Source organism: Protomyctophum bolini (genome assembly GCF_963924005.1).
Source record: "Protomyctophum bolini genome assembly, chromosome: 3".
In the NCBI taxonomy this organism is placed as follows: domain Eukaryota; kingdom Metazoa; phylum Chordata; class Actinopteri; order Myctophiformes; family Myctophidae; genus Protomyctophum; species Protomyctophum bolini.
In genome coordinates, this window is record NC_137864.1 from 23,128,124 (window position 1) to 23,197,901 (window position 69,778).

Genomic DNA, 69,778 nt, shown 5'->3' on the forward strand with positions numbered 1-69,778 from the left:
CCATTTGCCGTGGGGGCAAGCGTTTCCGGGGATATGGCCGACGGCATTCTGCCGCGTGGGTGGAGCTTAATTTCAATCCACCAGCTGTCTAAAAACCAGGAAGAGACGCCTGCCACAAAAGGCTTTTTGCCGTGACTTGACGCCCAAGTGTGCACATGCATAAAGTGAGTGGCAAATGGCAAAGTGAGTGGCAATGCGAGTATAACATTGTTTAATGCAATCAGGATTGTCAAGGCCAGAAAGTCATTTTTTTGCCACTCAGTAGGCATTCCCGCATAACTTCCGGGATATGATCATGCTGATGTCACGCGCATACGCTCTATTTGCTTGGAATCCACATTGAAGATGTCACTGGTATAGGCAGGTTTCTGAACTGTCTATAGCCAAATGAGACACAGTGTGATAGAAATTGTGCCGTCTTATAATGTGCATTAGTGAGGAGTCAGGACCAATTACCGGTATATGAAGATTAGGGCGAAAAAAGAGTGAGGTGCCATTGCCTTGTAAGGTGCTGGAGGGTTTTTGTACGTGCATGTATGGTAGCCTACTTTGTGTGTGTGTGTGTGTGTGTGTGTGTGTGTGTGTGTGTGTGTGTGTGTGTGTGTGTGTGTGTGTGTGTGTGTGTGTGTGTGTGTGTGTGTGTGTGTGCATACGTGCATGCGTGCGTGCGTCCGTGCTTGGATGCGAGCGACAACAGCAGTTAATATAGACAGACACTTCAGGGTGACACCTTCATGTGTCACATTGAAACAAGATGACACTTTTGGGTGTACTGTAATGTGTGTGTGTGTGTGTGTGTGTGTGTGTGTGTGTGTGTGTGTGTGTGTGTGGGGAGGGGGGGGGTGAATGTGATGTGTTATCTTATCAGACTGGTAGAAATAGTTCCTGTAGCGTGGAGGTGTGTGTGTTCCATCTGACAGCCTCCCCCCCCCCCTCCCCCCCCCCCCACACACACACACTCACTCATTCCCTCACTTACTCAGACACACACACACACACACACACACACACACACACACACACACACACACACACACACACACACACACATGCACGCACTTAGTTATGACATTGACAAAGAGCCAGCCACACATGCATGCACGCCGCACACTCATGCACACTTGCCACACACGTACGCACGCACGCACATACTCTCTCTCTCTCTCTCTGCCTCCCTGACATGTATTTTCTCCAACGTAAACAGCTGATCTAACTTTATGATTGGACCTTTAACAATCACTCACAGTACCCTTATCATCCCCTAGTGTTGTGAGTCCAGCACTTAAGTAAAATAAGTCATTGTGTTACTCCTCTGAATGACAGTACAATAGGTTGAACAAGGTTGAATATAATATTGTAATATGTAGCATTCAACGTAAAGGTTTGGTTTGAGGGCTTTGCTTCTTATTAATATTGATATATGCTACACCAGTGATTCTCAAATGTTTACATTTCAAGGAACCCTGGTTTAGTATGCATTAGGTATGCGTAATGCATTTAGGCAATGTGTATGAATTGAATGCATATAGGACTCGAATGGAAACAAGACTGCAAGGTCTTTTTGGTAGCCTGGGTTCCAGCCTGATTTGAAGTGACATTTCAGATCCGGGGAACGCAGCAAACCAGGCTGGAACCCAGGCTACTTTTTTGGTGCTATCCCTTTAGACCCTTTAGAAGTGTCTGACAGTACAGAGTACATCTGTACTGTTTACATTTCTGTCTAATAAAGTATTCAATCAATCAATCAATCGTTAGGCCACGTCAATCATTTAGCTGATCATTTAGCTGAAGTCCCAGGCCCACACATTGAGAACCACAGTATTACAAACATTAGGTCATCTTCCACTGGATAATAAACACGGTGCAACAAACCATGTACAACCCAGATTCGGCACAAACAAGGGACTAAATTATTTTCGCTCCTATGCCACCAAAATGTGGAACGCCCTACCAACAGTCATTAAGACATGTGAATCCCTTGACTCCTTCAAAACCGCTCTCAAAGGGCACCTACGGATGGCTGCAATTCGAAACTGGCCTCTGTAAAATCTGAATCCTCCCCCACCCCACCCCCCCCCCTTTTTCCCCTCACTGTATATGTATCTTTTCCCTTTTTGCTTATGATGAATTCCTGTTCTGTTCTTTAACTACATAGAAGTGTCTGTATGTCTCTAAATGTTTTGATGAATTGAACAATGTGGACCCTGTTGTAAACAAGTGTAATGCTTCATTGGGTCGTCCACTCACAGTTAACAGTCTCTGTATTGAGTTTGTGCTTGAAATGTATTGTAATTCTACAAACTGTTAATAAATATTTCAATCAATCAATCAATCCTGGACAGCACTCCCATTAATGATATGACTTAATATCTCATAAACGTAACGGGTCACTGGTTCTTCCATTGCACAGTGCAAAAAGCGTTCTGGAGAGTTTAAAGCATGATTAACAGTACCTTACAGTACACATACTTCCAAACTAAACTAAATTATATATAGTGTTAAATACATGGACCCTATTGTTAAAATGCTATTGTTCTATTTGAGTGGAACCGTATATTAAGTTTGTTTGTGTGTGTGTGTGTGTGTGTGTGTGTGTGTGTGTGTGTGTGTGTGTGTGTGTGTGTGTGTGTGTGTGTGTGTGTGTGTGTGTGTGTGTGTGTGTGACTGTGCGTGCGTGCGCGCGCGTGCGTGCGTGAGAGAGAGAGAGAGTAAAAAAAATGTGGTTGTATACAATATATGTGAGGGTTATTGTATTCTAACCTCCCACAGTCAGACTTTTTTCTTCTTCTCAAGAACAAAGTCCATATAGTTATAATAAGCAAGTATGTTCTGTGTGTATACTATGTGTCCTGCATATGTTTGTACTTGTGTATCAGAGAGAGAGAGAGAGAGAATGGAGAACACAACAGTGTGTCTGTCTGCCCTTGAGAGCTCAAATCAAATCAGGGATAAGTGATACCAGAGTGAGTGTGTTGCCACCGCCAATGTCACATTGGCATGAGAGGAGGACACACGCATGCATACACATATACGCACACATACGCACACGCACACACACACACACACACACACACACACACACACACACACACACACACACACACACAGGTGAGAAACCAGAGAAACCACTGAGAAACCTGAAGATTATGACGCCAGTACTGTGACGTCATTGCGACTGTAGTCAGTCCGTCAGTCACGCCTCGTGACACGCTCCATATATGGCCAATACAGAATTCATTTCATATGTTCATCAAACCCTGTACACTCAAGACACGCTCCATAATACTATACTGCCTTTACTGTATGGCCAGTACAGAATTAATTCAGCTCAAAGGGCACCTACAGACGGCTGCAATTCGAAACTGGCCCCCATAAAATCTGAATCCCCCCACCCCACCCCTAGCTTTTTCCCCTCACTGTATATGATTTTTTCCCCCCCTTTTTACCTCCTTCATGATTTCCTGTTTTTGGCTATATAGAAGTGTATATTTGTACGTCTTTAATTGTTATATGATGAATTGAAAATGGTGGACCCTATTGTAAACAAGTGTAATGCTTTATGGTGTCGTCCACAGTTAACCCTTTTTTGTATTGAGTTGTGCTTGAAATGTACTGTAATTCTGCAAACTGTTAATAAATACTTAAGCCCAAACCACACCAAAGGGTCAGGTCGGGACAAAACGGTTTTTAAGGCATCCGTCCTTGTCCACACTTATACTCTGGTGTTTTTGAGTCAATGTGGGTTGTTTGAGCCTTCTCTGTGTCTGTGTCACTGTCGTTGTTGTTGTTGCCGTTGAATCTGTTCACTTCCTCCCTCCCTCTCGGGAGACAGTGGGGACAGTGGGGGTAGGCCTATTGCTCATTTGTACGATCTGTAGCTTGTGTGGTGCCCTCCTGCGAGTGCTGCAACAGGGGTTGCAAACTTGCAGGCTCCAGGTACCCTGCCTGCCAGTCTTTCCTGGAGGTCAGCTGTCTCTCCAGCATCACCGACCTTCCTCGGTTGCCCTCCAGACTTTCCTGGAGGTCACTGGTTGCCCAGGGAGTTCAGTTTGTAAATACATCAAAGATGCGATTATAATCCATCCATAATGGATAAAGCCTTGGCCTGGAAGAGAGGTCATCAGGTGGTCCCCAACCTTCTTAGAGTGTTGAGTGTCGACCCTTAACCACAACACTCTCCAGTTGGTGGGTCAGCAGTGATTGGCCAAATCAATGCCCCTCTCATCTAAGCATCCAGCTTAGTCCCATCCAGCTTGTCCTAGAGCCAACAAGAGGCACCAGTTATAAAGCGAGTATTGCTGTTATAAAGCGAGTATTGCTGTCAACTAGTGGCAATACGGCAGACATGCATGTCAAGTTATACATCAGGCCAGTGATCTAGATGTGATTTTCTGGTCCCTTTGCCTACATTCTTTAATTATTTCATGAGAATGAAAAGGTTTATGAAAGCTGTCTCGTCTCAAAATATTGAACTTCTGATTTAATTTGGTAAAGTCTAAATGCAAGCAAAAATAAATTACACTGGTACAATTACTGACTCTTTTGAGGATGTTAAAGATGGACACATAGATGTCTGAAAATCCAAGTTCTATACACAGTTTATGTATGGGAGAGGGCATGAGTTTGCTTAAATACCCTCTGTTGTACTCCATTATTATAAAGCAGTGTTAATATAGAGAACTAAAACTGTAAAACGATAACTGTATTTACTGTATGAGCTTTTGATGTTATAGTTATGCTATTTTTGCTATTCTTCTGACAGTGTTGAATCTTGCCCCGACTACCCCATTACAATAAAAGCATTAAAACTGCAACTGATAAAAACTTCAATCTAAAAACAAAAAAATATTAAACAAATTGTCAAAACGAAATAAATGTAAAACTATAATGACCTAATTACTTTATCCAGTGATATCTATAAGTGATATCTGGATGAAGAAACATCCAGCTATACATTGAGCTATGTTACATTGAGCTCTGAGTAAGTATTACCCACATCAACTGATCAAAATACATCTAGCGCAACATTTTGCTGCTAGTGTAGGCTCTACACGAGAACCGATTATATTAAATAATCTTGGAGAATATATTTGTTGTAGTAAAGGTTTCAGCACTCTTATTTTGTCCCATTCTGTTAAATCTCTTATTTTGTTCTTTTGTCATTTAGGGGCTGAACTTTGACATGAATCGTCTGAGAAGCGACTTGAGTTTCTGTGAACCAGGTCATCCCACCGTCTCCCCATCTGATGAGTTTGACAGTCTCGAAGACGCTCAGGAGCTGGTTGAGGCGTACTGGCCATATTACCCCATACCGTTGTAGTGACCCCATACTTAAAAGATCACCATTTTCAATCTTATCTTTGTATAATTGGTCCTCACTAATGCTCATAAAATGGCACAATTTCCTTCTACTTGCTCTATACGTGTCTATGTCTATACGTGTTGGGCTGTGGAAACTTCAGAAATCTGCCCAATACCATACCAGTGACATTGATTCCAAGCTAATGGAAACTACAGTCTTTTACTGGAATGATGGAAGCCTGTAATGGAATACAATTGTTCTTGCGTTTGAACTTTGAAAGTATGTTTTAAAAAAATGGCCAACCCTACAGTACCTACTGATAGGCACCCACTACCCACTGGTAGGCATGGTTTCTGAACTGCCCACAGCGCACTACTGGGACACAGAGCAAGTAGACTGAATTGTTGGCATGTTATGTTATAATGATAATTAGAGGACCAATTGTACGAAGATGGGTTGAAAATAAGTGAAGTGGTCCATCACACATTTGGAATAACTCAGTATTTTCAGATTCTGATAATACTCTAATGTATTGACTTGTCACTCAAAATGACTCCAGTACAGTTGTCCATAATATTTCTCCTGTAGCCTATATATATATATATATATAGCCCACTGTTGTTAAAAAATTGCTACTGTGTGAGATTCATCAGTAAAGTATTGAATACACAACTCCTTAAGTCAGTTTTTCATATTTTGTTTGCAAGCTTTCGAAACAAACTTAAGCGGGTTTTGTTACGGTCACCACTGGCTACAGTAATATGACCACCCCTGTATACTGTTATCTAAACTGACTATTTTTTGTGAGTATCCACACTCTGAACAGAAGTGTGATAATGTCTATCATAACAATCTGCATCATTATTTATTTTTATTGTACAATGGAGGCTTTCAAGATGGTTTTACTATAGTTGCTATACCAACTTATGCTTTGAACATCAAGCCTATAGTAGTGTTCCATCTCCACTCTTACATTGTATTAATGTGAAAGCTGAAGGAGGTGGGACCTGCAGGAATCAATTTTAAAAGATAACAAGTGCAGCAGAGGAAAAGGCAGTGTTTAGAATTATAAAAGAAGTCTGGTTATATAAACTGAATAGGCTGCAAGTGTAAGTAATGATACTGAGATTAACAGAAGGGGGCGGTAATGCAACAATTTGGATGCCAACCGCCATAAAACCCCACGAAGAAGGTACCGTTTTACTGTTATGTTTCCATTAATTTACTTCACTTGGCAGTGGCACTGGCACTGCTGCTGCAGCAGCCAAAGCAACCCAGCAAAAATAAGCTCTTTACATTTACATTTGTTGACTTAAAGTCACTATAAAACAAGGGAACCACTAAATATTATTCTGCCGGGGGTCTCCTTTCTAGACTGACTAATCGCACCGTGACCGTCCGTCGTTGTTTAGCGCCTACTAGCCATGATTCATGACTGGGCTAAGTATACCTACTATCTGATTAGTTTAGTATTTAGTGGCAGGCTGCGTGTCGAGCTCGATCCATCCATACCAAAAGCTTTATGTAGGGTTCCGAGAGGGGCTACCAAACTCCGTGCAGACTTGGGAAGACAACCGCTACTACAGACAAGGTGGAGAATGCATGACAACAAAGCACTGTACTCTTGCTGGGTCTGCTTCTTGCCAATGCCATGCATTTTTAAATCAAAGTCATTTTATAACGTTGTACCGTTGAGTCGTCCCATTCTGTCTTTTTTTAAATGACGTTTTTATTGAAACACACGTATTTAATTCAAGTTCAAAACGTCAATCAATTATGTGTTGTACATATCTGTAAATGGATAAAACAAAAGTCAGGAAGCTTATTTGTCGTCATTTGAGTGCAAATGTCTCTGTCCAAAACTAGCACTGTCCAATCTAAACGGTTTACAACAACAAAAATAAGCACAGAGGTAGTTTCATACAAAAGGATGATCTGACTCCACTTAGATCTCCATATATGGAGCTGACCTGTACTGACATTCCTTATGTTGATCTGACCTCACCAAACCCGCTCCATATATGGCCACTACAGAATTCATTCCATATGTTGATCTGACCCCCCATGCCAAAGTACAAATAGTGCTTGCCCAGCAGTCTCGCATTTGCCGTCACCCAGGCAGTTGCGTGCACATGACCTCGCCTGCTTCTCGCCACCAGTGTGTCTTAATGGTAATGTGATTGCATCCCTGCTATGCTGTCACACTGTCATGATACTCTCTCCATGATTATTATGTAAAACATGCAAACATTTATTTATTCCTTCCCCGGGCCTCTGGTTTATAGGCTGGTGCAGCAAAAGAGACATGGATAAAATAGTATTCATGGAGAAGACTCATCCCAACAAGGTCTTAGAGGGCCTACACAGGCTACGGCTCAACAATTCTTTCTGTGATGTCATTATCTGCTGTGGAGGAAAGGACTTCCCCTGCCATCGGAATGTACTAGCCTCATTTAGTCCTTATTTTGAGGTAAATGCAGACCCTCAACTTTCCATGTGAACATTTATTGACCTGGCGTTGAACTTGAAAACCACTGAAGGCCTATTTCTTAGGGAGAAAATAAAAAGAAGAAATAGCTGATCCACAAGCTCAGAATGTGTTGTGACTGAGCTTGTAGATCTGCTACTTTTATGCAATTCGGCTGTGACTTTCATGAGAACTGAATATGATGTTAAATCCAGTCAATTCATTGTTGCCACTGTGTAAATAAGAAAGGCCTAAACAATGAACACTTTCAACCTTCACAGGCCATGTTTACAACTGGAATGGTGGAGTCCAGAGAGCACAAGGTTAACATCAATGAAGTGGAGTCTGAAGAGTTCGGTTTGCTGGTGAACTTTGCCTACACTTCAACGGTGGACATCTCCACAGCAAATGTGCAGGTATTTATTATCATACATTTTATAAACCTTATTCATGGTCTCCATGGTTTTGACCTGCCTCTGTGCTTAAAAGAACACATTATTTGGTCTAGGCCCTGCTAGCAGCAGCAAACCTGTTTAATGTTACTGCTGTAAAAGAGGCCTGCAGTCGTTTCCTGGAGCATCACATTATGGATGAACAGAACTGTGTAGGCATTCACCTCTTTGCTGAGACCCACTCCTGCAAGACACTGGAGCAACACAGCATGGATTACATCCTTGATCACTTCAGTGATGTCTATCAGCAGGTCAGTGATTGAGGGATCCTTATATTTAACAATTGTTTGTCTTTTGTAGGAGTGTAATAGTTAATTGAGCTAATTCATTTAATCAATTATAAAACTGAATCAATTTGAATGAAATGGTCAATTTGCTAAAATAGCAGGCTTGCCATTAGTAAAATTCCAAAAAAGCAAAGCTCACGACGCAACCAATGTGAGCTTGGGTGTCCTTTGGGGCGTGATGTTTTGGAACCCCAGCCCAGGGCTAATCTTCGGTATTTATTCTGCCCCTAGGAAGAGTACCTGTCTGTCTCTGTGGATAAACTGATGGAAATTCTTGCCAGTGACGATCTCAATGCACCAAAGGAGGAGATCGTGTTTGAGGCTGCCATGTTGTGGTTAAACAAGTGTCCTACCCGCAGGCAGAGCTTGGAAAAGGTCAGTCTCTTCTCTGTGTTTCACCTGAAGTAAAATAAGTCAAAGTAATGTGACTGTTTAAGACAAGTTTGAAGGTATGCTATCATGATTTCCGTTAGCTGTTGCTGGTTAATCATACACTATAAATTAATTAGTGTTTAGTGTATAAATGGAACCAAATGATGATGGTTCTACTTATATACACTCATGATGTATTTCTCGGGCATCAGCTTGTGATGGGCAAATTAAGCTTTTATGAAGCACTCAACCACTTGAACCAAATGGTTAAAGCTTCAAAGCTTCAGTGATAGTGACATCTGCTGGCAAAATGCTAGACTGCATTTAAAGGAGCATTCAGTGATTTGGGTGATTTGGAAAAACCACCCAGTCCGCCCCGGTAACAAAATGTGCACATGCACGCACTACAGTGGGGAGAAGTGCAACAGGCCAACAGCATGTGCACCAAGGCCCGCCCCCACTCGATCATGATAGGAGAAAGGCCCCTCTGATCCTGATTGGATGAAGGCTTTGCCACCCGTCACCAAAACTGAAACTAGGGTCTTTTTTTACCCCAGGGGCTCACTGGGGACAGGGAGGGACTTCTTATATGGTCAGCACACTCTATAGTAGGGAGGATTATCCAAAAATAAATAAAAGAGACAGCGAGTGTGTATGGAGCAGTGTGAGATTATGTTTAGGATGGGGAACACTCAAATATTTGACACATCTAATGTATTGCTTATGGCCATTTAATACATTTAATTTAATGAAGTATGCAGGCAGGTCTACAAATCATCAATCATACAGTCATGTCATATAAAACCCTCCGTTTACCAGTCCAGCACGCAACGGAGAAGCCACGGAAGTAATTTACCGACAGGGTTTCTCTGTAGATTTTATCATCGTGGCGACAGCCAATCCGTGGAAACTCAAAGTATCAAACCAGTTAGAGGAAATTAACCAGTTACTGCTTCGGACGTCATTTTGACAGCTACTGAGGGTAGCTGTCAAAAAAGGACAATTTGACAGCTACTGGTGGCAGCAAAAGAACAGCCCATGTCTATAATGCATTATAAACATACTTATAATGCATTATAATCTGCTTGTAACAGTGTATTATAGATATAAAGACTCATATACACATGATGCTTTATAACGTGCACCTGCAAAGGGTTCAGTCCTAGATTTGATATTAATATGGTCATACATAATGAGTGTTCTATGTGTTTTTTAAGGTTTTCGAGTTTATCCGTCTGCCTCTCATCAGTCCCTCCGACCTCCATGATGTAATTGAGTCTGTGGATGTGGTGCAGGAATCCCAGGGATGTCAGAGGCTCATCTCTGAGGCCAAGAACCAGAATCTACTGCCATCCTGCCACACAGCTCAGCCACGTTCATCCACTGGTACCCTGCCTGCCTCACACATGCATGCTGCAACTAAGTGATGGAAACAAAACGGATCACTGTTTTTGTAGTTGGGCGTGCAGAGAGAGAAGTTTTTCAAATGTGCAAATATACCTGGCAATAACAACTCAGATTTCCATCTTGCTTCTGTGTGGCATTTTGTTTTTATTTATTTATTTTTAATAAATGTAGTTTGCTATTATCCTGCATAAACAGGAGTACATATAATTATTGCATCATTATGTCAGTTGATTTTACAATTCACGCTTTGATTTAGATTTTTTGTTGTAGATAAGTAGTAATCCTTGATTCATTCATTGACTGCTAATTCTTGCTATCATAACATTTCACATGCTCACTCACATTACACTGCTGTGACTACCTGTCCTCATGCTAACTGGTTATCTGTTTATGTCCCATCTCTCTGCATGTCAAAGTGATACTGGTGGTGGGTGGACAGCTCAGTACAGTACAGCAGTACAGTACAGCACAGGACAGGACAGCACAGTATTGCACAGAGGCGATTGACATCGTCGAAAGCTATGATCCCCTGACCAATCAAAGGAAGATCCTGGCACCTCTGCCAAAACCTCTATCCTCTCATGGTCTGGTTGTGTTAGGTATGGAATAATCTTGTGTAGCCACAAGTCAAGTGATCTCCACCTGGAAATCTGGTGACATCTAAATTCAATGTGGGGGCTAGAACTGAGTGGAAACGGTTGAAATCAAACTGAATTCCGAAGTGGTCTGTCATATTGGGAAGGTGCAGCTTACAGTGCAGCTTACAGTATGTCATGTGAATTTCTGTTGACTTTGTTTTGGCTTGATAAGTACACCATCACAACATGTACGGGCAAAAATGTATGTTTTATTCATGGTAAATACTAAATCTTCATTTCTTTAACTGTCTCTTCTCCCACCACAGGTACTAAGGTGTATTTAGCAGGGGGAAAGTTTCATGATGGTTCAGACAGTAGGGAGATGTGGCGTTATGACACTTCCCATGACTCATGGTTGCAGATGGCTTCCATGAATGAGGCACGCAGTGGCTTGGGTAATATTGTCATATTACATTTTGTTTTGAAGTAAGTGCTATGGGTTGTTGCCTTAATTGGTTACCCAAGGAGAGGTCACGGTCATCGGGTCTGATCAAGTTTGTTTTGTTTCTTTTCTCTCTTTCAACATGGTCACATGGTCCTTAGGCTTGGTGACGGTGGGTGGATATGTGTTTGCAATAAGTGGCTTTCAGGACGACGTGAATGTGGAATCAGTGGAGAGATACAACCCCACTAACAACACCTGGCAGCTTGTGGAGTCTGTCGGCATTCCAGAATATCACATCTGTTCTGTTGTCGCACTTGATGGACTGATTTACATTATTGGTGTGGAAGCGTTGGAAGAGAGAAACTGCACCAAATGGGGAAAGGTGCACATGAAGTACAACCCTGAAACATCTGTATGGAAAGAGGTTGCTCCTTTGCAGGGTCCTTGTTATAATTCAACTGCCTGTACACTCAAAGGAAAGATCTACATTATAGGTAACTCTTTGTTTAGACTAGTCATTGGTTAGACCAGTCATTAGTCCTACAACTACAACATATCTCAAACCCTCACCCTAAATCTAACCTCCCACGGGGCAGCACACCTAAACCTAACCTTATTATTGCTTTTGACAAAATTAGGTACAAACAGGTACAGTATAATCCAATTCATTATTTTATTTTTTCCCTTTGTGCTCTTACATTCCTGGTGTTCCCCTCAAGTTAAATTTAATTTTCCCCAGGTTTAGATAAATCATGAGGTCTTTAAGCCATATGCTTTAGGTGCCAGTGCTGATTTCAACTCCAATATAATCCTCCTTCTTGCTAATAAAGTGACAAAAGCCAAAAAATATTTGTTTTATACCCCTACCAATAGGATGGTGACTTGGTATAACCCCAAACAACGCCATCGCTGCACATGGTGACAACTCTATGTTCCAGGCTTCGGCAAGACGTTTAAAGATAGCCGTCCAGTAACCTTGTAAGCGAGGACATGACCAGAACATCTGTGTCATATTCGCTGGGGACATATGACATCGGTTACAGGAATCTGTGATGTTGGGGTATATTTTAGAAAGTTTGAAATTAGTGAAATAAATACGGTGGACAACTTTAAATTGTATTAAGTTCAGCCTAGCGCATGATGTGCTATCATACAGGGATTGCTATATGTTTAGAAATTAGGGTGTAAAGCTTTGAAATTAAGCCTCATTTGGGAAGGATGTATTATTATTTTTAACAAAAATTTGAACCTGGAAGTATCAGTAAAGATGACAGTTTGGGAGGTTAAACCTTACACACAGTTCACTGAAACTACAACATATGTTGTCTGTATAAAGGTCCCTTAACTTAACAAGGCCTGGTCTTTGCCACAGAGAAAAGGCTGCATCAAGTCTGGGTGGAGGGAAAAGATGGTTGTTATGAATAGGACTATGGTTAGACATTCCTCTGAGTCCAAGGGCAACTCTGAATTGAGACCAAATTCTTAGAGTGGAGACAACAATTGGATTCAATATAACTTGAAGACAGACCATCAAAATCCCAATAAAAGTGAGCCACTATCCCTTTGATTCCTGTTCATTCTATAGGTGGTGACTCTGAGACTACGTTTTTCCTGGACAAAGTGCATTGTTACAACCCCAAGACAAACCAGTGGACAATGTGTGCCCCTATGAAGAAGCGACGCTGCAGGCCTGGTGTGGCTGTCGTTGGCGGAATGATCTACATAATAGGAGGGCAGAAAGATAGGTAAGAGCCAAGAGGCTGTTGCTACATGAAAGCCTGGAAAAAGGTGGCTGCATTTCACACCAGACATTTCTCTCATGGCTGTTGGTCTGTCTTCAAATAGGTTTCAATGTACCATCGAGCGCTATTGTGAGCAGATGGACTCGTGGGAAATTGTGGAGCATATGGGCACTGGTCGCAGCGAGTTAAGCTGTGTGGCTCTTAGGGTGCGGAAGGATTTACATGAACAGGTAGTTGACGTTGTTACACAGTAAAACATGAAGGTTACTTTAGTAACCATGGTTCTTTAAGTAAGTGAGCGAAATACTTCGCTTATGGGAGGTTTCGATCTGAGAAAGCGAGGTGCAGATATTCATTTATGAACTCACACAGGCATTTTATATGCACTGTGGGTTTAAGGCTCGTGACGCAGGCACCCAGCGCCTTAGGCGTATATAAGGCCTAGCTGCTGCGTCACAGGCCACTCGAACAATTTCCTTCTGCCACAGAGCATGACAGAAGGGTGTTCAGCGAAGTATTTCGCTCACTTACTTAAAGAACCATGGTTACTAAAGTAACCTTCATGTTCTTTTAAGTTGTGTTCGCGAAATACTTCGCTTATGGGACCTTATGAACTCCCGTATCCAGAACTAGCCAGTGAGTCCTAGGACTTTGGGATAATTTAAGGGCTGGGGACAAACCTCAGGTTTGTGGCCCGGTCCCACTTAGTGGCTAATTGGGGTAGGGCGGAGACTACCCCAGGTAGCCTGGGTTTATAGAGGGAGGAGGGGACTTTGTCCCCTTCCCTTCGGGGCTCTGTAAGGTGGACTTTATTATAGTCCACCTATGGTGCGGCTGCTCCCAAGACCGCGTGCGCTATAGAAGGCACCGCCACATCTAGGTTATAGTATGTGGCGAAGGTCGAGGAGGAGGACCAGCTCGCTGCTGTGCAGACGTCCTGGATCGAGATGCCCCTGTGGAGCGCCCAGGATGCTGCCATGCCTCTCGTGGAATGAGCCCTTAGCGTAAGCGGAGGCTCTATTCCTTGAGTGGTATAGGCCAGATGAATGGCCTGCACTATCCAGTTGGAGATAGTGACCTTGGTGACAGGTTTTCCCCTGGTTCTTTCACCCCAGGATACGAACAATTGATGGCCTATCCTGTAGGGGCCTGTCCTGTCCATGTAGGCGCGGAGCGCTCTTACTGGACAAAGGCGGTTCAGCCTCCTGTCCTCTTCCGTGGCGAAGGGGGGGGAGGGTGGAAAGCCTGTAGGTCCACCGGTACGCAGACCGAGAAAGCATTCTTTGGTAAGAAGGCTGGGTTTGCTTTGATGGTGACCTTGGTTGACCTGTCGTCAAATCTCATGCACTCTGGAGTGGTCGAAAGTGCATGTAGATCGCTGACCCTCTTAGCGGTCGTCAGAGCGACTAGGAGGGCTGTCTTAAGAGTAAGAAACTTTAAGTCAGCCGTCTGCAGTGGCTCGAAGGGCTCATTGGTTAGAGCCCTGAGTACTAGTGACAGATCCCAGGAGGGGGCCAGGGGCCTGTTGACCTTACAGTCCCTGCGTACGCCCTTCACAAACTGTTTTACCAGCAGATGTTTCCATACCGTCTGGTTGTCAATGCCCACGTGGCAAGCCGAGATGGCTGCCAGGTGGGTTTTCACTGAAGAGAGGCCTAGACCTCTATCCAGGAACTCCTGCAAGAATGTCAGGATGTCGACTATTGAAGCTTGGAAGGGGATAACCTGGTTAGGTCGTTCGAAGCACCACCGCCCGAACACGCTCCAGGCTGTTTCGCAGCGTATTGCTGTTGACTGGGCTCTGGCTCTCTGAATTGTTGCAATAACATTCGGAGGGAGGCCGGTTTCTGTCAGCATCACCCTCTCACGGGCCAGACCCATAGGTCTAGGTCCCTGGGGCAAGGGTGGAAGATCTCTCCTTTCGCCTGCGTGAGGAGATCCGCTCGTAGAGGGAGCTTCCATGGTCGGCTGTAGAGGAGGGGAGCTATCTCCGTCCTCCACACGCCCCAGGCTGGTGCTACTAGAAGTAGCGTCAGACCCTGAGTCCTCACTCTGTTCAGAGTATGGAGAATGAGACTCAGTGAAGGGAAGGCGTAGAGAAGGGACCTGGGCCATTGGTGAGCTAGAGCGTCTAGTCCCAATGTCGATGGTCCTCTTATGGCGAAGAAGAGAGGACATTCCGTGTCCTGCTCTGAGGCGAACAAGTCTACCTCGGGCGCTCCGAACCTGCCCCAGATCTGGTTTGCTACCTCGGGGTGTAGTGACCAGTCTGCGTATCGGAGGTCTCCCCTGGACAGCAGGTCCGCTCCTGTGTTTAGAACACCCGGGACGTGGCACGCTGTAATGGACAAGAGACGAGCGTTGCACCGCAACGTGAGTTTCTGAGCCAGTTGGTGCAAGCGGGGGGACCTGAGTCCCCCTTGCTTGTTGATGTAGCACATCGTTGTCGTGTTGTCTGTCCTGACCAGGACGTGGCAACCTTGGATGCGCGGTTCGAAGCACCTCAGTGCGAGGAACACCGCCATCAACTCCAGATAATTGATGTGGCAGGACTCAACTCAACTTTATTTATAAAGCACAGTAGTTGTCCTGTCCACAGTCCTCTGGCTGTAGTGCCCTCCAATGTGGCTCCCCAGCCAGACATGCTGGCGTCTGTGGTGACGACTTTCCTGGTCAGAGGTCTGCCCATAGGGACGCCTTCTGAGAGGGCTCGTCTGTCCGCCCACCATTTCAGTGCTAGCACGCATTGTGACGTCACTGTTACCCTCTGGCGGCGACGGTGCATGGGTATGCGTAACGCATTCATCCACTGTTGAAAAGGTCTCATATTTTAGCCTGGCTAGGCGTATTATGTAAACCACCGAGGCCATAAGCCCCGCCATCCGCAGGCATGCATGCAAAGGAATCGAGCGATCCCTTTTGAATGATGCCGTGGACTGTATTATCGCCTCTATTCTTTCTTGGCTCGGACGAGCCGTGAAAGAAATCGAGTCCAGCGTTATACCGATGAAGTCTATAGACTGTGTCGGCGTTAACACGCTCTTCTCCTGGTTCACTCGGAACCCTAGAGAGTGGAGGTGGTTGAGCACTCGTTGAGTGTGCAACAGCGCCTCCTGTGGCGAGTCTGTTGACAGGAGCCAGTCGTCTATGCACGCTGCTAGACGAATGTCCTGTTGTCATAGTGGAGCTTATAGCCGTGGCTGTAACCTTCATAGAGACTCTCGGACTCAGGGACAGTCCGAACGGGAGGACGTTGTATTCGTACTCTCCCTTTGAACCCGAAGCGCAGAATTTTTTCCTGTGCGGGGGGGTAGTTTGGACCTTGAAAGTATGTGTTCTGTAGGTCCATTTAACGTGCGCCAGTCCCCTTCGCGGAGTAAGCTTAGTAGGACTGGCGGTGTCAGCATTTTGAAGCCAAAGTCATCAAAATCGAGTCGGGGCTCTGAGGTTTGAATGGGCGAAGCCCGCCCCCTGTCTTTTCACCAGAAAATAGCGGGGAACCCGTTAAGAGACTGGTTGACAGGGACCTCTGAGATGGCGTCTTTCTGCAGGACGGAATCGATTTCCTCCTTTAGAATGTGCCCCTATCCTCTCCGTCTGCTCTCGAGAAGATGATTCCTTCGAGAGTGTGCGGTTTTATTTAACCTTTAGCCCTCTGCTATAGTGCGCATGATCATGGGGAGTTCCCAGTATCCAGCACTGAGCTTGATGACCTAACAGGGAGCCCCTTCTGTTTCCGGGGATTCTGTCCGTGAGGCTTTGGTGCCCTCTAGCGATTTGAGCGCATGGGGACAAATGTTTCTCTTCTTTTAGATGAGAGAATGAGAGCTGCTTTAAACAGTACTGTCTGTGGCGATTATCTCATTAACACATGCTGAATGTGAAGCACATGATCGTGCTCTTTTGAGGGGCCTGTGCTGAGGCATTTCTGCGTGCACGTCCCCTCTTTATTGTCCCGCACCCGCGGTGTGTGTGGCAAATGGGGTCTTGCACACCTGTTTTAACGGGTGATAGGGAGCCTTCCGTCCTCCTGGGAAGGTTCTGTCTGTGAGGTTCTGGTGCACTCTAGTGGCCTAGGCGCGTAGAGGCATTACCATTAAACGCCGTTATTCTTTCATTGAGGTGAGAAAATAATTGGGCGTAGTTTACCCGGCCTGTGACAGTATAATACTGTCACAGAGCGTGGTTATTCCCCACGTATGGGCCTATGGCCTACAGGTCGTATTCGTGTTTTTGTTTCATGTATATTTTTATTTTATAAAAAAAATACAGAGAATACACATTAACAACAAATGCAGAAAATGGTACAGAGGCTAGTAGCATGCACAATTTTCGGCTTTGAAATGTCTTTAGAGTCTGCGGTTTTGAGGGTGAGGTCCGTGACCACTACCCTCTAACTCGGACCCCTGAAGGGAGGAGAGATTCAGGGGTACGTCCTGACCCCTGCTCTCGTATATTTCCCACGTATGGGCCTGTGCCCGTGAGAGGAGAAGCCCCCGTTCTAGGGGAAGGTTCTGTCTGTGAGGCTCTGGTGCACTCTAGTGGCCTAGGCGTGTAGAGGCATGGCATCAGTAGACAGGCCGTTAATTTCTCAATTAATTGAAAAAATAATTGGGCGTGACCTCCCGGGCCTGGGACAGTTTTAAAACTGTCCCAGAGGCGGGTTATAATCCCCACGTATGGGCTTATGCCCTTGTGTCAGGTTTCAAGTTGTTCTTGTGTTTTTCGTTTTTGTGTTACTCTTTGAAGTAAAAAACATACACATTGTGACATAATTATGCACATTCTAACAACATTTGAGGGGTTCTGTACAGTGGCAGCAGCTGCATGTACATTCCCTCTGAAACGTTTGTAGGGCGGAGGAGAGCAGCGGCCAGCGGTCCCGGGGCGTCCTCTGTGTCCGTCGTCCACCCTGAAAGCAGCCTGACTAGTAATGCTAAGCATGCTAGGATGGCAGCGACCATCCAACGAGGTTGTTAAACCCGACCTCTTTTAAATGTTAGCTAAACAGCTAAACAAACCTAGCTTCACAATGTACATACCTTGTAATGTTGAGGGAAGCAGTGGGTCTGGGGAACGGCGTTGAGTGAGATGTTTGTGTTACTTTTTTATTGAATTAAAAAACATACACATTTGTGACATAATCATGCACATTCACCATGTTTGAGGGGTTTGCACAGGGGCAGAACTGCGTGTACATTCCCACTGAAACGTTTGGTTTGTGGTTCGAGACCACTATACTCTCTGCTGGATGTAGTAGTGGGAAGAGGGAAGGCCGCAAAGCCTGGGGCTCGCGTAGCGCGGCCGTCGGGCTGGTGCTGTGATGACACAGTGATGCGGGGCACGGTCTCCATGTTGTCGCACGGGATATAGCAGGGCTTCCCTGGTCGAACAATGCGAGCATGCGCGAGCCCGGGACAATAGAAAAATATTTTCTGCGGTCAGCCATCCTCCTAGGCACGACAGTGTGTGCTGCGCGCTTCGGGGGAGGCTCCACGGCAGCCTTGACTAGCAGCTGGCGCGGTCTAGTCAATGGAGCGGGGGGAAACTCTTCTACGGTAATATGCCGTATAGCGTGTAACTTCCCCCGCTCAGTTGGCTGCTTTGGCTGGGTCGTCATTTTCTGCTTCGCTCCCCAGGCCCCGTAGTCATGGGTTTCGGCCCTGGCTATCGGGACCCGGGAGGATGCAGTGTTGTCTTTGTTAGCCGCGCTAGCACGCGGCACTGGTGTGCTACGTGCTAACGGTGGCCAGTCGACCCGCTGTCTAGGCATGGAGCGCGGAGGCCCTTCGCAGATCTGCTTCTCCCTTTGAGGAGGCAGGTCTGGGTCGGGTCTGTCGCCCTCGAACTTCTCGTAGAAGCAAACTTAGACATTTGTTTTCTTTTTCGCTATCGTCACAGTTTAGTGAACGGCTAGCTTAAAGAGCGGGTTCCTCTGTTCGCTATCGTCACAGTTAGTGAACGGCTATCTTAAAAAGAGCGGGTTCACCCGTTCCTTTGTTCTCAAGTTAGCTATAAGCTAGCGGAGCCGCGGGTAATAGGCCCGTGATTCCGCGCAGCTAAGGCTAACTAGCTTCCCAACGGGAAGATAGCTTGTTGGAATTAGCTAGTTTTCCTGAATAAAAAACCAGTTTAACGTCGAGAAAAAAGCTGTGTGTTTAAGCTAGCTGGGACGGGTGTTAGGCCCGTGAGAGTAGCTATGCTAGGTAGCTTCGCTCGCGCGAATTAGCTTGTAGTAAAATTAGCAGTTTCCTGAGTTTTAAACTAATTTAAACGTCGAGGAAAAGCTTTAGAGTTCTCTCTGCTTTTAAAAAATAGATATGAATCTAACCAGTACACTACTAGGGAACCTCACGGAGCTTGAGTCCTGTCTCTCGCCCGGTTTATGAAGTGTTGAATCGCCCAAAGTATAACTGGCTAGCGTTATCATGCAACCTCTGTGGCAGAAGGAAAACGAGTGGCCTGTGACGCAGCAGCTAGGCCTTATATACGCCTAAGGCGCTGGGTGCCTGCGTCACGAGCCTTAAACCCACAGTGCATATAAAATGCCTGTGTGAGTTCATAAATGAATATCTGCACCTCGCTTTCTCAGATCGAAACCTCCCATAAGCGAAGTATTTCGCGAACACAACTTAAAAGAACCCTCTGTTAATTCACCTTTGAGAGTGTACAAATATACTACTGTATCATGTGACCACGTACATATGTGACACAAGGAATGGTGGACTTTAGTTAATGTAGTTTAATGTATTTGTGCTTGTCCCCCGAAAGGCTGCAGATGACCGATGAACACGCTAGCAGACAGACAGGCTCACAACTAAGCCCTCCTACCTCAGTGATGGCCTTCCTTAGACCACGCCCCTACTAGCACAGTCTTGTTTTGTTTTATGTTTTTTTACATAGTCCTGTATGTCTGATGATGGACCATCCATAATAAATACCGGCTTGTATTTATTATTTGTTAAATACATTATTATATTAAGGGTATTGTCGTGGAAAATGTTATAGTCTATGTATGATATTTTGTGCTTTGCTATGAAGCCCAGGCCTTTTGCTTTACACATGTCTGGCAGTTATCTAAAGTTGTTACATGAATTATACAATAAAAGAAACCCTGATAAAAGTTGTCTGCAGGGTTTTGTTTTATTAACTTATATGTACTGTAAGTATCATAATATTCTGTATGCATATCTCTAAAGTTTCATCCAGCTCAATAAGATCTAGCCCCCAAACCCCTTTCACCCATTAAAACCAGGACAACATCTGTGCCATTTTAGATTTGAACCGCTTTAAACTTTAATCTGACTTCAAAAATCACACCTGTGTGAACTGAGCGGTGCAACTATACATTTATTGTTAGTTACTGTACTTTACTGTATTGTAGTGTACTGTGCGGGCAGCGGGGGTCCCCGGAACATCCAGACCACCAGGAACGCGCCCAGGGTGCCGGTTCCGGCGAGCCACCCCATGTCCGAAACGGTCGAGAAATAACAGTTGCCATGTCGGGTTCCCCAGAACGGCCCAGGGCTTTTCTGGGTCTTCTGCTTGCCATGTGAATACAAAATAAATGTATTTGTCTGGTAGACGCCTGATGACATGCTGGGTCCAATAGGATCAAGTTTTTATGTTTTTCGCCCCCTTATTTCACGAGAGTGCTACATAAAGTGAGAAATGCATGAGTATTTTATTCCCTGGTTCGTTCCTGGTTGTCAAAATTATTAAATTGCTGTTTCACAGTGGACAGTAGCCGACAGGCCAGCAGATGGCGGTAAAGGTCAAGCTACAGTTTCACACAACCTAGGAACAAATGACACAACCAAGCATAACCTAACCCAGAGGACACTGAAGAAAGAGAGTCGATGTATGCAAGTGACCACACTTTGATTGATTGATTGAAATATTAACAGTTTGCAGAATTACAGTACATTCCAAGCACAAACTCAATACAAAGACTTAACTGTGAGTGGACGACCCAATTAAGCATTACACTTGTTTACAAGAGGGTCCACCTCAAAACATAGTGACGTACAAATAGACATATAGTCAAAGAACAGAACAGGAATTCATCATAAAGGAGGTAAAAAGGGAAAAGAAGCATACAGAGAGGGGAAAAGGGGTGGGCAGTGGGGGGATTCAGATTTTACAGGGGCCAGTTTCGAATTGCAGCCGTCCGTAGGTGCCCTTTGAGAGCGGTTTTGAAAGAGTCAAGGGATTCGCATGTCTTAATGACTGTTGGTAGGGCGTTCCACATTTTGGTGGCATAGGAGCGAAAATAATTTAGTCCCTTTTATTGTGCCGAATCTGGGTTGTACATGGTTCGTTGCACTCTCTCTGGTGTTAGGGTGCATGTGGAGTCATGGACTTTGTTAACATTAAGGAAGTATCTAGACAGGTACATGGGTAACTATCTTGGTAGTGTATCGAATCTTGTGGACCAGAGTCACCAGACCCATTGCAAGATGCTTTACTCTGTCGTCGACCCCAGGCCATTGCAGCCTATATAAAAGTGGGCAGGGGTGAGGTGTGTTCGGGGGGTGAGGCCAAGTAGGAGCCTGACCAGTTTGTTTTGGGAAGTCTGGAGCCTAGTTTTAAGCGCCTTTGAGGTGCTGTGGTACCAGGGGTGCATGCATAGTCAAAGAAATGAATTCCTTGTAGCCTACGAGGGCTCCTGTTAAGGTCTTCAAGGTGTTTTTGTTGACCAGTGAGGAGATCCTGTAATGGAATCTTGTTCTTTGGTTGACTTTTTTGATCACGTTCGTGGCCATTTTATCACCGGAAAGATTAGCCTCCAGGATGGAAGTGGAACCTAGGTAGGTAATTTCATCTTTACGTGTTATAACATTGTCACCCATGCACTCTAACCAAGAAGCCATTTGCCTATTAGATCCAAAGAGAATGGATTCAGTTTTCCTCATGTGTAAAGATAGTTTGTTATCAGCGAGCCAGGTGCAGATTCTACCGAGTTCAGAGCTGAGGGCAGTTGCAGTTTGTTCCTGAGACTAGCAGTGCCGAGTCATCTGCAAACAGGAACAAGTTGCAGTCACAAGCTGATGTCATGTCGTTTACATAATTTAGGAACAGTAAAGCCCCTAGTAGGCTATGCTTCCTTGTGGAACACCACAGCTCACTGTTGTCTCCCGTAGGATTGCATCCAGCTCACTGATGTGCTATCGAAACCAATTGCTTTTAGCTTGTTAACCAGTATGGAGTGGTTCACGGTGTCAAAAGCCTTTTGGAGGTCCAGCATGACCATGCCACAGTATTTGCCAGCATCCACCTCATGTTTGATGTGGTCGCTCAAATAGAGAAGGCATGTGGCAGTGGAATGAGATGTTCTGAAGCCAGATTTATTTGTGGCAAGATACTTTTCAACCTGTTCATAGACTCTTTTTTCGAGATGGAGCTTAGAATAGAAATAGGGCGGTAGTTGCCGGGGTCTAATTTGCTCCCTTTCTTGTGCAAGGGGGTTACTTTGGCCAGTTTGAATGTGTGTACTGTTTGTGTCCGTTTCAGTACGGATTGGGGTTGATTGTAGCCTGGATCCAGCCCAAAGACCCCGCCCACTCTCTGAGTGGACTGCATCTCTTCAAGAAAGCTACAGCTACGGTCTGATAATCAGGCTAGGTTGATTGGGCAATTTGGGCTGATTCAGGACACACACACACGCACACACGCGTCGTGCGTGGTTGTCAGTTTGACATCTTGGTGGACCGTGGTGGACCTGTTCCTGTTTGATGGAGAGGTTTACTATGTGGGTGACACACAAGCAATGTGACGCTCAAGAATCTTCTTCACCCAACAGAAAACCAGGCAAAGACTGTAAAAGCGATGCTTAATTTCATGGCAGTTATAATGGACAGAAAGGACTAAGGAGTATACTCCCTGTTATAATATGAGGTTTTGTGTTAACCGAGGCAGCGCCGCCTATTGTATTATATACTGTGAAACAGCACTATGTTACGGCAGTTCAATAAATGCCAGCATTAGACCAGCACGTCGTTGTCTTGAGTCGATCAGTATACTTCTGTTTTACAGTCTATGGTTATAAGGGGAACAGAGCAACATAACACTCCCGACCAGTGGGAGGCAGCAATGTGCCGGAAGGCATCTATAGTCTGCCGGAAATCACAAGAAGAAGAAGAAGCAGGAACGTTTCTCCGTTTTTCACCAAAGTATTCAACACGGATTCAACAGTTTCAGCGTGCTATCTTCTGTTTCTTTTTTTTGTCATTTCTAGCGATTTGATTTGAGAGTGTTCGTTGGGTTCAAAATGTCAGGCAGACAACATATTAGATTGTTTATCGAGGAACGACTGACAGCTGCTGCTGAGGAGATCTTTGGTGTTCTTGAGAAAACCATCAGTGAATATGAAGAGCAAGTTGTTCAGTCCAAGAGGGAGGTGGACCAGCTGAAACAAGACATACGACACCACCTGAACACAGTAAGACCTCACATACAGCAGTGCACTACAGGTACGATAATGATTAGTTATCCTTTTAGTTAAAGCGGGCGTGTAAAGTGATTTTTATTTAGTTTAAAGTTCTGAGAGCAATCTCTGCTAAGACACTAGACTACAATTTATTTTACAAACACACACTCTAGACTCTAGAGTGTGTGTTTGTAAAATAAATTGTCAGGTCAGGAACTCGGGATATCAATTTTATCCACACATTTTAATATCGATCTCTCTCTCTCTCTCTCTCTCTCTCTCTCTCTCTCTCTGTCAGATTCCCAGCCAGTCTCTGAGGAGCTGCTTCCTTTCCAACAGCTGAACCCTAGACAGGAGTTGAAGGCCAGTCAGGAGGATGAGGCCGTTCAACATCAGTCTCCACAAGTTAAAGATGAACAGGTGGACCTCCGCAACATTCCAGACTGTGAGACCAGTATTTACAACTGTGGGATAACTGGATTTGTCACATCAGAGAGCACCAATGACAGTCATCTGATCCCTCCTTATACCATGGTAACTGTTCAACATTCCACACAAGTAAAAGAGGAACATGTGGACTGTGGCATCATTCCAGACTCTGAGACCAGTATTTCCAACACTGTGACAAATGGATTTGTTACATCAGAAAGCGCCGGTGACAGTCAGCTGATCCGGACTTATTGTGACGATATCTTCTGTATAGAGCAAAAGATTTGCCGTTTTTGCAGACGGCAGTTCCACTCATATGCAGAACTGATGAAGCATGTGGAGGAGAGTCACGTAGGACATAAAGCCTTCAAATGCCCTGAATGTGACAGGGAGTTTGCTCGTAAAAACCTCTGGGCTGATCACTATAGAATTCACACCGGTGTAAAACCACATTCGTGTCCTGTCTGCGGGAAATCGTTTACTCAGGTCGCTAACCTTAAAGCTCACGTGAAAATTCACACCGGCATCAAAAATCACTCATGTCCTGTCTGCGGGAGATTGTTTTCTCGGAGCACAACCCTTAAAGATCACATGAGGGTTCACACTGGCATCAAACCTCACTCTTGCTCTGACTGCGGGAGATTGTTTGCTGATCGCTCAAACCTAAATGTCCACATGAAAATTCACACCGGCGACAAACCTCACTCTTGTACTGTCTGCGGGAAATCGTTTATTCAACGCTCATGCCTTAAAACTCACATGAAAGTGCACACGGGCAAGAAACCTTACTTGTGCAACAAATGTGGCGAAACAGTTCACAACAACGATCATCACAAGGGGTGTCAGATGTAGGGCTGGGCGATATGGACAAAATCAATATATTCTTTCCAATATTGATACAGCTAGAATCACTTTGCTGTAATGCAACAACCTTTAAAACCTGGAATACAACACTTGTACAATATATGTATGCCATGCCATATATTGGAAATCCCAGAGTGTACAGTATGTGATCTCATAACACAGTAATAATAAAGCCCTAATAGAATAGCTGTGCCCTTAAGGGGAAAGTCCTTTTTCATAATGTCTGGAAAACACATTCACACTCGTACAAACTTGAAGGTTCACACGAGACTAGTCCATGAAGCATGGAGACTGTTTGCGTCTTCTACTCGTTATGCACATAGTTTGTTATACAAGCTGAAGCTGTCCTTGAAAACAAATGGTTGATGTTAAACAAGATTGCAGTCTGTAGTTAGTAATTACCTTTATCCAAATGTGTCAGGCAAAAGAGTATTTCTCTTCAGTTAATGAGAGCTACATAATTTGAGAAATATGAGTGCATTTTTTAATCTGGTTGTCAGAGTTATGGTGTGATGAAGCATGGATGGGTAGAGTCACAAAGCACACAGTGGACAGTAGCTGACAGTGAGTGCAGCAAAATAAATCCTGCTCTTTCTTCACTAATCTGATATATGATATCGGACTATGTGAGATCAAACTAACAAATAAAGAAGTATAATGTGCCATTATATGGTGTGCAGGTTCCATCCATCTTAACTGAAGTCTTTAGCCCAGCACCCACCTGTCAATGTGTGTATTCTACATCCTCTCATGATATATGATATGAGTATGGTACATTTTAAGGTTTATACTTCTGCATTTTTTTCATTAGTCAGTCTAGCAGGTCTACAAGCTCACAATGTGTCACATTGTAACATGTGAGCTTGTAGATCTGTTATTTTTGAAGATCATTCACAATAGTCAAATTTTACAAATCGCTACCGTCTGGGTGGGCAAATTCTGATTGCGAATGATTATTATTATTTATATTATTTCCTATACATCCTTGGATTATGTTTGTGTTAGACCTTGCTGACTGGTTGCTTACCGGTATTAGTGTTTTCTTCACCTCTTAAAGTAATGGTCTGCTGTCATTCAAAAATGGGAAAGCGCCTTCATGGAAATCATATTTATTTTATTATATCGTCTAATTCCTCTCCCTGGGGTATGTCTGGGGTGTGGCAGCCATGTGATAAGCTACTATGTCATCTTTGAAATTATTTGTCAACTCAATACCCAGTGGTATTTGAGTTTCCATCAGAGGGCTGGATGGCAACTGCAAGGTTCCCAGTTTGATCCCGGGCTCCCCCAGAGTTAGTGTCGAAGTGTCCTTGAGCAAGACTCTGAACCCATAATTGCTCCCAATGTGCAGGTTGGTGCCTTGCATGGTTTAACACCATCGGTGTGTGAATGAGTGAATGTAATGCACAATCAATGTAAAGCGCTTTGGATAAAAGCGCTCTCACCTGTTTAAACTTAGTACAATTGACATCAAGGTCTGCGATTTCAGAACACCACTTAAAATAAAAATAAATATAGTGTTCATTTTGATTGTTGCAGTTATGTTTTCCTCCACAATAGACTTGAACTGTGTGTGTGTGTGTGTGTGTGTGTGTGTGTGCACAACCAGAACAGTGGTGAATAAACCACTCAAATTTCAATAGTGGGGAAGAAATCACAAGGTCATGACTTGAGGCAATCACATTTAGCTGTAAACTTGACGTACCCTAATTAAGTCCCTAACCTTAACCCTCTTGGTTGCCACCCCAATCCTCCAGATCCAGAAAGCTGAACAGGTAGACTTGGAACTGCACTATTATAGGGCTGAATGAAGGCAAAACCATTCAGGCCAGCAGATGGCAATAGCGGTAAAGTCAGGTTGAGTACTGTGTGCGTTTCACATTACCCGGAAGCAGATGCAACATTTACCAAAACATTGAACAACATTAAACAACAATATCGTCATACGCTCTACTCTAGTCTACATTTCTTCAGTCTTTGTACGTTTTTGCACAACAGTGATTTCTTTGATTTGAGAGTGGTCAATGGTCCAAAATGTCAGGAACACAACATATTAGATTGTTTATCGAGGAACGACTGACAGCTGCTGCTGAGGAGATCTTTGGTGTTCTTGAGAAAACCATCAGTGAATATGAAGAGCAAGTTGTTCAGTCCAAGAGGGAGGTGGACCAGCTGAAACAAAACATGATACGACACCTGAACACAGTAAAACCTCACATACAGCTGTGCAAAATAGGTATGATTAGTCGAGAAAGTGGCAATTGAAACTGGAACACTAAAATTGAAGCTGATTATCTTTTGGGGGTCTCTCTTCTGATTGGATGATGAGGATGTAACTTAAGAGTTTGGATAACATGTTTACTTTATGTTTTAAAGGATCCTCATTAGAGACATGAAAGAGCCTCTAGTCTTCCTGGGATCCTAAAAATACAAATTATACTAGTAAAGAAAATCATAACATTAAATCAAAAATAAAAATGAATACAAAAAACATGAATGCAATGGATTTAATCGACTTAGGTATAATGCGTATGTTAAAGGGGCATTTGTCCATTAAACAAATTCATTTTTGTGATCATAGATTTGAATACATTATTGCGTCGAGCAATAATGTTTTGCCTATTAATGTCAATAGAACTGTCAATCCAAAATACACTTCAATGAATGCTTTGTAATTGTACACTTTGCACCCTTGTTTGTTTGCTTAAAACAAGCTTTACAAAACACATTTCAATTTGAACCAGATCACTGTAATGAGATGAGTTGAGACAATCTTTTTGGGTAGATTCTTACATTATAATCTTACGTTTCAGATTCAACTTTATTGTCACTTAACTTTCTACTAAGGAAAACTCGTATAACAGGTCTGATGATAAATGTCAAACATCAATAGACTTCGTAGTCAGTAATTGTTTGCTCTCTCTCTCGCTGTCAGATTCCCAGCCAGTGTCTGAGGAGCTGCTTCCTTTACAACATATGAACCCTAGACAGGAGCTGATGTCCAGCCAGGAGAATGAGGCCGTTCAACATCAGTCTCCACAAGTTAAAGAGGAACGGGTAACAGGTAAAACAAGCTTTACATTTAAAGCAGGCTACAGTACTCACTAAACTTTGTTGTCCAGACTACTACAGACTCCTAAGTCGAATGAAGTGAAGTCAGGAGTTCAGGCAGTTGAAAGTTGTAGAAAAGGTTGCTGAATACAACTCTCCAGTCTCCACACCGACAGTTGACTGCTAGTTTGATCCTAAGAATATGACTTGCTGTTCAACAACAAAAACTCATAAACATGCCTGCCACGCAATGCAAGCATTCTTAAATCATTTGAGAAATGATAGCAATATATATGACCACGACTGCACAGCTTACCTAGGATATAGGCACAAGGTTAAAAGCTCAACTAAACTTTTTCTTTTTGGTCTTTGTTGAAATCTTTGCTCATTTATTTTTCTTTTCAGGCCTATGACAGGGTGGGTTGGGAGGGATTATTTTTTATTTACAATTTGTTGTTCATTTAAAAAAGTTTTATGTTGTATTTAATTGTTTTTTTTTGTCAACAGGGGTTTGTGGGTAGGATTTCTTTTTAAATGAGGCAAGGGGCAAGCCACTGATTGTAGTTGGCAAATAATTTGAATTATGTTTTATGTGCATTTCTTTTGTATGCCTGTACCTGTGCCTTTCATCTAAAAATGTATTAAAAAAGGTCAACTAAACTCTGTTTGGTTTATCATATCAGTCTTATTTCATGTCATCTTAAAACGATAAACAGTGTGTGCCTGCAGTGCAGTGCGCACACAGCCAGCATGTTTTTTTGCTTCAACTAATGAGCAATATATTATCAATAGCTACTCAACACATGGGGCACGAGCTTTGCCCTCTAAAGTAATCCACCTTTATAATACTTTTCAAGTTACTTCAAGTAAAATAACCAACTGTAGGTTGTCCCATGATTTAGTTCCAATTTGCCTTAGACAAAAGCAGGACAAAGCGCTTATGATATTGGTAAGTAAGTAAAATAACTCTTAATTTATATTGTATATACATTTATCTCAAATCTGACAGCTGGCACATTACGCTTGCACCATAGTTCTTTAAATCTTTTGGTGTAGTCTAACATAGTCACATTTTACTGCGTCTGATATTTTACAAGCATGCAGCGCCACTGTAGCGATATAACATATGCGCTGTATTCTGACAAAAAGTATACAGCGAGCAGAGCACTACCTCCATTGCACTTGCGAAAAGGCCCCTGCTTCCCCTCCTAGGCAGCAACACTAAACCAACCACCAGAGAGCTCTACAAATGAGAGCTCTAACCCCCGCTGACCCCTATCCGTCACCCCACTGCTAATGGCGGTTTGAGAACAGGCTCGTGACACATCACCACCACTACTACGAGCAACCCGTTACGACCATGTACACATCGCACGCACTACAACAGATATTGGACCACATACGCTTTCCAACACTTATCGATGGATATGTCGGTTTGGTGTATTGGGTTGATGTTTACAAATTAAAATGTTCATAATATGACTGTAATGACTTGCTTTGGACTAATATGTTGACATTTCTATTTATTTATTTGTTTGTTTTAATAGTTTCATTTCAGACAGTACATGTTCATAGTAATTTAATTGTTTGCAATCTCTCTGTCAGATTCCCAGCCGGTCTCTGAGGAGCTGCTTCCTTTACAACAGCTGAACCCTATGTCCATTCAGGAGGATGAAGCCGTTCAACATCAGTCTCCACAAGTTAAAGAGGAACAGGTGGACCTCAGCATCATTCCACACTCTGAGGCCAGTATTTATAGTTGCACAAATCGATTTCTTACATCCGAAATCCCCAGTGACAGTCAGCTGATCCCTCCTTATACCATGGTAACCGTGGTCGCAAGCCATGATGTCGCTGACAAATGTGACGAGAGTGAAGGATTGGGTTTGACGTTCAGCCAGAGTGATGACGATATTTTCTCCATGGAGCAAAAGATTTGCCGTTTTTGCAGAAAGCAGTGCCGCTCATACTCAGACCTGGTAAAGCATGTGGAGGACACTCACATAGGACAGAAAGCCTTCAAATGTCCCGAATGTGACAAGGAGTTTGCTCGTAGAGACAAGTTGTCTATTCACTATAGAATTCACACTGGTGTAAAACCTCATTCTTGTCCTGTCTGCGGGAAATTGTTTAATCAACGCTCAAACTTTACCGTTCACATGAGAATTCACACCGGCGTCAAACCTCACTCTTGTCCTGTCTGCAAGAAATCGTTTTCTCGAAGCACAACCCTTAAAGATCACATGAGAGTTCACACTGGCGAGAAGCCTTATTCTGGCAAAATAGTTGCCCACAGAAATCGTGAAATGGACGATATGGACAAAATCAAATATGATATCTTTGACCAAACACCTCAAAATTGATATATAAGCTATATAAGTTCATACAATTACATCACTGTACTGTATACCTTAAAAACATGGAAAAGACAACATTTAGACAACTTTGAGGAAAGTCTATTTGCTGTATAACTGGTGGCAATCACACTGGTACAAACTTGATGGTGCAGGTGAAACTGTTGCTACTACTAATACTGCTACTACTGTGTAGTTTGCTGTCCATGTTTTATACAAGTTGTCCTGGGATGTCAGCAACAATGTGAGTTCATGATGTATAATAATTCAAGCATTTTTATTCTGTTTAATGAGAGGGCTACATAAATTGAGACATTTGTATTTACTGGTACATGGTTACATGTTACCATGTGAGGACCTCAGACAGCCATTGGCACTTATAATATTTACAACAGGGGTCTTCAATGTTTTTCAGGCAAAGTAGGACCCCTTAGGTCAATGATACATAGATGTATCACAGAATATTGTGTCAAATGGTTTTGCATATTGAACTAGGCCTCGGTTGAGCCAACTTCTGATGCTTTTTATTTTGTAATAAAGTCTATTCTGTCATACAGCTGGATGATTGCAGTGCTCCTATGCCATAGCATACAGGATTTGATAGAATGTTTGAGGAACCCCTAGGGGTTGCGGACTCCCTGATTTAGATTAGAACTGGCTGCCAAGTCAATCTGAGTAGACTACTGAGTAGGGATGTGAACAATTAATCGAAAATTGATGTAACGTTACATTAATTTATGTAATTAATGTAACGCTGTATTGCCGAGGAACGCACTTTATTCCTCATAAAATATGCCATTGCCTGGCCCTGTATCTCAAATGGTCAAATTAACTAATAAATAATAATAAATTGTATTAATTCTGTATATCAGCACAATTTAGTAGTTTTTATGTTAGACCTGATTGAGGGAAATTCTCAGATAAAAAAAGAAAACGCTGCTTATCAACTAACCGGTTAATCGATCAATGTTATCAATTATCAAATTAAGCAATAATTTGCATCCCTACTACTACGCAAAATGTATGCAAGAGTTAATGAAATTGTCATTGTTTAAAAGGTAACAAGACAACTCACCCTTTTTACTCTTTTTGGTGAGTTGTCTTCACTTTCGGCCACTTTCGGGGTGAGTTGTCTTCACATTCGGGGTGAGTTGTCTGACTGAATATGTACCCTTTGAGCTCTTTTATATACTTTACTGAATATTTCACCAGAATACTTTACTGAATATTTCACAATAATATAACACAAGAGATGTATTTTATCACTTATAATTTCTCACATGCTAGACAACTCACCCCGGAAAGTTCAGACAACTCACCCCGCCGTCTCAGAAAGTGCATGAATACAAATCACCGGGGTGAGTTGTCCAGTATTCGTTTAAAAGATCTGCGATAAGTTTTTGACTTTCCTGGCATTTTGTGTTTCCTCCTTCATATATAGCAGCTACTGCTGTATAGCTGCATTGCCAGCCCAGTATATGAAAAGGTTTCTGTAACAGCAGTGTAGGTTTTATTCACAGAGCAATCTGCATGCCAGCAGATGGCGGTAGCGTCACATTACAATGTTTGACATAACCCGGAAGCAGGGATCGAGTTCTACTGTTCTAGGAACAATAACATCTTCAGACCAGTCCATGCTATCGTCAGCGTTACTTTTTTGGCATTTGTGTACAACGGCGATTTGACTTGAGAGTGGTATTTGGTCCAACATGTTAGGAAGACAACAGGTCATTAGATTGTTTATCCAGGAACGACTGACAGCAGCTGCTGTGGAGATCTTTGGTGTTCTTGAGAAAACCATCAGTGAATATGAAGAGCAAGTTGTCCAGTCCAAGAGGGAGGTGGACCAGCTGAAACAAGACATACGACACCTGAACATAGTAAAGACTCACATCCTTCCACCAGTTAAAAGTGTGTGTAAGTGATTGTTTGTTCCCATAAGCGAATCATTGAAAACGAATTTTATTTTTATTTTGCTATTGGTAAAAGTAAACTATTCTGATGATTAGATAGTTTGTTCAGAATCAGTAAGGTCTCTCCACCTCTTTTTCAGGGCGAGATAACGATTTTATCCAATCAGGACGGATAACTCAGCCACAAGATAAAGTGAAACTGAAGTGATGAAACAAACATAAAATCTGATTTTAAAATGCCCTACATATTTTGAAAGTGCACATATGCATGTCACAGTTTTACATTGAAATACATTGATTCACTTAGAAACTTCATTTACTTTTGCGCCTTGTTTGTTTGCTTAAAACAAACTTTAAAAACATATTTATGAGTTGTTATGAACTATATGATGATATTTCTCAGTTTCTTCATCGTTTACATTATAGCACATCTTCAGTTCACATTCAGATTAAAATGAGAATGAAAATACAGAAGAAAACAGGTCACTTGTATGTGTAATTTCACATAGTCTTCATAGTCATTAATTGTTTGCTCTCTGTCAGATTCCCAGACAGTCTCTGAGGAGCTGCTTCCTTTACAACATCTGAACCCTAGACAGAAGGATGAGGCCGCTCAACATCAGTCTTCACAAGTTAAAGAGGAACAGGTGGACCTCAGCAACATTCCAGACTCTGACACGTCCAACAGTGGGACAAAAGGATTTGTAGAATCACAAACTACAAGTGACAGTCAGCTGATCCCGACTTATACCTATGAAACGGTTCAACAGTGTCCACAAGTAAAAGAGGAACAGGTGGACCTGAGCATCATTCCAGACTGTGAGACCAGTCTTTACAACATTGTGACAAAAGGATTTGTTACATCAGAAAGCACCAGTGACAGTCAGCTGATTCCTTGTCATACCACAGAAACTGTGATCGCAAACCATGATGTCGCAAACAATGAGAGTGAAGGATCAGGCTTGACGTTCAGCCAGAGTGACTATGATACTTTCTCTATGGAGCAAAAGATTTGCCATTATTGCAGAAAGCAGTTTCCCTCATTCTCAGACCTGATAAAGCACGTGGAGGAGAGTCACAAAGGACACAAAGCTTTCAAATGTTCTAAATGTGACAGGGAGTTTGCTCGTAGAGACCAGTGGACTGTGCACAACAGAATTCACACTGGTGTGAAACCTCACTCTTGTCCCGTCTGCGGGAAATTGTTTACTCAACGCTCAAACTTTAATGTTCACATGAGAACTCACACCGGTGTCAAACCTCATTCTTGTCCTGTCTGCGGAAAATTGTTTACTCATAGCTCAACCGTCAAAGTTCACATGGCAGTTCACACCGGTGTCAGACCTCACTCTTGCCCTGTCTGTGAGAAGTCGTTTACTCGGCGATCATACCTTAACACTCATATGAGATTGCACACAGATGAGGATCCTTATTTTTAGCAACAAATGTGGCAAAATGGATGCCCACAGATATAATCTCATAATGTCTGAAATGTAATGTTCAATATAATTTAATAATATTTTTGACCAAATAACTCAATATCAAGTTCAGAAAAGTTCATCACTTTGTGATGCAAGTATGCAACCTTTAAAACCTGGAAAAGACAACATTTATGCCATATCTTATGATGATATGGAACATTCCAGAGTATATATAGTCTCGCATCACAGTATCAATGTGTCAAAGTATTTTCTGCATAACAATTCACACTGGGACAAACTTGAGGGAAACACAGAAAGTCTAATAATCAGAATTCAACAACTTTATTGTCACATCACAGGTTTAGAGGTGAAATTTGTCCTTTCAAGTATTTCTCTTCAGTTAATGAGGCTACATGAAGTGAGAGTGTATTAGTGGGATGAAGCATAAATATGGCTAAAGTCACAGCACACATTGGTTGGATTGATTGTTTGTAATTGTAAATGTTTAGATGAATTTACTACGGAGGCTAAGGAGCCCAATGGAAACAAGCCATACCTCGTATTGAACTACTTTCCTGTGCTTCTTATTGCAAATAAAGTATACAATCAATCAGTAGCTAACAGACAGGGCATAATGATACATGCCCTTGCATTAGATTGTGTGTGTATTGTAATACACTGATACACTAATACACTTTTTGCATTTCCCTTTTGTTTCCCTTTTTGTGATCACCAATAGGATCATTTTGTGTTTTCAACTTGTTATACAATATGAAATAAAGGTTTATGTAACTGAAATTTTATTTCTCCAATCTGCATATGGTGGAAACTTAAGCACTTTTGTGCAAAACGAATCACCCAGGCCAGCAAATGTAGCAGATATGCTGGTATCCAGTGTCCACTCCACACACACCTCAGCCAGGCCAGTATGATGGGGTAAAAAATATCACAATCATCCTGGCCAGCAGATGGCAATAGAGGTATGGTTTCACCATTGGGGTTTCACAATATAACCCCCGGATGCACATGTAAGCTCCCCGCTTCATTCACAAATCGTCACAAAAGAAAACAAACACTTTTTTAAAGGAAGCTTTAGTCAGTATACATAGACATACAATACAAAACAAGATAAGACAAACAAGTTATTAATAGCCTACAACAATACAACGATCAGAGCCAGGGGGGATTACTAACAAACATTAAAGAGTGAACACAAAGCAAGAAAACAGTAAAACACTACTAAACGCTGGTTGGAGTTGGAGACAATGGAGACAGTACCGTAATCCGAGTTAATCATCCTTGCTTTGCAACTATCCCTCTATCTTAATTATTTGTACTTTTTTGACAACTGCGATTTGATTTGAAAGCGGTCGGTCCAAAATGTCGGGAACACAACATCTTAGATTGTTTATAGAGGAACGACTCACAGCTGCTGCTTTGGAGATCTTTGGTGTTCTTGAGAAAACCATCAGTGAATATGAAGAGCAAGTTGTTCAGTCCAAGAGGGAGGTGGACCAGCTGAAACAAGACATACGACACCTGAACACAGTAAAACCTCACATGCAGCTGTGCACTACAGGTACGATTTAGCCCAAATTTTTCGATTCTCGTAGAGGTTTTTTTTCCGATTCTGACGAATCTCTCTACGAGAGAGATTCCCCAGAATCGAAAAAAACCTCTACGAGAATCGAAAAATTCGGTACGATTATTGTCTCCACCGTAGAGAGTACTTATGTTTTGCACTCCGTGTGTGAGTCCGTCCGTCTGTTACCAGTTAACCAGGTCGATGCAAGATTTTGCACACACTGGATGCCAACGATGATGAACCTCTGCCCCAAAAATTCCAGAACGGCCTGTTATAGCGCCACCAGGAGGCCGAGTTTTGAAAAACAATTTGTTTTATATAGGCCTATTACTCCTCCAGATTCTATCCAAAAATCCCACAAATGGTTACACACTATCTATACTAGTCATGTGTTCGAGTAGCCCTGGTCCAATGCTAAAGCATTGCTTAAGCATTGGACCAGGCCGGGCTAGTGTTCGAGACGGATCTGTCCAGTATTTCATATTCCATCCGAATTGGCTAACATTGGCTTTCAAATTTTGCAGGATTGGCCCGTTTTGGGGAGATATATATGGGGCATGGGGGCCCGTTTTCTGGGGATATACAAGTTGTAACACTGTGCGTCATAGAGCTATTAGATCCTAGTGTTGGGTATATGGGATGGGAACCTCCAGGCATCAGACACAAATGTCAAATGGTCCGGATATGGGATAGGCTTGTGAAGATGTCTGACCAGAGACTCACACAAAACATATTTTTAAATGGGATTTTAGAGATTTGTTTCCTTGAATTTGCTCTTCCGGTAGGGTGCTTAACTGCTTATTGCACTAACACACATTCTGAATGCCCCTGCCGACCTTAGAGTATACTCTACTGCCGACAGATTCAGTAGCGCAGCTCGGAATCTTTTCTTGAGAGATTAGGTCAATCCTTCTGGAAACTTCTTCAGTACTGTATATATATTTATTGATTTGACCATACAATGAATTGGATGTTGTTCCATAGTTTCAAGTAATTGTTTGCTCTCTCTGTCAGATTCCCAGCCAGTCTCTGAGGAGCTGCTTCCTTTACAACACCTGAACCCTAGCCAGGAGCTGATGTCCAGTCAGGAGGATAAGGCTGTTCAACATCAGTCTCCACAAGTTAAAGAGGAACAGGTGGACCTCAGCAACATTCCAGACTGTGAGGCCAGTATTTACAACAGTGGGACAAATGGATTTGTCACATCAGAAAACACAAGTGACAGTCAACTGGTCCCTCCTTATACCAATAATACTGTTCAACAGTGTCCTCAAGTAAAAGAGGAACAGGTGGATCTCAGCATCATTCCAGACTCTGAGACCAGTATTTCTAACATTGTGACAAATGGATTTGTTACGTCAGAAAGCACCAGTGACAGTCCGCTGATCCCTTGTTCTACCACAGAAACTGCAACCACAAGCCACAATGTCGCAATCAGATGTAACGAGAGTGACGGATCGGACTTGACATTCGGCCAGAGAAACGTTGATATGTACTGTATGGAGCAAAAGATTTGCCGTTTTTGCAGAAAGCAGTTCCGTTCAGACTCACACCTGGTAAAGCACGTGACGGAGAGTCATATAGGACAGAGAGCCTTCAAATGTCCCGAATGTCACAAGCAGTTCGCTCGTAAAGACAAGTTTTCTATTCATTACAGAATTCACACTGGCGAAAAACGTTACTCGTGCCCTGTCTGTGGGAGATCGTTTACTCATGGCTCAGCCGTCAAAGTTCACATGGCAATTCACACCGGTGTCAGACCTCACTCTTGCCCTGTCTGTGAGAAGTCGTTTACTCGGCGATCATACCTTAACACTCATATGAGAATTGCACACAGGTGAGGAACCTTATTTTTCGGAAACAAATGTGGTAAAATGGTTGCCCACAGATATCATCTCTATAATGTCTGAAATGTATCTGCAGTATTGTTCAATATGGACAAAATCTAATTTAATTATATTTTTTACCAATTAACTCAATATCAAGTTCAGAAATCACTTTACTGTGATGCAACCTTTAAAACCTGGAAAAGACAACATTTATGTAAGTAATTAAGTAAATAGAAATACATTGTATAGCACAGAGAGATCTCACAAAGTGCTTTAAATACAGTGAAAAAGCAAAATGGGATAAAAACGGAAATAATACTGTACAATTCGACCCAACAAAACAATAATACATCTAAAAATAAATAAAAATTAAGATAAGATATGCCATATCTTATTATGATACTGAACACCCCAGAGTATATAGTCTCGCATCACAGTAAAAGTCTCTTTGCTGCATAACTGGTCAGTGGCAAAAGTAATTCACACTGGGACAAACTTGAGGGTAACTAGTATGCTAGTAGGCCTACGAGTACTTACTACAGTGCAATTTGTCTTTTGTTGAACATGTTTTGTTCAAGCTGTCCTTGAGAACACATGAATCAGAATTCAACAATTTTATTGTCACATCACAGGTGAAATTTGTCTTTGTGCAAGCTCTATCTTTTTTATTTCCTTAAAAAAGAAAGGGAAGAAGAAGGGGGTCCAGGGAAAGAGAGCGAGACACTGCCAGAGCCAACAGTGTAGAAAAGAGGCTAAAAATAACATGACGACGTTCTGGAGCCTTTTGTTTTTCAGTAGTAAAATGTGTGATCCTTTCAAGTATTTCTCTTCAGTTAATGAGCGCTACATGAAGTGAGAAATAAATATGAGTGTATTAGTAGTATATAATTGGGTTGTCAGAGTTGTGGTGGGATGAAGCATGATTGGCTAAAGTCACACAGCACGCATTGATTGTCTGTAAATGTTTCGATGAATTTACTACAAATTGAACTGTACTTTCCTGTGCTTCTTATTGCAAATAAAGTATTCAATCAATCAAGCAATCAATCAGTAGCTAACAGACAGGGCAGAATGATACATGACCTTAAATTAGATTGTGTGTGTAATACACTGACAGAGTCCACTATAAACTTACACTGTTTGCATTTCCCTTTTGTGATCACCAAAAGGATCATTTTGTGTTTTCAACTTGTTATACAATATGAAATAAAGGTTTCTGTAATTGCACATTTATTTCTCCAATCTGGTGGAAACTTGCACTTTTGTGCAAAACGAATCACCCAGGCCAGCAAATGTAGCAGATAGATGTGATGGAGTCCACACACACCTCCTGTAACTGTTACTAGCCAGGCCAGTATGATGGGGTAATGTAAAAAAATATCACAATCATCCTGGCCAGCAGATGGCAATAGAGGTATGGTTTCACCATCTGGGGTTCACATAACCCCCGGATGCACATGTACGTTTCCGCTTCATTCACCCAATCGTCAAAAGAAAACAAAACGCTACTAAATAAACGCCGGTTGGAGTTGGAAACAGTACCGTAATCCGAGGTAATCATCCTTGCGTTGCGTGTTTTGTAAATATCCCTCTATCTTCATTTGTACTTTTTTTGACCTGTCACTTGTGTACAACTGCGATTTTATTTGAAAGCGGTCGGTCCAAAATGTCAGGAACACAACATCTTAGATTGTTTATCGAGGAACGACTCACAGCTGCTGCTTTGGAGATCTTTGGTGTTCTTGAGAAAACCATCAGTGAATATGAAGAGCAAGTTGTTCAGTCCAAGAGGGAGGTGGACCAGCTGAAACAAGACATACGACACCTGAACACAGTAAAACCTCACATACAGCTGTGCACTACAGGTACGATTATTCATCCTGTTGAGGTCAATGAATAACTAGCCCCACAAGCAGAACCCAAATGGTACTGAAGTTTCTGACATTTTGTAGACTCGGTAGCAAGTTAAAATCCAAATTTCATAAAAGCTTTACGGAGGGTTCCGAGAGGGGCTAATGAATAACAAGAGTTGGTAGTGAACTCTGGAAGTGTGATTATAGGCTAGGCCTCTCTGTTTAGGTCTTTTAGTTAAAAAAAATCACCACACTTGTGTGAACTGAGTGGTGCAACTCCCTGCCTCTCTCTCTCTCTCTCTGTAATTAGCACTAGCAACAGTGGAACACTATCTCTCTCTGTTTCTGGCACAACAGCACCACTTTTGCCCCTACTGGTACTCATAGTCACACACATAGTCATATAGGTTAACACGGACATTGCTGTCCCTTGGAGTGGTTGCACCACTAAAAAAAACATAGTCATAAAGCAACCATCTTTGGTGTGATCATATATATTTTTAGTATGTTATTGCGACGCCCTTGACATGTAGACATAAAGTAGTCTAAAGACAACTTGCACACTTACAAAATAATTAAAAAAAACCCCACTTGATTTGCTAGTTGAAAAAAAGGCTGTGAAAATAAATCTTATTTTTTCTAATAATATACACACTTTAGGCATTTTGCAATCCAGAGAGATTTACAGTAAGCAAGAATATAAAATAAATGCATTTTATTTTAGTAGTCTGCATCTTCACACAGAATCACAACTGTAACTGAATCAGGCCTATGTCCGGTGTCTGACTATGCTTCTGGTGTTTGGTGGTTCTGGGAGTATACAAGTTGTAACACTGCGTCATAGAGCTATTAGTCCACAAATTGACAATTGGATATTGGCCATAGTTTCAAGTAATTGTTTGCTCTCTCTGTCAGATTCCCAGCCAGTCTCTGAGGAGCTACTTCCTTTACAACACCTGCACCCTAGCCAGGAGATGATGTCCAGTCAGGAGGATAAGGCCGCTCAACATCAGTCTCCACAAGTTAAAGAGGAACTGGTGGACCTCAGCAACATTCCAGACTGTGAGGCCAGTATTTACAACAATGGGACAAATGGATTTGTCACATCAGAAAACACAAGTGACAGTCAACTGGTCCCTCCTTATACCAATAATACTGTTCAACAGTGTCCTCAAGTAAAAGAGGAACAGGTGGACCTCGGCATCATTCCAGACTCTGAGACCAGTATTTACAACATTGTGACAAGTGGATTTGTTACGTCAGAAAGCACCAGTGACAGTCAGCTGATCTCTTGTTATACCACAGAAACTGCAACCACAAGCCACAATGTCACAAACAGATGTAACGAGAGTGACGGATCAGACTTGACATTCGGCCAGAGAAACGTTGATATGTACTCTATGGAGCAAAAGATTTGCCGTTTTTGCAGAAAGCAGTTCCGGTCATACTCACACCTGGTAAAGCACATGGAGGAGAGTCATAAAGGACAGAGAGCCTTCAAATGTCCCGAATGTCACAAGGAGTTCGCTCGTAGAGACAAGTTTTCTATTCATTACAGAATTCACACTGGTGAAAAACGTTACTCGTGCCCTGTCTGCGGGAGATCATTTACTCAACGTTCAAACTGTATCATTCACATGAGAACTCACACCGGTGTCAAACCTCACTCTTGTCCCGTCTGCAGGAAATTGTTTTCTCAGAGCTCAAGCCTCAACCTTCACATGAAAGTTCACACCGGCGTAAAACCACACTCTTGTCCGGTCTGTGGTAAAACGTTTACTTCAAGCTCAGCCCTTAAAGTTCACGTGAGAATTCACACCGATGTCAGACCATACTCTTGCTACGTCTGCGGGAAAGTATTTAATCAGAATGCAAACCTTAAGGTTCACATGAGAACACATACAGGCAGAGGACCTGGCAAGGGGGAAGAAGTGGGGGAACAAGATTAGTGGTGGGCGTTGCTAGGTGAGAAACCTTAATTTTGCAACAAATGTGGCTAAATGTGGTTACCCACAATCCTCTCAAAACTGGTGTAAATAATTACATTGGTACAAAGATGAGGATACACAGTGTATGCCTGTCACGCAGTTAATTCAAGAACTCATCAGAATTGTTTCTTTCAAGCACATCCTGGTTGCGGGACTAATGTAATTTTTTTAACTAGAAAAGTTCTGTTGAAAACGTAAACGCTGGCAGGCTCTCATCTCTCACTTTGAATCACTGCTAACCATCTCACTGGATTAGATAAGTGTATAATTCACCCTACATTTGACGGTGCAGATTTTGATCTACTATTGTCACAAGACTCACAACTCATGAGGTGCATGCGCCATCCGAGGCTGAGTCAACATGCTGTTTTGACTCTTTCTCTTGTCGTTCTCACTTTCCCTTTGGGACTGGAGGGGAGGCTTTAAAACCCTCAAGAAAGCACTGACTAGTAATTATATGTATAACACGTATTTATGTAATGGTTCACTGCAAAATTGTGTATTAAAAATCTAATAAAAAAAAAAGTTTCCATGCATCTGTTGAAGAACATAACAAACGTAAATAGTAGATCTTCAATCTCACTATGTGTGAGTGATGTGTGTGTGTGTGTGTGTGTATGGCTTGTTTTGTCCATAAAAAGTTTTATTTTATTTTATTATGGTCATTGTCAGTCATATCTGCCTTTTGTTTACAAATCTGAAAGTTAAACAGAAATGTAATTTTATTACGATATATCTTGGCCATTTGAAAATGGCCAATCTGTAGATTTGCTATTTTCATAGGATTTTTATACATTTTGAAAACTTGAAATGGGACTCTGCATAATTAGTACTTTTACTTTTGGTACTTTATGTTTAAGTAATTTTTTTATGCCAGTGCTTTTACTCAAATACATTTTGAATACTGGACTTTTACTTGTAACTGAGTACTTCTACGTTGCTACATTGATTGACTGCAACTTAATGTTGCAAGTTAATGAACTGGAGAGACAGGGAGACCCCTGTTACTAAAGTATATCAGAATAGAGTGCTTTGTTGCTCTAACAACAAACTTGAATAACTTTGATTTAACCTAAACATCTATCACTTACCCTACCTTTAACAAAATATTGTTTTTAAAACTGCTATTCAGAAATGTGATGAATTTGTGAATTTTGGGTTTAATCTTTCATGTTTCAATGTGTATGTGAAATAAAGATTTCAGTTAACAATGTGCAGTATTTCAAATATCCAGCAGATGGCAATAGCGGTAAGAAGTAAGAACCCATAGTACATAATGACTTATCAGGAAGCAGGAACGGTAAGGCATCGCAACCTCGCAACAGACCCCATTATTTCTATTATAACTTAATAACCCTGGTCCCACCGGCCAGTAGGCCTACATTTTTCAGTTTTTTTCCCTCTCCATTTTGTCATTGTGTATAACCGTGATTTGATTTAAGAGTAGTCTATACCGGTCCAAAATGTCAGAAAGACAGCAGACCATTAGATTGTTTATCCAGGAGCGTCTGACAGCGGCTGCTGTGGAGATCGTTGGTGTTCTTGAGAAAACCATCAGTGAATATGAAGAGCAAGTTGTTCAGTCTAAGAGGGAGGTGGACCAGCTGAAACAAGACATACGACACCTGAACACATTAAAACCTTGCATGCCTCGCATACGTATTAATGGTACGTTTAATTTGTACTAAGTAACTAATGAAAGTGTGATTGAAATGTTTAGTTTATATTCTTTCTCATTAAAACTGCCACTTATTGGTCCATATTTAAGCAAGGTCTACATGTGATCGTATTTGAATAGTTTTGAATACCTTAAAGCTTGCATTTATTGGATAAATCCTTTTTAGCAAGCAGACCTTAATTGTATTGTAGGGCTACTGTACTTTTGTTTTTGTGCTTAGGAGTTGTATAAGCATAATAGCCATACTGTTGTAATGTTTTACATAAATGTAAAATGCCAATGCCAGTGGTGGTCATCTAATATTGTCCAGAATTTCAATTAGGCCTACTTCATAGTCAGTAATTGGTTGCCATTGGCTCTTCTGTCAGCTTCCCAGCCAGTCTCTGAGGAGCTGCTTCCTTTTCAACACCTGAACCCTAGACAGGAGCTGATGAACAGTCAGGAGGATGAAGCCGCTCAACACCAGTCTCCACAAGTTAAAGAGGAGCAGGTGGACCTCAGCGTTGAATTACAAACTACAAGTGACAGTCAGCTGATCCCTTCGTATACCTATGAAACTGTTCAACAGTGTCCACAAGTAAAAGAGGAACAGGTTGACCTCTGCATCATTCCATACTCTGAAACCAGTATTTTCAACAGATTTGTTACATTAGAAACTACCAGCAGTGACAGGCATCTGATCCCTACTTATAGCACAGTAACTTTTGAACATTCCAGACGAGCAGAAGAGGAACAGATGGACCTCGGCATCATTCCAGACTCTGAGACCAGTATTTCCAACATTGCGACAAATGGATTTGTTCAATCAGAAAGCACTAGTGACAGTCAACTATTCCCTTCTCGTGGCACAGAAACTGTGATCACAAACCACAATGTCGCAAACAATTCTTACAAGAGTGAAGGGTTGGCCATGGTGTTCAGTCAGAGTGCCGATGTTTACTGTATAGTGCAAAAGATCTGCTGTTTTTGCAGAAAGCAGTTACACTCATACGCAGAATTGATGAAGCACGTGGAGGAGAGTCACACGGTACATAAAGCCTTCAAATGCCCCAACTGTGACAGAGAGTTTGCTCGTAGAGACACCTGGGAGGATCACTGTAGAATTCACACGGGTGTCAAACCTCACTCTTGCCCTGTCTGCGGGAAACTGTTTACTCAACAATCGTGCCTTGAAGTTCACATGAGAATAATTCACACAGGTGAGAAGCCGTATTTCTGCAACAAGTGTGGCAAAATGGTTACTTACACCGCAATCATCTGAAAATGTGTCAAATGCTCCATGCCTCAAAGTGGACCAAATCTAATATATATTTTTGACCAAATATATATTTATTGGTGCTAGGGTTGTCCTGATCGGATCGGGTGATTGGAAATCGGGGGCGATGACGTCATTTTCAAATGATTGGAATCGAATTGGGAGCCAAAAAACGTGATCGGGACATCCCTAGTATCAATATTATAATTGGTGCTTTAACAAAAGAAATTACACAATGAGATTTTTTTATAAATATTCAGACTTAACGTCTATCTATTTTATGTGGGTAAAAGACTAATAGAACAGCCACAACTTCTAAAAATCTGACGTTAATCAGTATCGTTAACGATTAAAAAACAAAAAAAACAGTCCCTAATAATGACATTTACATTTATTGTGAATTTGTCCACTGGACATGAGTTGTACGTGGACTGCTTTTTTCTTTAAAAAATAAATAAAACCTAAATGCATACTTTAAAAGTATAATACCTAAACAACAGATTATCTAATGCCTGATTTGAAATATCTACAGATTTAAAGTTTATCGCTAATCCTAACATGGAATTCTCGCCCCATCCTTAATTATATGTATATTGGCTCGTCTCTGTCAGGTGGACAGAGACATATTATGACCAAAACTGTTACTTTTCAGAATTCAAATTAAAAAACGGCAAAACTAGCAGATCTACAAGCTCATAGTCAGTAATTGTTTGCTCTCTCTCTCTTGTCAGATTCCCAGCCAGTCTCTGAGGAGCTGCTTCCTTTACAACATCTGAACCCTAGACAGGAGCTGATGTCCAGTCAGGAGGATAAGGCTGTTCAACATCAGTCTCCACAAGTTAAAGATGAACAGATGGACCTCAGCATCATTCCAGACTGTGAGACCAGTATTTCCAACATTGTGACAAATGGATTTGTTCAATCAGAAAGCACTAGTGACAGTCAACTATTCCCTTCTCGTGGCACAGAAACTGTGATCACAAACCACAATGTCGCAAACAATTCTTACAAGAGTGAAGGGTCGACAATGGTGTTCAGTCAGAGTGCCGATGTTTACTGTATAGTGCAAAAGATCTGCTGTTTTTGCAGAAAGCAGTTACACTCATACGCAGAATTGATGAAGCACGTGGAGGAGAGTCACACGGTACATAAAGCCTTCAGATGCCCCGACTGTGACAGAGAGTTTGCTCGTAGAGACACCTGGGAGGATCACTGTAGAATTCACACGGGTGTCAAACCTCACTCTTGCCCTGTCTGCGGGAAACTGTTTACTCAACACTCATGCCTTGAAGTTCACATGAGAAGAATTCACACAGGTAAGAAGCCTTATTTCTGCAACAAGTGTGGCAAGATGGTTACGCCGCAATCATCTGAAAATGTGTCAAATGCTGGGCTCAGCAAAATGGACAAAATCTATAATCTAAATCTAATATATATTTTGACCAAATACCTCTTTTTGTGCTTTAACAAAATGTTTTTACATTATGAGATTTTTGATAAATATTCACCTACTATCTTAAGTGGGTAAAGGCAAACAAATAATAGAACAGCCACGACTTCTGAAAATCTGACGTTAATTAATCGGTATCATTATCGAGTTAAAAAAACACACATTGTCCATACATTGGACATGAGTTGTACTTAGACCACTTTTTTCTCTTTGTTTAAACTTAACTAAAAACCTAAATACAGCAGGATTATTGGAACAAAAAAGGGCAGGTATACGCTTCTGTATTTTAAGTTATTATGGTGGAGCCAAATATTTTCTTAGGTGGTACTTCAGTATAAAAAGGTTGGGGAACCATAAAGTATAATACCTAAACAACAGATTATCTAATTATCTGATTTTAAGTATCTATAGATTTAAAGTGTATCGCTAATCCTAACATCGAATTTTCAGATCGTCCCATCCATGATTATATGTATATTGTCTTGCATCTGTCTGGTGGACAGAGACATATTATGACCAAAACTGTTACTTTTCAGGATTCAAATGAAAAAACAGCAAAAGTAGCAGATCTACAAGCTCATAATTGTTTGCTCTCTCTCTCTCTCAGATTCCCAGCCAGTCTCTGAGGAGCTGCTTCCTTACCAACATCTGAACCCCAGACAGGAGCTGATGTCCAGTCAGAAGGATGAGGCCTTCTCAACATCAGTCTCCACAAGTTAAAGATCACCAAGTGGACCTCAGCATTATTCCACACTCTGAGACGAGTATTTACAACTGTGGGATAAATGGATTTGGTACGTCCGAAAGCACCAGTGACAGTCAGCCAATCCATTATTATACCACAGAAGCTGTGATCACAAGCGACAACGTCGCAGAAGAATATGACGAGTGTGACGGATCGGGCTTGGCGTTCAGCCAGAGACAACGACATTTTCTTTATGGAGCAAACTATTTTCAGTATTTGCAGAAAACAGTTCAACAGAGACACAGAACTGGTAAAACTGGTTCACACTGGCGTCAAACCTCACTCTTGTCCTGTCTGCGGGAAACCCTTTACTCAACGCTCATGCCTTACAGTTCACATGAGAATCCACACAGGTGAGAAACCGTATTTTTGCAACACATGTGGCAAAATGGTTGCCTACAGCTATCATCTCAAAAGGTGTCAAATGTAGGGCTGGACTAAATTGTATCTATTGTTTGGATCAAATACCTCTATTTTGTTGGTGCTTCAACAAAATATTTACACAATGAGACAGAAAATGCTGTACTATACATTCTTATAGAAATCTGTTTGATAGCACTACATTAAATTGATTGAAAAGCTTGCATTCATTTTTTGTTCCCTTTGTTTTGTGTCAATAATCAAGAGGGTTTATTTGTCACGCATACAAGTACACAAGCAGTGAAATATTGGTTGCGGCATGTTCCACAAGATTTATACAATATACAATTTAATAACGGAGACAATGCTGGAAATTAAAAGAACAAGAAAGAACAAATCATAACCTGAAGGAGAAACAAAAATCCCTTGGGGGATTTGCAACACATTAAGTATCAGATTTATAGAATATATATAGGCCTACAGTTATTTCTGCACATTAGTTCAAGTAACATTGAGCACAATAAGCATGCTTATTTACAGATTAATGCCGTTTGTTTACATCACTATCACTCCACACTAGCTGACATGGAAACTAAGTTTGCAGCAGAAGAATAGACCTTTTGTGATGCACCTTCAAAAAGCTAAGAAGGCACACTGCAGTGGGTCCCCAGCTAAATTATAGGAATTATAGATAGATCTTTATTGTCATTGTAACAAGTACAAAGAAATTAAAATTGTAGGAACCAAATACTCAGAGAGTTACAGACAACCGCAAGGGTTATGTTAAGAGTATTCATGGTTTAATATAACCGAGGGTCCTTCAAATTAATTGTGGGAACCACTGCAATAGAGGATTTATCACTGACAGAACCGCCGTTGGTTTCAGAAGCACATCATCAGTAATAACGTAGCACGTCCTTGCAGCCCTTCTTTCCACAATAACTTCAATAAGTTAATTTGATGTTCTTGATTGCCCCACCAGGTCATAATGTAGCTAGCTAAGTAAAGCAGTTATCAGCAGCCGGGTTAGGAGGAGAGTGAGGAGACACTCTCAGTTTCTGATGATCCGGAGGGTCAGATCTGACAATATGTGGAGAAAAATAAACACAAGAAATGTGCTGCTGAATGGTCCAGCGATTTGTGAGATTATTAGCTCAGTCTGGAAACACACACACACACACACACACACACACACACACACCATCACTGACACACAAAAAGGGTTTACTGTCTTTAATAAAATCATCATTCACCATCCTGTTCTAATTAAGTATTGATGAAGACTATCAGTACTTAATTTGAAAAAGGCCATGGTGATTATTTGTTATTTTGTAGTTGGACACTTGGTGGCAGGCTTTAGACAGCACTGGGTATGTATGGGCCACACACAGGTGCAGTAATTGCCTGGTGGAACACAGGTGTAGTAGGGAGCCAAACCTTACCAGAAGCAGACAGAGAGAACCACAGAAGAACAGAATCACAGTGGAATTATGACTGGTATGTTCATCATAACTGCAACTTCAATAAAAAGGGTCACCCCTTTATACCCTACCTGGAAAACAGGACATTGGAAGGTGGAAATTGAGGGAATTGCTGTTGGAAATGGATCTCAGCTTTTGTCTCAGGTAAGAACCAAGAAGGACTCCAAGGGGGGGAGTTGGGTAACCACTGCAATAGCAGACAGGATGATCCTGAGCTGAGTAATATGGATGCAACGCATTGTGAGCTTTTAGATTGGCTATTTTCACTATTCATTGTTGGACAAAGATGAGGCTTAAGTGTTTACTGCAGCAATATTGTTGCACAATCAGCATCAGATCTCCACATACTGTGTAGGCTACAGTAAGACATCTTGTCAGATTTGGTGAGAGATGAGGAAAGAGTTTTAGAGCAGTCCTGTGCATAATTTTTAGATCTGCTTTTTTGTGCTATGTGTTAAGCTATTTTTGAACATTTTAATAAAGTGATTTAGCCAGTCTCGCTCTAGCACCATGCCATCCAGGTGGGCAGTTGTCTGGGTAGCCACTCATCCAGGTGGGCAGTTGTCTGGGTAGCCACTCATCCAGGTGGGCAGTTGTCTGGGTAGCCACTCATCCAGGTGGCCAGTCGTGGCTGTCGGACTCTTTAGTACGTCGGACAATTGGCTGTTGGACTGTTAGTACACATGTGGGACTATTGGCATGTGGGACTATTTGGGTGCCGTACTGTACCAGTGTATGGACTTTGTGGATATATACAATGTTTTTGTAGAGCAGGGGTTCTCAACATTTTTGGCTGGGGACCCCCGGAAATGCCCCTCCCCACCCCCAATACAAACTGACTGCAAAAATAACCTTAATAATAGAGAAAATATATATCATAAATTAATTCTGAAACCAGATATAATCATTAAGGAAAGTTGTATGTAAACTCTTCATTTCCATTTTCCAGCTATTCAGTTTTTTTGTTTTGTTTTTTAATAATTTGGGGACCCCCCCCCGCGATGGATATTGTTTGTTAAGAGCACTTGTTATGACAAATCGTTTGCCAGCCAAGTCTATGGACTTTAAGACGTCATGTGGCCGATAAAAATACAGTGAACTCACTTCACACAAGTGTGATTTTTGTTTTATTTTTTCCTTTTTATATCAACAAATATTGTAACTTTTAGGAAATGATCGTTGTAGTGTCGGTCAATGAAGATACAGTTCTTTGAAGATAGTTACTTTATTAAATCAACAGGTTGGTTTCAGTCCATCTTACAGCTCCCGGCTTTCTACCGGTCCTCCTCTCTCTACTTCCTGCTTCCCCATCTCACACCTCAACTCTCGCGATACATCCCACTCCACTACATCCCTCTCTTCGTTAGAATTAAAGTTACCCACACTTTACAGAACCCAACCAAAAGACTTAGTCTTTACAAACAACAATGTAACATTTCAAACACATTAAACAGTGCAAAATCTGAACAGTCAACATTTCTTTTCTTTTTCTTTTTTTTAATTGTCAACACCTGTAATCAATGGAAACCAAATAACATATATTCTTTTTTTTTTTCAGTTCTCAATATGCATTCAGTGTCTTTGTTCCCTTATCTTAAGTGTCTCTGTATCGGGTCGGCTTCCTGATAACTCGCCCCCCCCTAGTAACTCTGTCATTGCCTGAGCCTGATATCACTTTAGGTGAACACTCTGCAGTGTTCGGTATGTCCTGCATGTCCAAACCTCCGGTTTCCTCATCCGCTGGTACTCCAATGCCTGCCTGTGCTTCTGCTGGCATAGCGAAATCAAAGTCCATTTCCACAGGAGCATGGCGCAGATGTTTAACATTCCTTGTAACCCTAGAGCCATCCTGTGTGTTTATCAGTTCAAATGAATTGTCAGAGGTGTTTCTCAGGAGCACATAGCGAGCGTCTCTGAATCTAGTGTCCAGTTTTCCATTGTCTCTACTGGCGACATGGACCAGGTCTCCAACTTTGAAATTGTGTTCCTTCGCTCTATTTGTTCTGTCAGCGTAGTCCTTCATTTTGTCTGTGTATTCTCTGTGATGTTTTTTAATGTCCTTTGACCTTTCCTCCTCATCCACCAGGTTGGGTAGCTTGGTGCGAATGTCACGTCCAAACATGAGCATGGCTGGTGTTTCCCCCGATGCCCTGTGGGGCGTCGAGCGATATGCTAAAAGGATATTTGGGAGTTCCTCCCTCCATTTCTTTCCTTCACTTTCAGCTGCTCTGAAGGCCTTTTTAAGATATCTGTGGAACCGTTCAATTTTCCCATTTGATCTTGGATAGTACGGTGATGCACGTATGTGCTTGATCCCGCATGTAGCAAGGAAAGATTCAAACAGGTTTCCCACAAACGTCTTGGCATTATCAGTGACGGTCTCCAGGGGGTATCCAAAACGTGCAAATATATGTGTCAGCTCCTTAATGACTGTGGCTGAGGATGTGTCATTTATGACAACTGCTTCTGGGAATGAAGTGTAGTAATCTGTCAGAGTCAATATGTGGCTGTTCTCTATAGGGCCCACTATGTCGATGCCCAACTTAGTCCAGGGTCTGGGGGGCAGTTCGAGTGGTTGAAGGGGTTGATCATCATGCAGCGGTTGATTTAGCACACAAGCAGAGCAGTTTCGGACCAGTCTCTCGACATCTAGGTCCATATTAGGCCAGTAGAATTTGCTCCTCAGATACTGCTTGGTGCGGACCACACCCTGGTGAGTTTCATGTGCAATTTTCAGTGCCTGTTTCACTTTCTGTTTTGGTAACACAATCCTGTGCCCCCTCAGTATCAGTCCGTCATATGTAGACAACTCACTCGAGCATCTGTCATAAGGCTGCAGTTCCAGTGGAATCGGGTCTGGCCATTTTCCCACCTCCACTATTGCCATGAGCTGCTTTAGCGTTTCATCCTCTGTCGTGGAGTGTTTAATGTCCTCAAGTGTCATTGCTTGTAAGCCGTGCATGGTCACTGAAAGCACTTTTCCTACATATGGTTCAACGTACCCGTTTTCCTCTGTGTCTGGTAAGGGTAGTCTTGACAGTGAGTCTGCCACGTTAGACTTTCCAACAATGTGTTCAATCTTGTAGTCATATGGCTGTAGTCTCAATCCCAGTCTCTGAATCCTGGGTGGCAACAGTGTAGCCTTCTCAGGGTTGAACATGTAAATAAGAGGCTTGTGATCAGTCTGAAGTGTAAACATGCCTCCCCACAGATATGTTCTAAAGCGTTCGACAGCCCATACACATCCTAGAGCCTCTCGCTCTATCTGGGAATAGCGTCTCTCCGTAGGAGTCAGTGAGCGGCTTGCATAAGCGATCGGTTTATTCTGTCCGTCTTCCTGTTCTTGCAGCAGGACTGCGCCCAGTCCCACCGGGCTCGCATCACTTATGACCACAGTGGGTGCATTGATCTTGTAGTATGCTAGGCAGGGTTCACTCACCAGTGCTCTTTTCATGTCTTTGAATGACTTCTCAGTTTCTGATGTCCACTCCCACTCTTGACTCTTCCGTGTCAGTCTCCTGAGTGGTTCTGATATATTGGCATAGTCTGGAATAAATTTCATCAGAAAACCACATGTGCCTAAGAACGAGCGCAACAGCTGCACATTTTCAGGTCTCGGTGCATTACAGACAGCCTCTATTTTCTGGGGGTCTGGTTTTATGCCTTCTGCTGAGATCACATGTCCCAGCATCTCAATCTGGCGTAATCCAAAAACACATTTCTCTCTATTGAGGGTGAGACCCCTGTCTTTGCATCTCTGTAGCACTTGTCTCAGTCTCTGTTCCAGTTCTTTTCCGTTTTCAGCATGTATTGTCACATCATCCATGTAGCACACAACACCTGGCAATCCTGTCAGCATTGAGTCCATAGCCTTCTGGTATGCTTCAGGTGCACTTGACAGCCCAAAGGGAACCTTCCTGAAACGGTAGCACCCTCTGTGGGTTATGAAAGTAGTCAAGTGTCTTGACTCTGGTGCTAATTCCACTTGCCAGAATCCTTTTCTAGCATCCAGTTTAGCAAATATTTTTGCTCCCTGCACTGCTTGCAGTATACTGTCTACAGTTGGCACTGGGTGTCTCTCTCGAATTACAGCTTTGTTTACTTCTCTGAGATCTACACATAGTCTCACTTCTTTTGTGTCTTTCTTTGGTACAATTAGAATGTTAGAAATCCACTCAGACCCTTCATTCACCTCTTCTATGATACCGTCCTCCAGCATTTTGTCTAGTTCCTGGTTCACAGCTTCTATCATTGGGTACGGGACTCTCCTCAAACCCTGTGCTACGGGTGGGACTTTCTCATCAACAGTTACCCTGTGACTGTAGCCAGTAATCTGTCCCAGCCCTTTAAAGAGTGACTTGTACTCCTGTGCCAATTGGCTGCATATGTCTGTCTCCACTGCATTTACATTCACCTGTCCCCCAGGTGTCAATATGTTTAATGCAAAGCAAGATTTTCTGCCCATCAGTGTTTCCACATTTCCTTCAATTACATAAATCTTGTCTGTAATGACACTGTCTTGCCATACCAGTTGTGCTTTAAAGTAACCCAAACAATTTAATGGGGTCTTCTGGCCATATGGATAGAACCTCTTCATGGTCTGTGTCAATTCCACTTTTGACGAAAATACTGTATTATACAGGCATTCCCCCATGAGATTTTTCCCACTACCTGTATCTATGACCATTTTTATCTTTTGCCCATTAATTCTTATGGTTTCTTTTCCTTGTGGATCTATTGCATGCACAAACTCATCTGAATCTGAGTCTGAGGGGTCCTCCACTGCTCTCACTGGTTTATATTTCCTGTCATGGTTTTGTTCTTTTTGTGCGTTCATTTTCTTTCTACAAACACGAGCATAATGTCCGATTTTCTTGCAGTACATGCATTTCGCCGTTTTAGCTCCACAATCATCTGCTGTGTGAGTTGTTAAGCCGCACCTGAAACACACGGTGTCGCTGTTGCCCTGTTCTTCATCCGTGCCTCTGTTTCTTGCTTTCTCTGTGCGGGCGGGAGCAGTGTGACGTGCGTTCCTGGTGAAATTAACACTGTCGCGAGCTCTGCCACTCCCACTGTCTTCAGCGAACACTCTGGACTCTGCATGTGCTGCTTCAAACAGTCTAGCAACATTAAGAGCTCTGTCCATAGTTAAATCTTCCTCCTGCAATAATTTGTCCCTTAGCCTCTTCATTGCACACTTTTCCACGATTTGATCCCTCAGCATGTCATTTTCCAGTGTTCCAAATTCACATGACTTCGCCAATTCCCTCAATGAGTTAACAAAGGCATCAATAGGCTCCTCCGTGCCTTGAGCTCGCTGCCTAAACTTGTGTCGTTCCAACACCACGTTCCGCCGTGGCGTGAAATATCTGTCAAGAGCAGCAACTGCTTCAGTATATGTACCTTTGGGTCCCGGGAGGTTGGCAAAGATCCTCTGAGTCGGTGCTCCAATGCAATGTAGTAGTGTAGCTCTCCTGACGGCATCATCAGCTCCATCATTGCCGCAGCCGCTGGCTATTTCAAAGATAGTGTACGAGTCCTTCCATAACTTGTATTCTGTGTACAGATCCGATGCTTCCAAGTTCAACGGAGGCGGCGGCGATAGCTGAACATAAGCGGACGCCATAATTCCTTTTTATCCTCGTCGCCAATGTAGTGTCGGTCAATGAAGATATAGTTCTTTGAAGATAGTTACTTTATTAAATCAACAGGTTGGTTTCAGTCCATCTTACAGCTCCCGGCTTTCTACCGGTCCTCCTCTCTCTACTTCCTGCTTCCCCATCTCACACCTCAACTCTCGCGATACATCCCACTCCACTACAATCGTAATAAAGTCAAAGTTTTAATTAATCATGATATTGATTTGTAGTCATATAACCCAGCCCTAATGGATACTATAACCCCACATGCAAGTTCATAATAGAACGTTGATGGACCCGCCCTGCTGCACACTCAAAAAAGGTCCATGACGTGTGAGAAAGTCTATGTGTCTAGACTCTAAACAGAATACACCGTAGAAACGTAATTAGGTTTTAATCTATTGTTCACTTAATGAGAGCTGTCCCATGGGCACACTTTGTGACAGCCGGTCGGCTGGTCAGTAACCTTCGACAGTTATACAATTATGTAAAACAATTATAGTTTGATGTAACGACTCTCCTAATGATGAACCATATGGATATGAACACAAACTTAAAAGTACTCTGCAAGCAACAGCACAGTTCCATTCAATAGGAGAGAGAACGCCATTTATCAGCTTCAATTTGATGGTGTTTGACAATTCTTTCTGCACATTTTGTGCAGAAAGACTTTCAATTGCACTTCCTGCATCCGTACAGGATGCAGGATCAGTTTATCCTGATTGGATAAAATTGGCCTGACCTGAAAATGTGTTTTCTGTTTACTAAAGGGTAGTCTCTCAAGACAGACTGTTGCAAACAACAGGGGAGGCGCTGTTTTCCCGAATATTTGACGATGGGATTCTCAGATTGACTAAAGGGTAGTAGACGGGGGACCAATGATTACTATCAGATTTCTCAGTATTTAACACAAAATAATATTAATTACACCCTACGTAAAATAGGCGATATTTCAAGCTCACATGTTGCAATGAAAACGGATTGCGACCTTAGGTCGTCTATTTTCTCTGCGCAACACCGTCAGTCCGTCACACATGAGTATAAGACGTATAAAATAGGGCTTTTAAGTAGGCTATTAAAAAACAATGATAGATTTGACTCAGGATGCAAACCGTGAAGCAGTTTCCCCACCCTGTCGCACGCACACAAAGCTATACCGTAAGGTACTGTGCGTCTGCAACAGGAAGTGCCATTCAATAGACTGAACATCGGAGCAATTCTCATGGGAACATACTACGTACATATTGTTGCTGTCGGGCAGAAACCTTTTATGTCCATATTTCAATTTTAATGTCACTTTTTTCGATAATTAAATAGTTTTTAACCCAATGAGACCCATGAGGCCAATTCTACAAATGCCTTCTAAATCAGTAGTTCAAACACTTTCAAGATTATTCAAAAATATTCAAAGCAGATGTACAAGCTTGTAGATCTGCTATTTTTGAATAGCCAACATAAAAATGTAAAATGACTGTCCCGGTTTTCATTTAAAAAGCCGGTTTACAATCTCGCATGTCGCGATGCATTGTGAGCTTATAGATTGAACCACTGAAAAACCAGTAAAAACCTTTTTTAAAGTAAAAACTTAAATAATAACATCATTGGACCCATTTTAACGCAGGTCCCCCCCCTCCCCACCCCCCACCCCTATTTCCTGTAAAGTAACGGTTTTGTACATGCATGGTTACTCGACAGCAAGGCTATACTGTAGGCTAGCTCTAACAGTGATTGGAAGGCTGGCTGTAAACAATCACAAAGCGAGCATCTGGGAGTCAGGAACGCCTCACATCTGCAGCAGCAACAGTCACTTTTTGATTATTTTGAATAACTGTCATGTATAGAGCAGAAACAATTCTAAAGCCTACAGTATGTAGCCTATCTGTAGCTCTTCCACTTTAATCAATCCACACAGTCACAGAACAATGAAGGTGCCAGGTTCCAGAAAGAACATTTCTGACCAATGTTTTTTAAAGAGACATTTATGTTAAGGTTTTATAAAGAACCGTTAACCACAAATTCTTTAACGACTGGTGTCTCTCAGGGGGTCTGTATACTCTGTTAGCTCCTTTTTTCTCGTTACACCAAATACACTGTTATGGGGATCCGTTTGGACTAATAGCGTGTTCACACACACACACACACACACACATTCCTACACCTAAGGCACAGGAAACCATGCAAGGCACCAACCTGCTCATCGGGAGCAATTAAGGGCTCGGCGTCTTGCTCAAGGACACATTTTACATTTTGGGCACAGCCCTAACAGATCTGCTCGCTGTATAATACGCTGTATTGCCAAATGTCACCCCAGTATAGGTATGCTACAGTACGGTTCATGTGTTTATTTAGTAAACACAGGTGTCTGTGTGCTGGTGAGGTTCCATAGAATAGACCATTGGTTCTCAAACTCTTTCATGTCAAGGACCCCCACATTGATATATATTTCACTGCAGACCCACCACCTGTAAAGGTTTTGTGCCAGGGACCCCCAGAAAAGAGTTGTGTTTATATATATATATATATAGGCTTACAAGCTTGCAGTGTGGCACGAAATTAGCTTGGCTATTTTTGAATAGCCAATGGATGAAGTGCTTAAAATGATTGTGATGTATTATCACATTTTGCTGAGGACCCCCCCCCAGACCCCCTGAGGGTCCCTGGACCCACTTTGAGACCAACAGGGATAAAAATTACAGAAATTACAGCCTTCACAAATACTGCTTTAACACAGTCTTAAAGTGATTGTTCATAGACTAAGCCATACAAACAAAAATCGATATCTATTAATGTTCATGTGTGGCCGTAATGTCTGTACAAAACCGAATGCAGTTTATACATTTCTCACAAATGATTAATCGTCGGCAAAGAATCTCTGCATGCCTTACATGCTTAAATTCAAGTGAACAAGGTTTTTCATTTTCATAAACACTTGATGTCTTTTGTAAATTATCATTATATTTGTTTAGTAAATTATGGTCCCATTAACTTTAAGATTAATGATAAAGTCGCATGCTCCTATGGCTTCTACTGGTTCTCCCGAGTGAAGTCCCGCCCTCGCTGTGGTTGCAGCCAATAGCAGTCATTTTCTTTTCGGGACTGTAGGTCCAAAGATGCCGGATTTCTAATTCGCCCAAAAAAAGACGGGTCTGTAGAAACCAATGGTGCTCCCTTCATCCATATCTTTTACAGTCTATAATCTAGACAGTAGAATCCGTAAAGGCGATGGTCCTGACACTTGGCGTGGGCCGGCTGTCCATGCCACGCCTCCGGCCAAAGAATAAGGGCCGCTTGCACTTGCAATCACACACGGACAGAAAGGCCGTGCGGTAGTTGTTGTTCATCCAGCCGTACAGGATGGGGTTGACGAACGTGGAGCACATGGCCACCACGTGGAATGCCGTGAAGAGCAGCTTGAAGTCCTTCATGTCCAGCACGCTGTGGTCGATGTCCACCGCCAGCTGGAAGGCGTGGAACGGCAGCCAGCTGACGGCGAACACCACCACCACCGTCACTAGCATCTTGGTGGTCTTGGCCTTGCGGCGTTGGCGGTCGTGGTGGCCCGCTGCCACGGGGCTCACGTGGTTCCGCAGTTTGCTCCAGATACGCACGTAGGCCACACAATTGATGGCCAGCGGCAAGCCGTACTGCAGCAGCAGCATGGAGATGCTGTAGATGGTGCCGTCCCGGCTGCTCCCCGGCCACTGCTCCGTGCACACCTGCCGCGAAGGAAGATTTGTGTTAAAAGTAAATAAATAAATTAAATGGCAGTTGTACAATCGCACAGCTCGAAGCTCGTGATGCGACGCTTGTCGATCAGCTATTTTCAAAAGTTGTTTTATACATTTTTATAGATGGAGTGCCACCATTTTTGTATTTTGTATGTGTCTATGAGGTGACAGTACTTTATTAGACACCCTGGAGTCGTTTTTATGTGCAATGGTGTATTAACTTTGTATTTAGGGTTTCTTCCTGGAGGCTGAACCCTTGACAGTCAAATGGGCCAATGAAATAAACGGTAATATAGTGACGCCACACTATCATATCAGCCCCTCCCTGTCAAGTATGGGTACTTTTATTTTGGTACTTTTAAGTATATTTTGATGCCGATACTTTTGTGAGTACTTCTCCCAGCACCTGAATGGACTCCTCTGGCGAGAGGTCGATGGTGGCGTACTCCCGGAAGATGGCGAGCGGGCTGGCCAGGAGGGCGCTCACGGCCCAGGTGACGGCGATGACCGCCGCACACATGTCCTTGGACATCTTGGTCTCGAGGTGGTAGACGATACTCCGGTGACGATCCAGTGCAATGATGTTGAGCGTGATGGTGGACACATGCACCGCCAGGCCCTGGGCACACGGCAGCAGGAAGCACAGCGTCTCGCCGAACTTCCACTCGCCATAGAGTGTGTAGACCAGCGTGAAGGGCAGGCACAGCGTGTTCACCAGCAGGTCGGCCACGGCCAGGTTCACGATGAAGTAGTTGGTGACCGTCCGCAAGGTTTTAAACCTGTACACGAAAAAGGATGATTCAGACAGGCAGAACAGACGGATACAGAGATCTCCATATATGGGCACAAAAGTGACACAGACGGGCGGGCACAGTTCTAGTAATACTAAATACAGTGTATATATTGTTGTGGGGTGGGTGGTCTTTGAGGATTGGTCGAAATATGCTAGTGGTTTTCAAAGTGGCTTTGAAAGTGCATGGAGTCCAGGGTCCATCGTTGCGATTGGTGCGGGGTAATTAATCAGACCACCTGTCAATTGCTTCCCTGGTCAATTTGTGATTAAGTTTGTGGTGATCAGAGGATGTTTTGGTAAATTCAGTCCAGCGATCATACCGGGCCCGTCGCCCGGATTGAGAGAATGTCCGTGTGAAGCTTGTGGAAAAGTGGAGATATTGACACACATTTTCTGCCAGAACTTTCAAATGGATATAAAACTATCTGACTCAAAGTCTTTGAGCAGATTTATGCCGCCACGCATGTCCCGCTGCTACCCGTCAGTGGGGTGACCGATCAATGGATGTAGCCTATCTTTGTAACACATTAAATGCATGTATAAGATCACAGACAATCAGACATTAGGGCTAGTGTTTGGGATGGAACGGAATGGACGGACAAGATGGGAAAGCCGAAAGCGCTATACAGTGAAGGATTGTGAGTGGCGTCCAATCATACATAATTTATTACCTGTACACCACATAGATCACCAGAGAATTTCCCGTGACGCCGAACAGTATTATTGTGCTGTACGACAGAATCAGGATGGCTTGAACCCCGGCCAGTTTAGTGCTGTCCTCTAATTCCAGAATGCCAGATGGGATTATGGGTGAGCAGCAGTTGTAGGAATCCAAAGTAGGATCCTCCATTTCAGTCACGTTCAACAGCTGACTTGGCGTTTCCATCGGGGACGGTCCCCATAAGGGCCGATTCATACTCTTATTTAGTGCTGGAAAAAAGGCGGTTCGGGAAGGGTCCCCGAGAATGACGTCACATTGTAGTTTCTACAGAGCCGAACCACCTCTAAAATAGGAGTATTCATGAATCGGCCCTTGGTCTCACTGTCTGTAAAAACGAAAAGGAGGGGGACATGTCAAGCAGTGGTGGCCTATAGCAGTGGCTCTCAAACATTTTCATGTCAAGGACCTCCAAATTGAATTGATATGTATTTGGTCAAAGACCCCCATCTTAACACCATGCCATGCAGGGACCACAATAAGAGATTTGTTTAAAATAAATGTTACAAGCTCACTCGTGTTGTGAGCTTGTATAGGCTAGACAGGCTTTTGGATAGTTGCTGAATGAAACATAAAGTGTTAATACTGATTTTGCTATTAACTCATCTTGGAACCCCCCCATGGACCCCTGGAAGTCCCTGCACCCCACATTGAGAACCACTGTTCAATTTCTTTTGAGGGGCGCTCTACATCCAGCTTTTAGTTACCGTCAACAAACTTTGTTTTAAACAAACATTACATTCCCATGGAGAATTGTACGTGTCATCATGATGATGTACGATGATAAGAGAGCCCTTCACTTCACATGGGTGTGATTCTTTTTATAATATTTCGTAAGTCTCAAATTAAGAATGAACTTGAACTCAAAGAATTAGTTACTTGCACTCAAATATAGCTGATCTACAAGCTCACAACAAAGTTTACATCTGGCTTTAAGATAATTCATGTTAAATATTGATACAAAATAAATAAATGAATAGGCCTGAGTAAAATCTTTGAGGATTGGTCAAAATATGCTAGTGGTCCAGAGCTCAAAAAAGGCTGGGAGACTTTTCCTTCTTTCCTGTCTTAATATCCTAAAGGTCAGTGGCTCTCAAAGTGGACCCTCAGGGGTCATTGAGGGGGTTCCCAATGAACCCTTAATTGGCTCCATATAACATAGAAGATGTAGGTCATTCAATCATTGTTAAGTAAGGTCGAATGGGCTGCTAAATTAAAGAGTCACTGACTAGCTTGGCATATTAAAAGCCGGAGACAACCTCCTTTCAACCTTTCTCTATGCACATTCAAATGCAATTTACACGTAATTCCTCTATTTTTTGACAAACACTTTGAGGCATGATGTGCTGTCCAAGATTCAATATTTTAATCTCGATTGATCTAGTTAATCACGTGATTGATCAGTTTGATATCTGTTCACAATGCACCTATTTGTTAACAGGAGTGGAAAAAGATGCTGGCTTTATGCAAAAGTATGTTAATTATTTGGGGGAAATCAATAAAAAAACAACAAAGCAACCATAACGGTGTATAGCTATTAAACAGGCTGCAGCTGATGGGTAAGGATCTGCTATAAATGTACAAAGTAGCTAGTCCCTAAATTGTCACTTAAGAAATGTGCACATTTACACTGTAGCCTGTGGTTTTTTACTGTTGAGTTGAGTGAGAAAACAATGTTGCACATTAAATAAAATCATCTGGGGACCTCCGAAGCAACATGTAATTGAGAACCACTATGTTGCTAAAATTAACAAATTGACGTGTTTAAAATAATTAATCGCGATTAACGGTGAGTAGGCCTATGCTAAATGAGATAACTTGGACAACCATGTAGTGAAAAGTTAAACTATTTGAAGTTATCAAAAAATAAAAATCAAGAAAGACGCAGGTGAACGTTGACGGACTGTTACACCAAATGCATGCAGCTGCAGGTCACAATAATCTTCAGAAATATATTGTGGACAATACTGAAGATTATTGATTTATCAGCATACAGACCTAAACTATAACCTGCTGCCTAAACCAGCATTTAAAGAACGATTGCTTTAGTCTACAGATGAACACAAACATGCCTATAGGCTACTCACCTTATTACCGCAGAGTCCGAGTTTAATTCTATCATTTTCTGGGTTCAATAGTTTTTTTTCTCTTCCTTTTTTCCGTGCTGCTCCGAGCTCGTGTCCGTGGGTGACATTCAGAATGTTGTGCAAATTAAACCAGATAATGAATAATGACGCAATTATTCAAAGCAACGCGCGCAACGATCTGTGCGTGGCATGGTGCGTATAGTCTAGTCTGTGCGCACAACAGCTACCCGAGTTTGGAGAGGAGCTGTGTGTGTGTGTGTGTGTGTGTGTGTGTGTGTGTGTGTGTGTGTGTGTGTGTTGGTGTGACCACAGATGTTGTCAGATTTAGGAGAGAAATGATTGATTGATTGATAATCAATCAATCATTGATTGAAGTATTTATTGTAGGCTACATTTCAAGCACAACTCCATACAAAAACTGTTAACTGTGGGAAAGCGTTACACTTGTTTACAATAGTGTCCACCATTTTCAATTCATCAGAACATTTAGAGGTGTACAAATATACACGCTTATACAGGAAATCATCATAAGAGGAGGTAAAAAGGGGTGGGGGGGATTCAGATTTTACGGGGAAGTTTCAAATTGCAGCCGTCTGTAGGTGCCCTTTGAGAGCAGTTTTGAAGGAGTCAAGGGATTTGCATGTCAAATGACCGGACGTTTCACATGTTTGTGAAATTGTGGCATAGGAGTGAAATTAATTTAGTGCCGAATCTGTGTTGCACATGGTTTGTTGAACTCCCTCTGGTGTTGTAGGTGTGGACTTTGTTGACAATAAGGAAGTATTTAGACAGGTACATGGGTATCTTGGTGGTGTAGCGAACCAATTGCTAGATGCTGTACTCTGTCGTCTACCCATAAGCCATTCCAGCCTGTCAATGTGGGTTGGGTGAGGTGTGTTCGGGGAGTGAGGCCAAGTAGTAGCCTGACCAGTTTGTTTTGGGAATTGGCTTTGAGGTGCTGTGGTAGCTCTGTTCCATAGCCTTCCTGCTTCCAGGAAGGCTATGCGACTTACCGGTTTAAATCTCAAATCGAAATCAGACCAGCCTCTTCTCTTTAGTGGAAATCTCACGAACGTTTGACCTACTAAACTAAAAATGATTTTTTTCCCTTTTGGCCAAAAAGTACAGTTTATACGTGTGGTGGGGGGCTCAGAGTGCGTCCACTAAGGAAAGTAGGCTTTCTATTGACACAACCCGTGTTTGTATTGGTGAGTAGGTCAAACGTTTGTGAGATTTCCACTAAAGAGGAGAGGCTGGTCTGATTTCGATTTGAGATTTAAACCGGTAAGTCGCATAGCCTTCCTGGAAGCAGGAAGGCTATGGAATAGAGCTACAGTAGTGCTGTGGTATAGGTGCATGCATAGAACCTTTTATGGGGGCTCCTGTTAGGGTTTTTGTTGACCAGGGAGGAGATCCTATAGGGGAGGAGCACAGCGACGCGTTCGATAGGATTTGGCCATATATGGTCGCCATTTGGGTGCCTACAGGTAGTACAGGTATACATGCTAGTAGGCTACTCGGCTGTCAGTGTTTGGTCCGTAAGTTTGCTTGTCTGTGACGCTGGTGTGTAGAATATACTAATCTACTACTATATTTCATTTATTTATCTGACACTCTATAGCTATGGGTCGTTGCTGCGTTGTTGCTTGCTATAACAAGGATTCTGACGTAGGAGTGAAAATGTTTGCATTTCCAGCCTGGAGGCAAACACACGGGGATGACGAAGCCAACCACAAAACGCTTATGACAATCCATCGACCGACGGTTGTTGAAGTCATGTAGGGTGCAAAAACGCATTCCACAGACAAGATAGGCTACTGATAAATGACTTCTGACTTCTGACTTCTGTCAGAAATGGTAGGAGTCGGTCCTGGTTCAGCTTATCTCTGTACGGTATGTCTCTGCCACGCATTGCCCGATCCATGTTCTGTCTGTAGTGATGTGTTCAGGTCACGTCCCGAGTCTTGAGCTGTCATGTTGTACTTCCGTATTTATCTAGCCACGGTGAGAGGCTACACAGTGAGAGGCTAGCCTACTAGCATACTAGGCTACTAGCTAGCCTACTAGCCTACCGGTAGGCACCAAAATGGTGACCAGAAAGCTAAACTCCTCCCTATGCACTGGCACTATAGGAATCTTGTTCTTTGGTTGACTTATTTGATTACGTTGGTGGCCATTTTATCACCGGAATGATTTGCCTCCAGGATGGAACCTAGGTAGACCTAATTCCATCTTTTCGTCCTTTCTAAGGGTGTGGCCTATCCAGTTCCACTTTCTCCGTTTGATGGTACTATAGCTACTGTCCTGTTTTGTGAGCCTCCATAACTCCTCATTTGTGGTTTTGATGGCCCACCATAGCTTGAGGATGTAACGCAGGCATTTGTTTACAAACACCTGGAGCTTGTTTATTAGGCCCCCTGTGGTCTTCCATGTTTCAGAGCCATAGAGCAGGACGGTCTTCACATTGGTGTTGAAGATCCGTAGCTTGGTGTTATTAGAGAGCTGTTTGGATAGCCAGATCGGTCGCAAGATCCTAAATGCCAGCTGTGCTTTGCTTTGTCGTTTACATTAGGAACAGTAAAGTCCCTAGTATCCTTCCTTGTGGAACACCACTGCTCACTGGGAGGGGGGTAGGGCAGTGTTCCGTTCTCCTCCACATCTGTTCTCTGCCCTCCAGGTATTGCATCCAGTTCACTGATGTGCTATCACTTCGCTTTTAGCCAGTGCTGTGAAATCTAATTACTGGACCCTCGTCTGGTTCTGACAGACAGGTAGTATGTGCAGGCTGGGTGGTGTGTGATAATCCGGTTCGAAGTATTCCTTCGGTACGCCGGGCCCGGGAGAACAATAACACGACACAAGACAGTATCACGCTAAAGGTTCACGAAGTTTATTACACAACAGGGAACATATATAGTGCTGGATCATAATGACGTGACAATATGATATGAGACAAAATAACGTGCCTACTGCAGCAAGGCTGACCTTGCTGCTGCTGAGATAGCCTATCTATAAAGTATGCTACAGTTCAGGCAGTACACAATACATATCAAGTACACTGTATCTCAAGTTCAAGTACACAGACATGGGCAACTCATGATTATAACATAACAGCCAGTATCAAAAGCCTTTTGGAAGTCTAGCTTGACCATGCCGCAGTATTTGCCAGCATTCACCTCTTGTTTGATGTGGTCGCTCAAATAGAGGAGGCATGTGTCAGTGAAGTGGGATGTTCTGAAGCCAGATTGGAATTCATACATACTTTGGCAAGATAATTTTCAGCCTGTTCATAGACTATTATTTCTATCACTTTCGAGATGGAGCTAAGAATAGAAATAGTGCTGTAGTTGCCAGCGTCTACTTTGCGCCCTTTCTTGTGCAGGGGGGTTACTTTGGCCAGTTTGAATGTGTGTGTTCGTTTCAGTACGGATTGGGGTTGATTGGGCTGATTCAGGACACACACACACCCTCCGCCAACCTGGGAAGAGCAATGGACTTGAACTCATGCTTCCTTCATGCCTGAGTGTCCAAGTTGCTCCTTTACACCTGACGGGGGGGGAGTTTCCCTGGTTGGACGTAGCGCGTGGGAGGAACACGTTATTCCTGGCCAGGGGAGGCAGTTTAGAGACCAGGATTAGGCTACTGCATGTTTTTGTGAGGGTACCTACCCTAGGGGACACGGGGAGAACATGCAAACTCCACACAGAAAGGCCATTTCGCCAACCCCGCCTCGGGTATGGGCACTGGAGGAAGAAACACGCCGCCAGCGCCCACAGCGTCCCGAGCGGGAATCGAACCCAGGACCTTCTAGCTGTGAGGCGACAGCACTACTAACTGTGCCACCGTGCCCCTCTAATTTGACTTTCTATTAATTGCTTGGGGACAGGTCGATTAAAAAAAAATACCCTGGTATAAAATGCCTTGACCCTCCATCTGACTGGGAAAAAAAATCAATGTCCTCAAGTGATAAAACACAAAAAGTCATACCCGTGTGAAGTGAGAAGGGAAGAGATGAGAATTATCATCGTACATCATCATGACGTAATATGTCAATTTGCACACATATGACATTAAGTCTACATTCATTGTCAATGGGAATTCAATGTTTGAGCTGCATATAGGAGGGGATAGGGCCCCTCAAAAATATAAACCTTCCCTATACTAGGGTATCAATCACCATCGTTGATACACTGAATGACTCTATCTATCTGAGGGAGAATTGACTGGATCGTTCGATTCGTTCACACTCACAGTGTGTTGATGGCTTGTTAACGACCGTCATTCTCTCATTGATTGATTACAAAAAAACTCCCAACTAGCAGCTCTCTCTCTCTCTCTCTCTCTCTCTCTGACTTGCACTGAGGCTTTGTAATGACCGTATAGGCTACCTGACTGTTTCAATTGAACATATTTGCTGCTACTAACTTGATCTCCAGTGGTACATCTATGTGCTCAGAGTACAGTGTACTACAGTATGGTACAGTACGAGTAGTACCTACACATTAGTACGAGTAGTACAGTACAAGTACAGTAGGCTAGTACAGTACGAGTACTACAGTAGGCCTACAGTACTGTACAGTATGAGTAATACAGTACATTACAGTATGAGACTACGAGTAGTACAGTACAGTATGAGTAGTATGAGTACTACAGTACAGTACGTATAGTTGCACCGCTCAGTTCACACAGGTGTGATTTTTTATTGACTTTAACAGTTTGCATGGACAGGCACAGGGAAGTGCAATACAATATTAGGTCTGCTAAAAGGATGACATCAAGAAAGCCTTGGCTTGTTTCCATTGGTCCCGTCATGTAGTAGGCATACTCAATTCATCGACAATGTCATACAGCAGGGGTTTTCAACTGATTATGAACCAGGGACCACCACGCTGACTGATAATCAACCTGGGGACCACCACCCTGACTAATAATCAACCTGGGGACCACCACCCTGACTAAGAATCAACCTGGGGACCACTGTTGAGTTGGGTGAGGGGATATAAAAATTAATATCAAATTTGTTAATTTGAGGTGAATTAAATCAAGCCCTTAACAGTCAGTATAATTTAACTGGCATAATGCTAGTCGTCCGGAGCTATTCCTTTCCCATGGTTGCCCTTACTCTGTTCTCTTAACCTTCCATATTAAACTCATAGATGGTAGACACATTTGCGATTGCATGATTATATGGGCACATTTGACATTTCCTAATAGACTCAACAACCAGTCAATAAGGTTCACTTTCCCTTGAAATTCAAACTCCCTTTCTGTGGAAGTTCCCTGCAGTAACTGACATTGATGTCATCATATATCACCAGGTCACTTAATGAACTAGTTCATTTCCCAACTAGCGGTCGATAAAAGACATACTAAATGCATGGCCAGGGACCACATGCAATACCTTCACGGACCACCAGTGGTCCACGGACCACCAGTTGAAAACCTCTGTCATACAGGACTGAAAATAGACGATCTACAAGCTCACAACACATCCCAATGTGGCACGTAAGTATCCTTAGATTAAAACTCAATAGATAGGCCTATTTTATCGATTTTGTCAAAATCGATACATTAGATCTATGGGAGTCTTAATCTAATATGTGAGCTTGTAGATCGGCTATTAAGAATTAATAACATGCACTTCCCTTCATACCAAATGCAAAAAGCCAAGTTGATAAAAACATCCCACCCTATCAATTAATTATTTGTAATACCTACTTATTTCTCCAACCACAAATAAATCACGTTATTGGTTTAATAATATGCAAGCTTAGTTGACTGGGAGGATTGACAAAAACTGATGGTGCAAACACTACAAATGTGTTTTGTGTTGTGTTTTGTGTTGTGTGAGATGATGGGCAGTGAAACTGCAGGCTCACCCATGCAGTCTCGGCACAATCAATGCTACCTCATGGTGATTAAAATATATTGAATGATGGTGTTTTGAGGAGAAGACTCACTGGTCAAAATATTTAATTAAAAGGTGTGTGTGCTGCTTGATTTCCCTCTATTCCTCTTTGGAGACACACACACAGGTTTCACATTAATATGCAATATTGTTGCTATTGTTCAGCTTGAGCTTACAGCTGCTAATTGGATTTGCTAATTTGATATCCATCATAATGGAGAAAGACATCACGTGGTCCTTTGAAATCGAATTATAGTCCACAGACCCACCCTCTGACAAAGCCCTGCGCTTCCCCTCTGGTAGAAATATACACATGGTGAAATAACAGCGTCTGGATAGATGCATTAAAGGCTTTTCCATGTTTTGGTAGGAGGTGGTGGGCTGCTCCCACCATATTTGCTGACCATGCTTGTCGTTATGTGACTATGTGATACTGAAAACAAAGAGTGTCCTGCTGCCTTTTTAGAACAGTGAGTGAGTCTCCAAAGTCAGAGGAATCTCAGTTGAAGGAATACAAGCCCTGAGGAACTGCAAAGATTGCTCTTTGTCTACGTAATAATTCGTATGCATGGCTAAAGAACAGGATCTCAGGATTCCAGACAAGCTTAAAGAACTAAGAAGGTCAGCTAGCTGCTAGATCAGTGGTTCTCATGTCAAGGACATGTATTTGGCCACGGACCCACATCTGAAAATAGTATGTGCGAGGGACGCCCACATAAGAGATTTTGTTTTTTGTCAAAGTATAAAATAGGGTTAAAGTGATTCAACTGTTCATCATTTTGTTGGGGACCCCCTGGAACTCCCTCATTGGACCCCACTTTGAGAACCTCTGAGGAGGTGTGTATTGTATAATAGAGGGTATGCGCATGCATAAAGTGAATGGCAAATCGAGTGGCAAAGTGAGTGGCAAAGTGAGTTTAATGTTGTTTAACGTCGTTTAATGCAATCGTATTGGACTTTTCTGTTCGGATGTATGGGCTGTCAAGGACGGAAAGTAATTTTTTGGCACTCCCGCATAACTTCCTGGTTTGACACGCATACCCTCTGGCCTCTATTGTATAGCACAAAGAGCGTATTGCAGAGAGATTATAGAGATGAAGTTTCATGACCTTGTGTTCTGAGATGATGATGATGACGATGAGGGGGGCAGAGTATTGCGTATTCGCTGTGGTTTAAGAAGTAAAAGTAGCGATACTACAATGTAGAAATACTCTTCACAGTCAAATTAGCCTGCATAAGTATTGGCATCAAAACAGTATACCAAACATAAAAGTAAACATAAACTCATTATGAAGAGCGAGTTCATTTCACAATCATTATTGGACCTCAATGGATTATAATTAGTAATGCAAGCCCCCTCACATTAGCGTGGCTCCGTGCTCATCACTTTAATGCATCTGGTAAAGGTGGCAATGATTTTAATTACTTAATTAGCATAATATTAGAAAACTAGAACTGCACTCTGCCGAGTGCATACTTGCTTGTTGCACACTAGTAGGCCATAAATGGCCTACTAGTGCGCAAGCAGAGCGCGCAAGTACTTTCGACCGCTGGAAAGTATCACATCTCAGTATCTCTGTGAAGGAACGTTTGAAATGTATAATCATTACGTGTAACTATTTGCTACCTAACTACTTTTTTACAGAAAAATGAATCATTGATATGTGATGAAAAAAAAGGTATATAAACTGAATTAAAATATATTATACAGTATAATTATTTTATTACTTATTGTAAATTGTCAATTGTTTTAAATGTATTTCATTTTGTACTATAGTGATATTAATACTAAATCATGATCAGAGTAATATGTGTCTCTAACTTCAATTTCTGTAATAATACTTTCAAATTTGTTGAAATATACATGATCTAAAATACTTCCGAAATCTGTAGTTGGATCTGTATTAATTGTTTAAAGCCTAATCTTGACATGAAGGTCTTTATATTTATATATTTTTCAGTATAATGGTCTTCATTGAAATCTCCTATTATCATAATTGTAACAATACTGAGTGTTGTTGGTAAACCTCCTGTTTGTGATAGTTTACTTTTTGTGCAATCCAGATCAAATAACCGTGTGTCTTTATCTTTTCTACTATCTTCTGCCTTTATATGAAAAATAGTAATAGTAAATAGTAAGTGATGACGTAAGAGATATGGTCATCTGTGTAGTCTGGTCCCAGCAGACCAGGCACAGATTTACAAATTACAAATCACATTACAACTACATACAGAGTATGTAGTTGTAATTTGATTAGCAGTATACCGTGGTTACTTGGTTCCAAAAAGTGAAGCCAAGTTTTTTTCAACCGTAAGTCTGTGCCTGGTTTGCTGGGACCAGTTACAACATTACGTCATCGTTGAGAACTGGGACCAGAGTACATGGTGTGTGTATATGTATGACTAGCTCTCAGTGATGACGTAAGAGATATGGTCATCTGTGTAGTCTGTTCCCAGCAGACCAGGCACAGATTTACAAATTACAAATCACATTACAACTACATACAGAGTATGTAGTTGTAATTTGATTAGCAGTATACTGTGGTTACTTGGTTCCAAAAAGTGAAGCCAAGTTTTTTTTCAACCGTAAGTCTGTGCCTGGTTTGCTGGGACCAGTTACAACATTACGTCATCCTTGAGAGAGTACATGGTGTGTATATGACGTAATGTTGTAACTTGTAACTTGTAACTTGTAACTTGTAACATTACGTCATATACACACCATGTACTCTCTCAAGGATGACGTAATGTTGTAACTGGTCCCAGCAAACCAGGCACAGACTTACGGTTGAAGAAAACTTGGCTTCACTTCGAAGAGACCAAGCGAAATGATTACTTGCGCGCTCTGCTTGCGCAAGTAATAATTGTAGGAGCCATGAATGGGTTAATATTGTAATGATAACGTATTGGTTTTGTTGGTTTGGTTGTTTATTTGTCAGCCTTCTGATTTGGTCCCTGACTGACTAACCAGCAAGCTCTTTCTGTCTTGTTCCGCCTTGTTTATGTTGATTTTGCTGATGATATACCCAGTCACCATGCTGCACCTGTGATGTTCCTTTTTACTGATACCAAGTTTAAAATAGCACAGAATATCAATATGAGGCAACTGAAAAACATGTTATTGTAATGGTAGTGGATGGAGAGAGAGGGTTTTTGTCCAACCACGAA

General features: G+C 42.4%; 8 protein-coding genes across 14 annotated transcripts; 7 read left to right on the plus strand and 1 right to left on the minus strand.

Annotated features, from left to right (window-relative positions):
* Window positions 1-6,584: 6,584 nt before the first annotated feature.
* LOC308310086 (kelch-like protein 24) lies at window positions 6,585-20,129 on the plus strand. Of its 5 annotated transcripts, XM_080756166.1 has the most exons (12): window positions 6,585-6,893; window positions 7,588-7,772; window positions 8,051-8,185; window positions 8,278-8,472; window positions 8,740-8,883; window positions 10,098-10,266; window positions 10,704-10,886; window positions 11,192-11,320; window positions 11,469-11,804; window positions 12,896-13,055; window positions 13,156-13,282; window positions 19,824-20,129. In XM_080756166.1, the coding sequence occupies exons 2-12, from the start codon at window positions 7,608-7,610 to the stop codon at window positions 19,839-19,841; spliced, it is 1,761 nt and encodes a 586-aa protein (XP_080612292.1). In that variant the 5' UTR covers window positions 6,585-6,893; window positions 7,588-7,607; the 3' UTR covers window positions 19,842-20,129. The 5 variants fall into 5 exon arrangements, 3 of the variants coding, with proteins under 3 accessions (XP_080612292.1, XP_080612293.1, XP_080612294.1); XR_013963455.1 differs by lacking the exons at window positions 13,156-13,282; window positions 19,824-20,129 and adding an exon at window positions 12,184-12,288 and having other exon boundaries at window positions 12,896-12,966; XM_080756167.1 differs by lacking the exon at window positions 13,156-13,282.
* A 3,165-nt stretch (window positions 20,130-23,294) lies between these two features.
* LOC308311359 (uncharacterized protein) lies at window positions 23,295-25,448 on the plus strand. Its single transcript, XM_080758041.1, has 2 exons — window positions 23,295-23,524; window positions 23,780-25,448. The coding sequence occupies exons 1-2, from the start codon at window positions 23,323-23,325 to the stop codon at window positions 24,760-24,762; spliced, it is 1,185 nt and encodes a 394-aa protein (XP_080614167.1). The 5' UTR covers window positions 23,295-23,322; the 3' UTR covers window positions 24,763-25,448.
* Window positions 25,449-26,706: 1,258 nt separating this feature from the next.
* LOC308310589 (uncharacterized protein) lies at window positions 26,707-30,733 on the plus strand. Of its 2 annotated transcripts, none has more exons than XM_080756974.1 (3): window positions 26,707-27,010; window positions 27,710-27,838; window positions 29,431-30,733. In XM_080756974.1, exons 1-3 carry the CDS (start codon window positions 26,809-26,811, stop codon window positions 30,186-30,188), a joined length of 1,089 nt encoding a protein of 362 aa, XP_080613100.1. In that variant the 5' UTR covers window positions 26,707-26,808; the 3' UTR covers window positions 30,189-30,733. The 2 variants fall into 2 exon arrangements, with proteins under 2 accessions (XP_080613100.1, XP_080613101.1); XM_080756975.1 differs by having other exon boundaries at window positions 27,722-27,838.
* Window positions 30,734-31,798: 1,065 nt separating this feature from the next.
* LOC308313013 (uncharacterized protein) lies at window positions 31,799-34,233 on the plus strand. Of its 2 annotated transcripts, none has more exons than XM_080759856.1 (2): window positions 31,799-32,096; window positions 32,636-34,233. In XM_080759856.1, the coding sequence occupies exons 1-2, from the start codon at window positions 31,889-31,891 to the stop codon at window positions 33,529-33,531; spliced, it is 1,104 nt and encodes a 367-aa protein (XP_080615982.1). In that variant the 5' UTR covers window positions 31,799-31,888; the 3' UTR covers window positions 33,532-34,233. The 2 variants fall into 2 exon arrangements, with proteins under 2 accessions (XP_080615982.1, XP_080615983.1); XM_080759857.1 differs by having other exon boundaries at window positions 31,799-32,090.
* Window positions 34,234-34,581: 348 nt separating this feature from the next.
* On the plus strand, window positions 34,582-38,154 carry LOC308312818 (uncharacterized protein). The gene is made up of 2 exons (XM_080759544.1): window positions 34,582-35,092; window positions 36,113-38,154. The coding sequence occupies exons 1-2, from the start codon at window positions 34,894-34,896 to the stop codon at window positions 36,937-36,939; spliced, it is 1,026 nt and encodes a 341-aa protein (XP_080615670.1). The 5' UTR covers window positions 34,582-34,893; the 3' UTR covers window positions 36,940-38,154.
* Window positions 38,155-38,424: 270 nt separating this feature from the next.
* LOC308312747 (uncharacterized protein) lies at window positions 38,425-41,382 on the plus strand. The gene is made up of 2 exons (XM_080759455.1): window positions 38,425-38,792; window positions 39,696-41,382. The coding sequence occupies exons 1-2, from the start codon at window positions 38,594-38,596 to the stop codon at window positions 40,727-40,729; spliced, it is 1,233 nt and encodes a 410-aa protein (XP_080615581.1). The 5' UTR covers window positions 38,425-38,593; the 3' UTR covers window positions 40,730-41,382.
* A 726-nt stretch (window positions 41,383-42,108) lies between these two features.
* LOC308312822 (uncharacterized protein) lies at window positions 42,109-46,328 on the plus strand. Its single transcript, XM_080759549.1, has 4 exons — window positions 42,109-42,436; window positions 42,815-43,645; window positions 44,433-45,017; window positions 45,759-46,328. Exons 1-4 carry the CDS (start codon window positions 42,232-42,234, stop codon window positions 45,869-45,871), a joined length of 1,734 nt encoding a protein of 577 aa, XP_080615675.1. The 5' UTR covers window positions 42,109-42,231; the 3' UTR covers window positions 45,872-46,328.
* Window positions 46,329-56,573: 10,245 nt separating this feature from the next.
* Window positions 56,574-58,783, minus strand: npy2r (neuropeptide Y receptor Y2; the record flags this gene model as incomplete). The annotated part of the gene is made up of 3 exons (XM_080758958.1): window positions 56,574-57,092; window positions 57,511-57,883; window positions 58,569-58,783. 3 exons carry the CDS (start codon window positions 58,781-58,783, stop codon window positions 56,574-56,576), a joined length of 1,107 nt encoding a protein of 368 aa, XP_080615084.1.
* Between the last annotated feature and the right edge of the window lie 10,995 nt (window positions 58,784-69,778).

What these genes read in the sequence shown, in the direction of transcription:
- LOC308310086 (XM_080756166.1), top strand. Translation starts at nt 7,608, where the DNA reads ATGGATAAAATAGTATTCATGGAGAAGACTCATCCCAACAAGGTCTTA. An exon ending in GCAGGCAGAGCTTGGAAAAG is followed by an intron (nt 8,884 to 10,097) that starts GTCAGTCTCTTC and finishes GTGTTTTTTAAG; the next exon opens with GTTTTCGAGTTTATCCGTCT. An exon ending in TCAGCCACGTTCATCCACTG is followed by an intron (nt 10,267 to 10,703) that starts GTACCCTGCCTG and finishes TGCATGTCAAAG; the next exon opens with TGATACTGGTGGTGGGTGGA.
- LOC308311359 (XM_080758041.1), top strand. Translation starts at nt 23,323, where the DNA reads ATGTCAGGCAGACAACATATTAGATTGTTTATCGAGGAACGACTGACA. An exon ending in CATACAGCAGTGCACTACAG is followed by an intron (nt 23,525 to 23,779) that starts GTACGATAATGA and finishes TCTCTCTGTCAG; the next exon opens with ATTCCCAGCCAGTCTCTGAG.
- LOC308310589 (XM_080756974.1), top strand. Translation starts at nt 26,809, where the DNA reads ATGTCAGGAACACAACATATTAGATTGTTTATCGAGGAACGACTGACA. An exon ending in CATACAGCTGTGCAAAATAG is followed by an intron (nt 27,011 to 27,709) that starts GTATGATTAGTC and finishes TCTCGCTGTCAG; the next exon opens with ATTCCCAGCCAGTGTCTGAG. An exon ending in TAAAGAGGAACGGGTAACAG is followed by an intron (nt 27,839 to 29,430) that starts GTAAAACAAGCT and finishes TCTCTCTGTCAG; the next exon opens with ATTCCCAGCCGGTCTCTGAG.
- LOC308313013 (XM_080759856.1), top strand. Translation starts at nt 31,889, where the DNA reads ATGTTAGGAAGACAACAGGTCATTAGATTGTTTATCCAGGAACGACTG. An exon ending in TCCACCAGTTAAAAGTGTGT is followed by an intron (nt 32,097 to 32,635) that starts GTAAGTGATTGT and finishes GCTCTCTGTCAG; the next exon opens with ATTCCCAGACAGTCTCTGAG.
- LOC308312818 (XM_080759544.1), top strand. Translation starts at nt 34,894, where the DNA reads ATGTCGGGAACACAACATCTTAGATTGTTTATAGAGGAACGACTCACA. An exon ending in CATGCAGCTGTGCACTACAG is followed by an intron (nt 35,093 to 36,112) that starts GTACGATTTAGC and finishes TCTCTCTGTCAG; the next exon opens with ATTCCCAGCCAGTCTCTGAG.
- LOC308312747 (XM_080759455.1), top strand. Translation starts at nt 38,594, where the DNA reads ATGTCAGGAACACAACATCTTAGATTGTTTATCGAGGAACGACTCACA. An exon ending in CATACAGCTGTGCACTACAG is followed by an intron (nt 38,793 to 39,695) that starts GTACGATTATTC and finishes TCTCTCTGTCAG; the next exon opens with ATTCCCAGCCAGTCTCTGAG.
- LOC308312822 (XM_080759549.1), top strand. Translation starts at nt 42,232, where the DNA reads ATGTCAGAAAGACAGCAGACCATTAGATTGTTTATCCAGGAGCGTCTG. An exon ending in GCCTCGCATACGTATTAATG is followed by an intron (nt 42,437 to 42,814) that starts GTACGTTTAATT and finishes CTCTTCTGTCAG; the next exon opens with CTTCCCAGCCAGTCTCTGAG. An exon ending in CATGAGAATAATTCACACAG is followed by an intron (nt 43,646 to 44,432) that starts GTGAGAAGCCGT and finishes CTCTCTTGTCAG; the next exon opens with ATTCCCAGCCAGTCTCTGAG.